The following is a 72089-nucleotide window of genomic DNA, read 5'->3' on the forward strand; positions in this document are numbered from 1 at the left end:
TGGAGAAAGAAGGGGAGAACTGATGTGTTGGTCTAGAAAGGCACAGATCACCCTGTCCTCCCAGTTCCCCAGTTGGGAGAAGCTGGGGACGATGCCCGGTTGGTACATGCGAGTCACTTATTCCTCTCCCATCTGCATAGCTTAGAAGTGAGTAGCACAAGAGGCAGGAGCAATGAATCAAGCTTTTCGGAGAGAAACCACAAACTTGAACCCAGACTATCATCACCTGGCAGATAATGATCACTAGTGCCAGAGGTAAGGGCTCCCCACTTATTGCGTCTGCTTGAATCAAGGATGGCCTTGAAGTACAGCTAGTAAACAGCACTCAGGATGGATTAAGAGTGATGGGACTTGAAGGGGTCTTTTTACACTAACTTTATGAAAACAGAAGGTATACTTGAACTTGACCCTGCAGTAAACAAATCTTTCCACTTTTTTTCTTAAGTACCTTCTGGCACATAACCACTCTCTGAAATGGAGCTATTCGATGCTAAATTAGGAACGAGTTAAGTGGAAGGGAAGCACTTGGTGATGTGCACATGTATTCCAACCAGCTGCGTACAGGTAGCTTCCTACTTCTTAGATCTTGGTACAGAGACACTTGAGGCTGGAGTGGTCCTGGTGCTTGGAGACCACAGCTGCGGCTGCGCCCAGGATGAGAAGGGGTGGGGGGCCTTCTCTGAGGGTCTGAAAATCTTTTTCCTGACAAGTATGTTCATCAAGAAACAGATGTGGAGGCAGCAGTGGAGGGTTTCAGCCATACCCCCTGCAGTACAGCCCACGGGATGAGTTGGTCTCCTTAGACTATAAAAGCATGGGCAGGAAGTTTCCCTCAACCTGTGGTTCTGAAACTTGAATGTGAATCAGCATCACCTGGAGACTTATTACACAGGTTGCTGGTTAGCGTCTTGTTCCACGGCCGTGGTTTCACTGTGCTAACAAGTCCCCAGGTGACGCAGACGAGGCTGCCAGCTGGGGCGCATGCGCTGGGAAGCCGCGCTCCAGACCAATCTCGCATGGACGTCTGGACCACAGAACTGAGGAGGGCGTGAGGCGGACTCCATTATAATAGCCATCTTTATTTGTAAAAATCCAGATATAAAATGTATTCTTTCAGTCTTTCCGAGTTTTCCATTTTACAAAAACAAAAAGGCACATAAAAACCTTCCCCACGGTCGTTTCCACAGACGGATGTTTCTCGGGCAGCCCTCCCCCCACCCCCACCCCCCCCCATAGAGCTACATGCTTCATTCCGGGACGGCTCGCTTCCCCACATGCTTCGGTGCTTTCCTACCAGGGTGGAATTCCGAATTCCAAGACTGAAGTACACAAAGAGGGGGTGGGTGGTGGGTGCGGAGTTGGTGGCATGATGCTCCACGGCGTGCAGGAGGGGGTCTAGTAGTAGGTCTCCTTCTCCACCCAACCTGCAGGCAGCAGAGAGACAGAGGTAAGTGACTGTGAGCCTCAGGAGAAGGTAGTCTACGGGGAGTGGAGGGAGTGGAGGGTGTTTACCCAAATTCAATACGGGACCCTCCCGATTTAATACAGGGCCCTCAACTGTATGTGTTTTTAAAAGGAATGTTTTAATTGGGAAGATAGTTTAGACTTCTGACCAAGTTTCTACCACATCCTATTCAGGTTGTATTTGGTCAGTTCTGAAACCTCAGTTGAGACCTCCATTCTTAAGGATGGGCTGTGACTGGAGTGAGTTAGCGTCCCATGGACCTAGCCAATCAGGCTGATTGTGGAGAAGCCCAGACGCTTCGAAAGAAACAGAGCAAAACCAGAACTAGGCACCCCTCCCCAGCCCCAATCCTAACTAAAAATGTCTGCACTTACCGCCAGGGCGTCGCCTGATGATGAGCTTTCGGACTTCATCATACACAAAGATGAGGAGAGAGTAGGGGAAGGCACAGAACCACCAGGTAGGTCTGGAAGTAGAACCAGGTGACAATTTATATGTGGACACCACTCAAAGGAAGGAAGAAAATGCACATCAACAAAGGGACAGTGAAACAAATCAGGCCCAAAGGAGAAGCCGAGCACAGTCCTGGGTAGCAGCTGAGCATTCACACAGAACTCATGCTAAAAACACCCCGCTTTTGCACGCTCAGAGCCTAGAGGCGCAGAAGAAAGCAGATTGCCACCTTCAGCTGGGCTTCCATGAGAACCGGTTGGTACGGTAGGTCAGCTTAGATTTTTTTTGTTGACAATTCCAGAGCCAACAGGATATTTCCTTTCTTCCTTTTCTCAAGTATTTAAGAAACTCAAGTACATTTGTCTCATGTCCTGGCATTTGAAGATAAAAGAACTGCCAGTGTGGGTCATGACTGGTTTAATCATCCCCTGAATCTGGTCTCTGACAGTAGAGTTTAGGAGAGGCAGGAGTGTGTTGAGTCCCGGACCTGGGGAGTAAGCAGCTGAGTCCTAGCAGAGATCCGAGGCCTTTGGGGACCCAGGGGCTGCTGCCGCAGTCCCCAGCCTGGAGACAGGCACCCTGGGCAGCCTCTGGAGGAGGTTGACACTGACTCCCTACTTCCCAGGGCAACCACAGGAGGAAGGCCGTCCCAGGGCAGAGCTCTGCCATCTCCCCCTCTTCCTGTCTGGTGTGACCTCCACAGCTGCTAAAAGATGACTTCGCTTGACTTGGGGACCTTTGTAACTAAGCCACCTTCCACACTGGGTAGAACCCACTGGGAACAAGTTCTCTCTCAAGTCACAGCAGAAGATGCTCAGAGGCATCAGTCTGTTGTGAGACTTTTCGTTTTGGCCTTTTTAGAGAGCTCTGATCCTCTTACCCTCCTCTTCAACAATGGCCCAAGATGATGGAATTCAGCTTGGGCACGGCTTGCCCCTGTCATGTGCCAGCTCTGTGCAGGGGGCTGGGAATACAAAGCCAGAAAAAGACACTGTGGTCCTTGCTTTGAGGATTATAATCTATGGGGTGCACAAGTGACAGCAATGGCAAAGGAGGGGTGAGGCTGCACGGGCCCAAGAAGCCGAGGGCACATGCGGACAAGCCCCGAGGGACGCAGCCTGGAAGAACGATCAGGGCTGATGGAGTGGGAAGGGAACAAGCCTCCCAAACATGAAGGCAGAGGAGGAGTGCCTAATTCACCTAAAGTAAGCCTGGGTGGGTACAAGGCTAGGAAGACCGTCTGGCACAGTAACGAGACCCTGGATGCCAGTCTACCCTTATACCACCGACAGGAAGACAGGGAGACCCACAAGGTCTGGTTACTTCTGGGATGAGAACAGGGAGACGTGGTGAGGGCAACAGGCTACTTGAGAGAGTCCAGATGGGTTTGAACAAGGATGGGGAGACACGTTAAGATCAAGAGTCCCACTCTCTGTGGCTTAGCATATTCTAATGAGGCTACAGCTGCCTAACCTGAACCAGTTGACAGATACCACAAACACACTCAATCCTTCAGAACACTCTTGGGAGTCTGCGGCAAATTCTGCATGTGGAAATTCAATCTATCAAAGGTGTTGTCATTCACCATGTTTAAGGCCAGTCGCGTTCTGACCGAAGACAAGTGGCTGGCTTCTTCCAAGTCTCTACCTATGCATGATCTCGACACTACCAGTGCTTGACTGTGAAGACCTCAGATGTGCGGCTCCACCATCCTCCCCTGAGAGCAGAGCAGCCCCCAGAGATGAGGGGCTTGCGATGTGATACACATCACTCACTGGGTGAGCAAATCAAGATTTGGACGTGTGACCCCAAACTTCACAGCTGAGGATGCCCCCAGCTGGCCTCAAGACAACCAGGCTGTGGCGCTCAGCTCAGTTGGCTGGTGAGCAAGCCCAAGGGTCAGAGCCTGGGTGGCCCTAGCAACGCTGATTCCTGGTCTACATCACTGAATCAGCCTTTGTTTCCCAGTCCAGAGGAATTCTTGTACCTATCACCCAACAGCTCTGGAAAAAACAGCTACTAACATGTGCCATGGGAGGAACAAGCCATGCTGGTTATTTCCAACTTTTTGCACCTAAAAGAGGAGGGACTTACTTGAGGGGATACATCCTCAGGGCGACACCCATTCCAGGACAGTAGGAAAGGAAAGCAGCAAGGGCTGTCTCTTCGAAGAGGCCAAATATTAAGATCTTGTTCCTAAAAACAAGGAGGGGAGAGAAGTTACAAAACTGCAAATAAAAGTATATCTTCAACACTGTCTTTTAATTTTTTTTTTTTAATGTGGACCATTTTTAAAGCCTTTATTCAATGTTACAATATTGCTTCTGCTTCATGTTTTGGTCTTTTTTGCCCATGAGGCGTGTAGCTCCCTGACCAGGGTTTGAACCCACGTCCCCTGAATTGGAAGGCGGCATCTTAGCCACTGGAGTGCCAGGGGAATCCCTACTATGCTTTACATGGCAGGTTGATGTCTTCATAGGTCTTTATGTATTTGTGCTTAGGAACCTGAGGTCAGATGAAAAAACCTACAAAATGACATTTTGCTTCATGAATTAGCTCCCCAAACAAGATTCTAGAACTTCTGTCGAATGTGTCAGGCGCTGGGCTTTTTATTTAGCACAGGGTTTAGACATCCATCACCAGACCTGTCTGTGAGTTGACACCCCCGACTGTGGCCTACTCACTTCATCCCCTGCTGGAAGACGGAATTCCTCCTGGTCTTGCAGATGACCAAGTCAGCCCACTGCACCACCACGATACTGACAAAGAAGGCCGTGTGGCAGGTGAACTCCACGATCTTCCTCTGCTCATAGGTCTGAAATGCACAAGGCAGACCGGTGAGCCTGGCCCTTGGCCCACATGTGCAGAGGCCGTGAGGCCCTGTCCTCTGGTGCTAGCGGAGCTCTGTCTGGCGCTGGCAGGCGGGCAGCCCTCACTCACCCACTGCTGCCCATAGCTGTCCTCCACGTCGTTAATCCAACGGTCATCCCAGGTCACTCGGATGCCCAGCAGGTGATTTGGGAGGAAGCCATTCTCAGCCATGATCACAAAGTAAGTGAAGAAGCCCCCCAGGGCCTGGATCATACCTGAGAAGTTGAAAAGAGGCCTGGTTGAATGCCAGGGCCTGGTACAAAGCATCTGAGGGCACACTCCTCGCCCACACCTGTTCCACTTTGAGTCACTTTTTAGAGCTTAAAAGAGGGACCTGGCCCTTGCTCTTAAAACACCCACTTCTATTCCTTTGTCATCTGCTTCTATCAGGACATGACCCTTAGGGGTAAAAATCCACATCCCCATTTTTTAACTCCTGAAAAAAAATTACAACTCCTGTCCCATCTCTCAAAGTTTTACACATGGCCTTTTTGCCAGCCGCTGTGGAAATCATGAATGTGGCGCTTTCTGACCTGATCCTCCACTTCCCCCACTTCCAGGATCCTTCTCTCCAACTATACTGCCCTCAACTCTTTGGGGTGGGATTTCATCCTATACTCTGGACCATTTTCCTACTTCAAAATTAGGCCTTTCTAGGCATCAGCCAATTACTTTGTTGTCAGAAATGGTTAAATCAACCTTTGCCATATTCCTATAACGTACTTGATTGGTCTCATTTTTACCCAAGTGTTCACAGTGATGCAGTCTAGAAGCATGAGTTGCTGCTGGTAGCTTTATGAAGTTCTGCTAAAGGCAGAGTGCTTAGGATCAAAGGGCATTTTCATTGTCCACCATCTAGACCACCTGTTAGCTGTTCTGCTCCACGAGTGGAACAGAAATCGAGCACTGGGGGTGGGGAGAGTGGGAGTGCAGAGTTGCCATGTGGTGGTAACCAGTCAGCCAAACCTCCAAACTCCATTGGGTGCAGAGTTAAGAGTCTGCTGAGTGCAACCAGTGGTAGTACTATATTTCCCCAGAAAAGCTGCCTTTGAGTTAATACTGCAGCTCTTAGGAGCAGTGCCTGGCATTCAAAAGGCTCCATGAGCAGGCACGTTTCTCTGTTCTAATGCAGATGAGCTCAGTTGCAACTGCCTGGTCCAAAGAACTAAGGTTTCTGGGAAGATGGCAAAAGATGTCTTCTCACATGGAAGGGAATCTAAAAAAAATCCCCAGCCTTACCCTAGATCCTGGCTCATCTTAGATTTGGAAGTTACCCAACTTCTGAAGCCTCAGAAACCCTGTCTGAGGCAGACACCACCCCTACAGATACTTGAAATCTGCCGGCTCACCAATCTGTCCGTAGGCCATGCTGATCAGCCGCTCATTCACGAGTTTGTCTGTCTGGGGGTTTCTCGGCTGTCTCTTCATGATGTCGCTCTCAGCCTGCTCATAAGCCAGGGAGATGGCAGGGACCTGGAAGGAGGGGCGAGAAGGGATTTTAAGTCATCAGAAGCCAGCAAGCTCATGTTGTGACTCTTTTCTTCGTTCTCAAATTCTTGCTCTCCCTTAAAAAAAAAGTTTTTCATAACAAGATATTACAAGTCCCCCTTCTTTTCTAAAAAAAGGGCAAAATGATACAAAAGGGAAGAGTTCTATCGGATAAATAGGTATTGACAGCTGTCTTGAAGAATGATTAACACTGAATCTTTGACGCTGAGGCTACCACACACAGGCCAAGAAATTCTCGGTAGTGACACTTCCAAATGCTGGCCACAGGGACCCAGAGAGCACAGCGGTGAGCACTGCGATGTGTGGAAGGTGTGCCAGTCACTCACCATGTCCGTTCCCAAGTCGATGCAGAGGATGGTGACGGTCCCCAGAGGGAGTGGAATGTTTGCAATAATAAATATCAGGAAGGGGGTAATCTCAGGAATGTTACTGGTGAGGGTATAAGCAATGGATTTCTTCAAGTTATCAAAGATCAGACGACCTGTGAAAGCAAGATTGTTTTTAATGGAGAGCTTAATGAAAAGGACCGGAAATCACACGCAGAAATGGATACTGCTCAGCAGCATCTGGACCAGGTTTCATGCAGCACTCTCACCTTCCTCTACTCCAGTCACAATTGAGGCAAAGTTGTCATCTAGGAGAATCATGTCAGCAGCTTGCTTAGACACGTCTGAGCCCGCAATCCCCATGGCAACCCCAATGTCTGCCTTCTTCAAAGCCGGGGAGTCATTGACACCGTCTCCAGTTACAGCCACGATGGCACCCTGCCAGGAGAAGGAGGGATGTGGGTTAGGAGTTGCGTGGCTGGGCATAAGTGAGGTGCAGCCTCCATTCGCCTCTCGTTACAGACACTGCTCCTTTCCCATTGAGACTCTATCTAGACTTAGAACTATCTCAGCCAGGAATGCACACAGCTATTACCAAACAACAGAATCCAGGAGACACCCCACCTTGTTCACAAGGTCTACTTGAAGTCCTGACTCGGTGAGTGACACTCAGGAAAGCCCCGTTCCCTTATGCACCATCACCCCCAGGTCCCTCCCAGGTATGGGATGAACCTCCTGGGCATTCCCGTCTCCAGTGTGGACACCAGGACCCTGCACTGCTCTTCTGGTGCTGAGTGCTGAAGCTCTGACTCTGGGCCACAGCGAAGACCAGTACGGTAGAGTATGTGTCTTGGCTAAAGGACCATGATCCAGTCACCATCCTCTCTACGCCTGGAGCTTCTTACTGGCCCGTGTATACTGAGACGGAGAGGAGCTAGCTGGCTCAGGTTTCCAGCACTGTTGCCTTGTTTTTTTGTTTTTACTGGAACTACAATCACTGAGGTCAGCAGCGCCTGAGAGAGCCTGACCCCGGCTGTGTGCCGACCTGTCTCTGGCAGCCTTCCACAATGATGAGCTTCTGCTGCGGAGAGGTCCTGGCGAACACAATCTCCGTGTGGTACTTCAAAATGTCATCCAGCTGCTCGGAAGTCATGTCCTTCAGATCGCTTCCATGCACCACACAGGCCCGGGCATCCCTACAATCAGGACCAAAAAAAAACAAAAAACAAATAAAGGTCACCTGTCCGTCTCTTCTTCACCGAGAACAAAAGTTCTTTCACTATGCAGTAATGCGTTGGTCGCTCAGTGATATCCGGCTCTCTGCAACCCCATCGGCTGTAGCCCACCAAGCTCCTCTGTCCATGAGATTCTCCAGGCAAGAATATTGGAGTGGGTTGCCATTTCCTCCTCCAGGGGATCTTCCCGACCCAGGGATCAAACCCAGGTCTCTGGCATTGCAGGTGAATTCTTTACCACCTGAGCCACGAGGGCAGCGTAACACCATAAAGCTGGGGGAACTGTTCCGTTAAGTAAAGGGTGTTACCTGTGCAGTGTTTTACAGGTTACAAAGCATACTCATGTATTATCTCATTCAAGATTCACGACCACCATGAGGAAGGCCTGACCTTCACCTTCCTTACCACATGTTTACAGGATGCATTGAAACAACATAACTAAGTTTTAGACAGTGGCAGAGCTGACGAAAGACCAAACCCCAAGTAGGGTTCAATGGGGGTAGCCCTAAGCCTTAACAAAACATTAAAAAAGCAAAACTAATTTGTCTCAAGTTATCTATTTCACTTGATTGCCAAAATTCTCTTTTCTGGCTTGAGTCATCGTGCCTTGCCCATTTAGTTAGTGTGGACCTGAAAATGACAAGGTGCTAGGAGCTGGGCAGTAAGAAGGGGTTAACAGCATGAACTCAGAAGCCTGACTGCTGAGTGTACTGCGTGACTCGGCCTCAGCTTCCCTGCTCTGCAAGCTGGGAGCACCACCTACCTCTGTGGGTCTCTGTAGCAAATGCTTAGAACAGTAAGCACCATCTAAGTGTTGCTTACAATGATTGCTCTTATTGAAAACCCTCTCTGAGGTGTTCAGGGCTGGTGCACTGGGATGACCCTGAGGGATGGGATGGGGAGGAAGGTGGGAGGGGAGGGTCAGGATGGGGAACACATGTACACCCATGGTTGATGCAAATGTGAATGTATGGCAAAAACCACCACAATATTGTAAAGTAATTAACCTCCAATTAAAATAAAATTTTTAAAAAAAGGAAAAAAAAAAGAAAATCCTCCCTGGGAACAAGCTGCTTCCTGCCACTGAAGGGGTCTCCCTACCCAGAGCAGCCCTAAGGAACCCGGGCAGAACCAAGCTGAAGATGCCCAGCTACCAGTATCACACATTCAAGGCAGCAATGCTCTGACCTTCCCACCTTACCTGGGGTTCACCTGGCTCACTGGGATGTTGAGGCGGGCAGCAATGTCTTCAACAGTCTCATTACCTTCTGAGATGATGCCCACACCTTTGGCAATGGCTTTGGCAGTGATGGGATGGTCTCCGGTGACCATGATGACCTGTGGCAAAAGAGAGGACAATCAGCTAGCTGAATGCAGCTGCCAGGCGAATGACCTTGAGAAGTCTTACAAGTGGGCAAGAATAAATATCAAGGATGACTCAGCTTGCAATATCAAAGGGAAAGAAACGCAAATAGAAAACTGATAAACACGCACTAGCCCAAAACACAAACACAGTTCACAGAAGACACCCAGCAAAACCCAGATTTTGTCTTGGCACACAGTCACACAGGATAAACAGTTATCTGTTTCTTCTTACACCATCAAACAAAGACACTCAAAGTTACTAAACCCAACAACAACAAGAAAGGATGAAAATCTCATGCTGGTACATAAGAGGGCCCACACATTGCTGGTCAGCATCCTGAAACTGGCCCAATTTGGAGGGAAAGCAGTAAGTAACAAGAATTCAAATCAATTACTGTTCTTTTTGACCCTATGATTACATTAAGGATACAGTCAAAGTGGTAGAAGAGTTTTTACAAAGCTTTCCAGAGCAGTATTACTCATGAGAATGAGAAATTGGAAATAAGCCAAACAGCCGGCAAAAAGGCAGACTGTACAAACCACACTGCATCCTCACACCTGAACCGTCTGCAACTTAAGACAGACCCAGACTAGGACACCAAACATTCCCTTCAAAACCAACCAACTGAAAACAAGACAGGCCATTCATTGCATGATGAGTATTAATTTAGATTAAGGCAAGTATTTCAAAATCTAAAACCTTACCAAGTCTTCAGTGCTATTTAATTTGCTTAGTTACATTTCTCTTAAAGGTTTTTTTTTTTTTTTAACTTTTCGATTCCTCATCTGCAGCTTACACCAACATTTTAATACCATTTGGCCTTCTCCGGGGGTAACTAAAAAAGCTTTGGAGATGAGCAATCGATACTGCAGGTGAGAAACACCAGCGATCACGTGGACCCTGAGAGGCACTAAGTCGGGCGCCCAGAGCTGCTAAGAGGGGATGCCAAGGTGGGGTGGGGGCAGTACCTTGATTCCAGCACTTCGGCATTTGCCCACAGCATCTGGGACAGCAGCCCGTGGCGGGTCAATCATGGAGATGAGCCCCACGAAGCAGAGATTATCAACAGGGAAGTTCACATCATCCGTGTCAAACTGGAAGCCTTCAGGAAACTGCTCATCTGGCAGCAGCAAGTGGCAGAAACCTGCAGGAGGGCAGGGAGTCTGTGAGGACTTCCAGCGACAGAGGCAGCTGCCGGGCACCAGCTTGTTGTGCAGCAGGTTAGTCTGGAAAGCTTTTTTAAAAATTCTACTTTTATAACCAAATGAGTTTCACTGAACATTTATGAATGATACAGAGTCCCTGGAACCACGCAACAGACAGAATCCAGCACCAAGCCTCAGAGGACAAGGCTCTGCTTAATGTGGAGAAATGGGAGTCTGAGCACCACAGTTTCAGTTCCAGATTGGAAAAGGAGTACATCAAGGCTGTATATTGTCACCCTGCTTATTTAACTTACATGCAGAGTACATCATGAGAAATTCCAGGCTGGATGAAGCACAAGCTGGAATTAAGATTGCCGGGAGAAATATCAATAACCTCAGATACACAGATGGCACCACCCTTATGGCAGAAAACGAAGAGGAACTAAAGAGCCTCTTGATGAGTGTAAGAGGAAAGTGAAAAAGCTGGCTTAAAACTCAACATTCAAAAACTAAGATCATGGCATCCCATCCCATCACTTCATGACAAATAGATGGGAAAACAATGGAAAGAGTGACAGACTTTATTTTCTTGGGTGCCAAAATCACTAGATGGTGACTGAAGCCATGAAATTAAAAAGACCGTTGTTCCTTGGAAGAAAAGCTATGACAAATCTAGACAGCATATTAAAAAGCAGAGACATTACTGACAAAGGTCCAGATAGTCAAGGCTATGATTTTTCCATCATGCATCGATGTGAGAGTTGGACTATAAAGAAGGCTGAGTGCCAAAGAATTGATGCTTTTGAACTGTGGTGTTCGAGAAGACTCTTGAGGGTCCCCTGGACAGCGAGGAGATCAAACCAGTCAAATCTAAAGGAAATCAGTCCTGAATATTCATTGGAAGAACTGATGCTGAAGCTGAAGCTCTAATCCTCTGGCCACCTGATGCGAAGAACTGACTCATTGGAAAAGACCCTGATGCTGGCAAAGACTGAAGGTGGGAGAAGGGGACAACAGAGGATGAGATGGTTGGATGGCATCATTGACTCGATGGACAGGAGTTTGAGCAAGCTTCAGGAGTTGGTGATGGGCAGGGAAGCCTGCAGTGCTGCAGTCCATGGGGTCTCAGAGTCAGACATGACTGAGCGATTGAACAGAAGTGAACTGAGACTTGCCCCCTCAGTTACTTGGACTTGGCACATCATGTGATTACTTGTCTCTACTCTCCTCTCTGGGGAAAAAACCAAGGCCATGGCTCTCCTCACTGTTCATCTAACCAAAGTGTATACTGCTAAGCAGCTGTGTGGGCCATGGAGCCAAGCTTCTTTGAGGATAAATGCAGATCAGACATACACTGCCCAAAGGGTTCATCATCTAGTATTACTGTTGTTAATGTAAGAATCGTGATACTTAAGACATTTCTTTCGATGTTGTGTGGAGGGTACAACATCCTTTAAAGTGGTATCAGATGCTTTGTGGATTCATAGGAGAGACTGCTTCTACTGTGGGGTGGTGGAGGTGCAGAAACAGCAAAAAAAAACCAAACAAACACTTAAGAATGACCTTTCAGTTGAATAGAGACCTAAGACACGTCAAGTTAGACTGAAGAGCAGGTAAGAAACAAGAGTATGGGACCAGTAATCAGTTCTAAGTTACCCAACTAAGGAGAACAGAGGAATTCCATCATTAATGATGTAATCCATTTTTTATCTGTATAAAAGATGACAAATGTCACTTTCCCTATGACACAGTGGGTGTCATCCGGAACAGGTGGCATCCGAGGCTCCAAGTTCACCATTCACCTAATCTGTGAGCTGGTGACACAAGTGCCCAGGTAAATTCCCAGCCATTCTGTGGCAGCTGGGAAGCGGCTTTATTCTAGCTGCCCTAGGAATGAATGAATTTTCATTTCATGAAGTTTACAGGGTCATGGACATAGCAACAAAAGCCAGACAACAACTCTTCCCCCCTCCTATTCTGGGCAAACAGAACTGACCAGCATGAGACCAAAGGTCTAAGTCAGAGTCAGAGGCAAACCGGCAGGATTTTGTCACCTAGTGTCTTCAGCGCTTATTGTTTTCCAAACAAAGGGGGCAAATAAAGGAAAGTTAACAGGCAGCAGAGGTTAACGTGGTAACTTGCGATTGTTTCCCGGACTATCAGCGTACCCAGTACCCGCTCTCCGAGGCCGCCCAGCTCCAGGTAGGCATTCTGAAAGGCGTCCTTCAGCTCCTCGTCCAGGGGCTGCTCCTTGCCATGGATGAGGATGGAGCTGCAGCGGTCCAGGATCCTTTCCGGAGCACCTTTCATCACCAGTAGGTGCCGGGGCTCACCTGCATTGGCGTTCTTGTGGATGGACAACTGTGAAGAATGGTAAGGATGCAAACGTTAGACAGCTAGGCCTTACAGCCCAGGGAGGGAGATTTTTTTTTTTTTTTGGCTGCAACATGTGGCTTGTGGGATCTTAGTTCCCTGACTAGGGATTGAACCCAGGCCCTTGGCAGTGAAAGCACATCCTAACCAGTGGAGCACTAGGTAAGTCCCTAGTAACTGTTCTGAAAGATACGAGATCCCCTATTTCTGAATTTAGTGTCTCACACCCTGTAGCACACTTTGAATGCTACGGAAGAAATGAGCGTGGCAAGGTGCTCCTGCATCTCTGACACATGTTCACGTACACAATTTTCCCAAAGAAAATTCAGAACAGGGACTGGCAGATTCATGAGCACCTGCAGCCCTGCCCAGCCCTCTCCCCCATCCCCACACCCATTCCAACCCACACAGGAGAACTCAAAAGGGCCTGGACAACACGTTAGAAAGAAGAGGCTCCATTTATCCTATTAATGGTCAAACAAATTAGAATTTTCTACATGGACACAGAGTAAGATGTCAAATTCAAGCACTCATAAAGAGTGTGACTAATTCGTTTTTAGAAAGCACTTAAACCTGGAAAATTCCAAAAGGGTGGATGACTCTTTTTCCAGCCTATGTCCTTCCTTTCTGTGCCCCTTGGCAATGAGACCCCAGATCCTCAGACCTGGTACTTGTTGGTGGAGTTGAACGGGATCTCGACGATCTTGGCATATCTCTCTCTCATTTCCTTCACAGAACCGCAGCAGACCTCGATGCACTTTAGCAGAGCAGACTCCGATGCATCACCGGCTACAGCCCGCTGTGAACAGATGTCTCCATTAGTCACCCTGAAAGCGCTTCACCCTGTAGCACTTCAGCACTACACCACTGAAACCCAGGAGAAAGCTTGGACTGTCTTTCCATCTGTCAGGAGGAGAGGGGAGGTGGGCGAGGAAGAGCACCATTCTGGGGTGTGACCACCCATCACAGTCCTTGTTCTCAAATTCCAAACTCTTCCTGGACGCCTGCCCTCCTCACCCTACCCAAACTGGTGCAAGGTGTCACTGACCCTTGGGAGAGGCATGACACACTCTTCCGACCCACTCCAGCCTTTTTTTTTTTTAAAAAAAAACCTTCCCTGGGCCTGCTGAGAAGTCTCAAAGACAGTATTATTCCCAACCACCTATTTCTAGTTATGAATCAGAAAATACAGAGTGAGAATGTAAATAGTTACAGTCCCCTTCACTGCCCTGCAATTTAAGAAGAAAACGCCCTGGGTTCTCAGGATAGAGGGCAAGTGGTCTATGTCAAGGACTAAAGCAGGACTTTACATTCTAAACATAATTTAATTGTGCTGGATTATCTGGGCCTGAATGATGCAAACTGAAAGTTATTATTAGTTCCAACACTAATGTCCATCAACTACCATTTTAGTTAAAGCCCACACTTCAGGTAACTAACATTTTGTGTGCTATATACCGTGACACATTTTGACATACTAAAAAATATTTTCGGCTGTACCCAACTTTCACACAGAAGAATATTTTACAACTTTGGCGCACCAGACCACAAGTGCAAATGAGCAAATTAATGCTCCCTTATAAATATAGGAGCTCTGTTTAATAAAAAATGTGGCCAGGTTTTATAAGAAGCAGGAAGTAAGTAGGATCACTTTAATAAAGGACAATTATCAAAGCAGAATAGGGCTGTAGGCCTCTCTTTTTTTTGATAATGTCATTAACATAACATGGCCCCAGACCCCTGAAATAACTGAGAAATAACATTTCATGCTATCTTTCTGGAGTTTTGAAATGAGAAAAGGTGGGATACTTGTGGGTCCCTGTGCTCAAAGCCTAGATAATTTCCACTTTGAGGGAAGGAAAACGATGAAGCAGACATCTCAAGCTTTATCCCAAGATGAACAACATCCCCAAATCAACATCGATTCAATGCCAAGAATCTCCTTTAAAGAATAAAGGAGCCCCATCATCACAACAGAAGTCATCTCAGTTCCATCTGAGCCATATTCTCTTGGACAACACAGTTTCTACCCAGATACACCAGAGGCAGCTTCAGGGAGAGTAAGCCACCCCAAGGGCTCCACGCAGTTCCTCTCGGCCTCAAGGACCTTGTAAAGCTCATGACCTTTCTGGGACCGAGTCTTTACTGGGCCACACAGTAATATCTTAGTCATTGCAAATTTCATGCAAATTCCAGGAGGCTGAGCTTAGCTTATTTTTGCATCATTAGTAAGCAAGCTAAGAACAAATAAGATAAGAGAAATAGCTGAGCTATTTTAAGAAAATAAATGGCTTAAGGGATTGACTGGAATCTGCTGTATCCTAATATGCAAATACGATTATCGAGTCACAAAAGTAGCCCTCACTGTCCACTAGGTGAGGTGATTAGGATATAAACTCAAGAGGAGTCAAGCTGGATTTTATGAGTTAGGTGGATTGCCTGCCCCCCCTCCAACTTTAGTCAGTTTTTCCCATATAGTCCCCCTTTACTGATCTTTATTGACCACAGGGTACTGTGAGTACTTGGGGGTCTACAGGCAATACAACTCAGGTTACACAAAGCAAAGAGTTACACGCCATTCCAAGTGTCTTACAACAAACGACGACTTTACAACCCCCAAAAGTCACGTGCTTTTTAAAGAGAACACTCAGGAGGTGGCTCCTGTGTGACATGTGTACAACCTGAAGGCAATCTTAACAGAACTGCTGAGCATACCTTCAGGATAGGCAGGTTATCCTGGTTAGCCTGAAACACGGCCCTGTTACAAAGACCTGCAATTCTGGAGAGAGCAAGCCAGGTGGCCGAAGTCTTGTCAAATGAAACACCTGGTGGAGGCAAAAAGTGGCAAGAACAATGTGCTTAGCTTTGCACTGAAATCCCATAAAGATGTGAAATGACACATCTCCTTTCCCCATAAACTAGTCAGGTTTCAGGCATTTTTCCAACCATGCTTGAGTTGACATGTAAAAAACAAAACAAAACAAAACCCCCACACCAGAAACATCGAAAACCCATGACGCTCTACCAAACGGTAAACTGCAAGCAGGGAGGCTGAGCTGCGGGGCCAGCCTTACCGCTCTGATTCTCTGTCGTGTCCGCCTCGTGGATTTGGTTGTCGAACCACATGTGGGCCACTGTCATCCGGTTCTGGGTCAGAGTTCCAGTTTTGTCTGAGCAGATGGTGGACGTGGATCCCAAGGTCTCCACAGCCTCCAGGTTCTTCACTAAGCAGTTCTTCCTGGCCATGCGCTTGGCAGTCAGGGTCAGGCACACCTAAAGCATTGGGAACAGATTATTAATACTTCAAATGGCCAGGCAGCCGCTCTATAGGAACTCTGCCTACCCCTGCCCCCATAGAAATCTTTCTTAAAAACTAAATCTCTCTAGCCTTCCTCTGAAGTCAGAAATTGAAATAATTTCTGTACAAGCAAAGTGAAAATAGTCAGGATTTACCATATCCTGTTTTTCCCCACTCAGCCCTAAGTTCTTCTCCTTTCTGGGCTACACTGTTCTGGATCATGTGATAATTCAAGGGGGTAAAAAATGTATGCTTCTGGGTTACTATCTTCCACATAAAAATGTGCTGGGCTCTTCTCACTGTCTAACCCTACCCAGGTGACGCTGAAGAAAACCCACATATAACACATGCAAGAAAAAAAAACAAAAACACCAAGTTGGCAGCCCTCAAGGAGAGGGTAGTGGACGAGCCTCCCACTGAGGCAGGCCTTCAGAGTGGGCAAGCATCACCTTCCCTCAGCCTCTTACCGTGACGGTGGCCAGCAGACCCTCTGGCACGTTGGCTACAATGATGCCGATGAGGAAGATGACAGCCTCCAGCCAGGTGTACTCAAGGATCAGAGAAAGGATGAAGAAAGACACGCCCAGGAACACAGCCACACCCGTGATGATGTGGATAAAATGTTCAATTTCTGCAGCGATGGGAGTCTGGCCCCCTTCCAGCCCAGAAGCCAGAGTCGCGATCCTGCCCATGACAGTTCGATCCCCGGTGTACACAACAATGCCACGCGCAGTGCCTTAAAAAGAGTATGGGAAATTGTACCCGATTTTATCGGTGAAGCTGCAGAATTTGCATAACTACACAGCAGGGTTGAAAAAAGAGAAGAAACACCCATAATTTTAAGGGCCACATCCTTGGTGGTATATGCTATTTGTTTTAAACTATATGGACTCTGGCAAAGGGATTTCACTCCATTAGCAGGACCACAGCTCCAAACCTTACTTGAGCTTAATTAAGTGTTGCCAACACAAGAGGTACATGTGAGGCAGAGGGAACAGGGAAAACAGCCACGAGGTTTACTGGGTCTTCCTGCCAGCATGTCAACTGCTTCTGCCGTGTCTGACTGAGGTGGTCAGAAATGGGACCCAAAAAACAAATTGTGGCCGTGGGGTTATTTTTTTTGGTGGTTGTCATTAAAACCCAAGATAAATGCCACACCGTGCTGAAGAGTGCTTCAAAATGGTCCTACCTTCAACACAGTTGGTTGAAAAAAAGGCAATGTTCCGTGTCTCCAGGGGATTTTCATTGGTGAAATCCGGAGACCTGGTCTGTGGCTCTGATTCTCCCGTGAGTGAGGAGTTATCCACCTGCCCGTGAGAAAAATCAAACGTGTCACGTGAGCAACACAAGCCTCATCTGGGGCTGTGGGGCCACTCCACTCCCTCTGCCCCAAGCACGGAGGCTCTGCTTAAACCTACCTTGCAGCCATTCGCAGAAATGATTCTGAGGTCAGCAGGAATTCGATCCCCTCCTTTCACTTCCACCAGATCTCCGACGACAACCTCTTCCGCGTTTATGCTCATCTTTTCACCATTTCGAATTACCAGGGCTTGCTTTTGGAAGGGGAGAAGTTTACACCAGTTCATCAGGTAAAAATGGATACCACTGGGAAGGCAGTGGTATTACAAAATTACAATACCATCTGTAATCTTAACTATCTGCATTACAACCAAGATTTAGCTTTTTATTTATACAAGTTAACAAAAGCTTGCTCAGGTTACCTAAGAAGCAGTCTTCATGCTGCCATTGTGTGATACGCTCAGAGGGAAGACGCTCACTTTCTGGGGTATAAGAAAAACAGATCTGGTCTTGGGTGGGGGGAAAGGTGTCCCTCTCTCTCTGGTGGAGCCACTGAATACTTGGAAGGCCTTAACCTCACATCGGTGCACACTCTTGGTGCTGTCGAGTTACCAGACGGGGAAGGACAAAAAGCAGCAGGTACCTGAGGAACCATGTTTTTGAAAGACTCCATGATCTTGGAGCTTTTTGCTTCTTGATAGTAGGAGAAACAGCCGGTTATGATGACGACCGCGGACAGCACCACACCAAGATAGAGCTGGGACAGAACGAACAAGTTAGGACGGCACCGCTCTTAGTAAAGAACTGGGAACATTCAGTTAATTTTTGACTGAACAAAAAACACTTTAAAAAAAAAGAGAGAGATCAAGGCTTCAGAAATACAAAACTCATGCCTTCATGCTTCTTCCTAGAGACAGTGTCCAAGAAAGTCAGAAATGGAGTCACACTGATACTTGGTCACTAGCTTGGGGACGTGTTAGAGATGAACCAGTTTCTCCTGCTTTGTTAAAGGTATTTTCAAAACAACTTGTGACTTGAAGAATGGCTCCCCAACATTTCTGGATGTGTGCAATGTTTCAATGTTAACAACTATGCTCTGCCATTGAGTGGCAACAGGACCTGCATAGGGCCTGAGCAGAGCTGCCCGTTCATGGCAGCAGCGTGGGGCAGATGCCCAGCTTGGAAGAACATCTAAACACAGGGAAGGAGCCAGAGAACCTCAAGTGAAGAAGGCAGACGGATGGGCCCTGAAGGCAATCGATGCTGATGTTACTTTCCCCAGAGTTTAAAACCATCAAGTAACCAGCAGAGACTGAAAATAAATAGATGGCAGAGGGTACTTTACACATACCTAACAATCCACACTAGGAACTATGGGACTCACATTATCATTTTGAGGTTCCTCTTCTGTAGCAGCTTGGATGCCATAGGCCAAGAAGCAAAGAACTGCTCCAATCCACAGTAACATTGAGAACCCCCCAAACAGCTGTCGACAGAACTTGACCCACTCGGGGGTTGTGGGAGGGGGAGTGAGGGCGTTGGGTCCATCTCTGGCTAGGATCTCGGCAGCTCGAGCAGTTGTTAAGCCCTGAGAAACAGAGGAATGTAAGTAAGACCAACTGCTCCAAGGCTCACAAGCTAACAGCTACCTGACAGCGGAGAAGGAAGCAGAAAGAAACTAAACATCCCAGGCCAGCGCAGAAGCTAGAAAATCCTGATGATCACCCTATGGTTCAGGCAAACAACAGCCCAGGTGTCCTGAGGAACCTACAACACTCAAGACTGAAATTCTTTAAAAGTTGATCCATGGACAGACTGGAATCTGGTATGCTCTCTTTCGAGTTTTATGGAAGGAATTCATGCCAAACTGCATTTACCAAAAAGATATCCACCTTAACTAATTGATTCCGTTTTGCAAATTAAGAGCGTAAGAGTTTCCTGTGTATTGAATCTGTCAAGGAAGTGGAAAAAGAAAAAAACACTATTGATATCAAAGGAGGAAAGAAAAATCTGTCAGAATCCATTCTGTTACTGGGTTACCTGCCAAATGTCAGTACAGAACTTCACTCCTTGGATGGCAATTAAAACACCTGTCTGGTGGGGAAGGGGTCACACTTGTGTAATACCTGAGCTAATAACCCGAGGACACCCATCAGTTGAGAAGTATTCACTGGGGGCATTCTCTGGTGGTCCAGTGATTAAGACATGGGCTTTCACTCCAAGGGCCCGGGTGTGATCCCTGGTTAGGGAACTAAGATCTTATGAGCAACTTGGGTGGCCAAAAAATTAATAAACTTAAAAAAAAAGTATTCACTGGAAGAAAAGCCCACTGTACTGAGGCCCTGCTGTTCCAAGATGCAGTGACAGCAGACAAGAGACACACAGCTCCCATGATGAGGGGAAAACGTGGTCACTTCCACAAGACCTAAAACACGTTTGCCTGAAGCATGTACATATACTTTGTTCTCAAGTTATCTTTAATATCGGAATTAACGAGGGAATACGGGGAAAGGGACAAGAACACCTAAGGGGTCCACATGGACTTATTTCAGGACCCTCCTCTGCCTCAAGTTCACGACTCGCTCCCTGGACAGAACACCAGCCATCTGAGCTGTCTCTGCATATCAGGTACTGAATCCAGTACTTCCAGTTAACTGTAATTCTCACCACAGCCTTGACCCAGCCCTTTTATTAACCCCATTGTAGAAGACAACAGCCCCACAGCATGAGAAAGTGACCTAGGTTGTGGCGAACACACGTCACAGGAACCTAGTGTAAACTTCAGTGAGATAACCCACGTGAGCTGCTCAGAGGACAACTGCTTGCTGGGTCTTAGCACCAGGCCTCCTCTCAGAGCGTAAGGCCCCAGACTGCTCAGAGCTTGTTGGTAATTTATTGAAACAGCAGCTCCATCGTAGCTGGCATTCAAGCAATTCCTTGGACTTACTAGTGACTGTCCAGAAAATAACAAACTCCCCCCTGCCCCGATTGTTTACTTCTATATTGTTTTGCGGTAAAGTTAACATCAAAATCCACTAGATAACAAGGACATACAATACACATTTTACTGAAGTTTCTTTGAACTGTGTAAAAAAAAGTTCCTAATAAATGATAGAATAAACCAAGGTTCTGATCTACCACCATGAGCTAGCTGATAAAAACACAAAAATCTGAATTCAACTAGTTGAAATTTTCAACTCAATTTAACAATGTCGAAGAATCAAGGGAGCATCTGTGACCACAACAGCATGACCTCCGATCTATTCGGTTTCAAATCCTGGAGCTCCTACTTGTTGGCTGTCACTTGCTACAAGATGGGGAAAATAATGATGATTTTCAAAAAGTTTCAGGGGAAACAAAATAGTAAAACAGCATGTAAGGGCCCAAGCTCTGTGCATGTCACATAGCAGACATGATATGGATGGTGGCTATCAATATTATGGAGTCGCCAAGGTGAGGCCTGTGATACCAGGGGAAAATGTGATGGGGAAGATCAGAATTCTGTGTAACAAATAAAAATTAGAACATACTCGGTTCAAGTCTGTTCCATATTTGCGATGAAGTTCATCAAGGCTAAGTTTATGATCATCCTAAGGGAAAACAAAAGGAAAAGAATTAAACATTTTATCACTAAAAAAAGAATTAAAAAAGCATCAGTGTCATCCCTCACTATCATTAGGCTCAGAACACAAGTTTGTATGTATACTCTTCACCATTGCCAATGGCTTGGTGACCACACAGCTCCTACTGAGTGGTCTTCACTAGAGAATGGCTCAAGCGGTATGATGGGGGCCTTCACAGCCTGACCAGGCAGATTCTAGACAGGCTGCATCTGTGGAGGCCTCCACCGCCTGAAGAGGTGGAAGTTCCCTACATTCAGTATGATTCAGAAACACAGAAGCAAAGGCCCATGATATCAACCGCTCCTCTGTGGACCTTTGGTTACGACAGAGTGTTGAATAACTTGTCCAACCTGCTGATAGCTTTTACAATGAAAATTTTCCACACCAACCTCTACGATTCAGTAACATTTGCAGGACTGCTATAATCTCTTTATTTTGAAAATGAAGCAAATCTGATTGAAGAATGGCTGGGGGGAGGGGCACCACACACTCAAAGGATGTAAGATACAATTCATACTTAAGAACAGAAAGCACCCTTCCTGCTGGTACTTACCATAGAAACTTCTTTCTTCAGCTCATCCATATCCCTCTCTTTCTTAGCCTTTTTCTTGTCGCCATGCTCTGAAACGGCTGCCGGTTCATATTTATCACGTCCAACCTATAGAGGAAGGAGGGAAAGGTGTGATTGTGAATTAGGAACAGCATCTCAAAATTAAAGGTTGTGGAGAAAGGATTTTCATCAATTTTAGGGGAGCATCTTGAAGAGTCATTGGGCTAATATCCATGGAAATATATGTGCTGATGATACATACTCAACAACAGTCCAGTGTTATCCAGAATACTGCCATCTCTAGCTCAAGACAGGCCATCTGCACCCTAGGGCACTAAGACCAGTGCCCTGGGTCTTGTCAGGACTCAGAATGGCCCCTACCAGCTGCTTCTATCTGGGGTGGGGGGCAGGGGAGAAGGTTGTGCTGTCAACATTTCCATACCATGGCCCTTCATCTTCCCCACTGAAAGACAAAACTATCTTCACATCACTAACTTAGAGTATAATACACTATACTTATGCACTTGTCCTCTGAATCAGACATCAAATCCTGGGCTCCACCACCTAACAGCTGTGTCTCCTTGGGCAAATCACTGATTCTGAAATTGCAGTATTCTCTTCCCTAGCATGGAGATAATGATGCCCATTCCCTTAGATGTTTGAGAGGACTAAATGATATACACCTAAATGTTAATGACTTTATTATCATGTTTAATTCTTATCTTTGCAAAGAAGTCATTACATACCAACTTTAAATATAATACCTTTAGGGCTTGCCTAAGAGTCCTAACTTTTTTTTTTACCTTATTTAAAAAAAGAAGTCAGCCCAAGAGTCCTTCAAATTCTTTAAGTGAAAAACAAAGAAGGGAGTTCCCACCCCAATCTGCAGCCTGAGAATAAAGCCCCCAAATGAAAAGTCCCTGGAAATGTTTTGACAGAGGCAGGATATAGGAGAAGCATGTGCATTATCACACAATTCACAGGATCCACCTACGCCTCTTGAAAACTGGAACAATTTTTAGAGAAAACGTTGATTCCATAGTTTAAATTTAGATTGTTCCACCCCCCCACCTCCTGTTGAAAATGCTTGCCCTCAGCTACATAAAGCCGGAACCTAGTGCTCCTAAGGGCAGTCCCCAGAGCAGAAGACCCCTCACTCCAGAGGCCCCCATCCCACAAACTGTTTGCAACCACCACCATCTCCTAAGAAGGGCAAAGAAAGGCGATCTTAGCAATTTTCTTACAATGGGTGCTCTGTGGTGCAATTTCTATTCACTCATGGCTCTCCCTTATTCATTTCTAATTTTTAGGAGTACACCAGCTACTAAAGCAGTAAATAGAAACACTGTCTAGACTAAAACTATACTGTGTTGAAAATAAAAAATCAAAACATACAGATACCTTACAGCGGATATGGTTGTAAATAAATACAATAATCACTTGAATTTGAAAATACCCTCTTAAGACTCTAAAGAGATCGTAACTTCAAGTTCGTGCTGCCAAGACATAAGGACATGTACAGTATTCACATTGCTCAACTTGTGTGGTTACATTTACAGTGTTCCCTGCACATTAATTTTTTCAGTGTCCTCTAGCTTCTGTATCTTATCTGTTAAGAATGAAGCAGAGCTAAAGATAGTCAACATTCTCGACATTCTCTCCACTATGGAGCAACCACACTGGTGAGAGGCTGTCTGGTAGAGCCCTGATGCCAGAGTTAAAATGGAAAATCATCACACACCCTGGGAGCACACAGACAACACAAACCAAAAACAATGGCCGCCCCCTCCGCCCTCCTCACCGCGGACCACTGGATTTCCTTGATACATTTAATGAAGACGCACACACACTGAAACTTTATATTAAACACACTCCCTAGGGAGCTCTCAAAGACTCACGTGGCCACTCTGTATTGATTTTTAAAATCCGGTCCACAAATTCTCTAAGCAAAGTTGAGTATCATTAAAAGATATTTAATTTAAATATATGAAAATCAGAGTTAAAATCCCTCTGCCTCACCATCTGTAGGCTTTGATTATCTTCTGGCTTTCAACATTTTACACTCTGAAAGAGGGGGAGAGAGTTATCAGAGCAGCTAAGACTTGGATATGTTCCAAAGTTCTATCCCCATTTACAAAAACAGACCCCTTGCCTGAAGCTTCACAGTTCTCAATGCTTTAAGGTAGCTGGAAATAGAGGCTCCCTAATAACCCTCTCCTTTCTCCATCAACTCATGGCATACTAAGGCGGGGGGGGGGGGGGGTTTAAAACAGATTTGTGAAAGAGACAGGGGAAGTACTAACAAGAGATATTTCTTTTCCTTCAAGATTTTAATTGCTTTGCTAGGCACTGTTTGTCCAGAAGACCAGGCTGCTTATGCAATTCAGTTCTTCCCTACAAGTAAAACAATAATACTAGCTCATCTTGATGAGAACCAAACATTACTCCAGTCCCTACTAATCTCAATTACTAGTTTCAAAGCAGGGAAAAAAAAAATCTGTGTGTGTGGAAGGGTGGAACGCAGGGTGGAACAGGGAACAACTTAAATTGGGTAGATAACATTTTATTATTTCTTTGAAAAGCATTTGGGAAAAACAAAGGTCATGCAAAGGGGAATGATAACATGGCCTCCCCAATCTACTCCCATGACCTTCCCCCTCCCCCAGGTAGACGAGTCACTTTTTCAATTAGGAAATGCCCAGAGGCCAGGCAGGGACCACGCTCCCTGGGCAGCACCATTTTGGCACCACTGTGCTGTCCCCATAGGACAGGTACAATGGAGGCTCAAGGTTACTATTACACCCTCCCTAAATGGGCCACTTGTGAACTTTTTCCTTCCCCCTATTCTAATTTAGGAAGTGGAAGGTCACAACAAGGACAGGGGCGTGCCCAGTGTGACACAGTCTAAAATCAAGTGTCACTACTTCACCCTGTGCTTCCAGGGGATTTCATTTTCTCAAAGGTTCACTATGAGTTCTGCCACCATTTGATCTGGGTAGAGAAAAAGGGTGCTCAGGATGTGGGGAAAGAAAATTCCTAACAGGAGGAGCCAAGGCTGAAACTTGGAGTAAGGTTCACTTACTTAGTATTTAAATTGTTTCAAATTATTTAGAGGTTTCATTTTCACTTCTCAATAGATTATGTATTTCTCAGATGCTTCTTCATCTGAATTAGCTCATCTAGTTCTGAATGGTTACTGAGTGTCATCTTGACTAGCCAACTATCTTTACAACAAAATGTGATGACAAGCCCTGGACTTTTGGCAAGAGCTTCATTCGTTTCAGTGACTTCTCCTAATAGAAGAGAACAGAGTTCACTTGCAGCTTTCCCCACAGCCCCAAGCACCAAATTCCTTTTGTTTGTTCAATTCTGTCCCAACTGCAGGCAGACAACAGTAAACAACATCTTCCAAAGCTTCCTGCGCAAACTTGCTGATTCCTCCTGTCTAACACCATTTTCTGCTGTCATCTATTCACGTTTGTGAATAGAGCAGAACGGGGCTGGTATGCAGCACAGGGGAGGTGCCCACCCTCAGCACTCCAGCCCCAGGGCTGAGGCCCCAACCTTCACTTCTTTAAAAGCACAGACTGAATCCTTACAATGGGCATGACCTCTTGGGGCTGGCGAGGTGCCTTCCTCCTCTTCAGTAATTATTTACAGGGGGAGGAGTGGGAAGCAGATATGACAGGTACAGAGAATTATCCCTGTGAAGGTGAAAGTCACTCAGTCGTGTCCGACTCTGTGACCCCATGGACTATACAGTCCATAGAATTCTCCAGGCTATAATACTGGAGTGGGTTGCCATTTCCTTCTCCAGGGGATCTTCCTGACCCAGGGATTGGACCGGGGTCTCCTGCATTGCAGGCAGATTCTTTATCAGCTGAGCCACAAAGGAAGCCAAGAACTATCCCTAAATTTTTTTTTTTTTGCAGGTGCCTTTTTTTCCCCCCAATTGTTTTTATTAGTTGGAGGCTAATTACTTTACAATATTGTAGTGGTTTTTGCCATACATTGACATGAATCAGCCATGGATTTACATGTGTTCCCCATCCTGAATCCCCTCCCACCTCCCTCCCCATCCCATCCCTCTGGGTCATCCCAGTGCACCAGCCCCGAGCACTTGTCTCATGCATCCAACCTGGACTGGCGATCTGTTTCACACTTGATAATATACATGTTACCCCTAAAATTTTTAAAAGCACACAAAAAAGGTACAGTGAGTTTAGGAGAGAAGTTTCTATCCCAGAGGTGGGGTCACTGGAGGTCTACATAAGCTCAAGTTGCCCGAGGCCCTCAGATCCATCTCTACCAGCCCTCAGGAGGGCAGGCCTTGGAGACGTTCTCAATTGAGCTGAGTGAACATCTGACCACAGTTCCAACCCTATGAGCACAATCCCCTGTGGCCAATAGGGAGGTCAGAGGCCTTCAGAAGTTGCTATTGATGAAGTCTGAGGGTACCTGGGAGCAGAGACATCTATACCCTTGGGATAGGACTACGGATGGCGCTTTTAGGTCAGGCCCAGGTCATTCTAGCTCTGCCATATGCCAGCAAGACAATCCTGAACAGTGAGCCTCAGCTTCCTCCTTGCCTAAAATGGAAATAACACTTGGGGATAACTACTAAAAACTCCTAGATGGCATTCCAATAGTCTGATGATTCAAGGGGCCACCGTCAAATCCAAAAACAAAGCACCTAAAACCAGCACTGTTTCTAAAACTGACAAGGCAAGCTTTGGACCATCAAGAGGGGCCAGAAGAAGGGTAAAAGTAACTGCCCCAAATGCAGCCCATTTAAAAGCTGGCCAAGAGGACTGTAGAAACGGCACCTCTGATTCCAGTTAGGCAGGGAAGTTGAAGGGATGATCTCTCTTTGATCCTGCTGGTTGCCTAGGAGTACTGCCTAGAGTGGACTACATCTTTCTTTTATATATAAAGGGGCGGCGGTGGGGGCGGGGGGGAATCTTCTTGATGTATTATTATATCATTATCAAACAGTGTATGTGAAGTACTCTGCATAGCCCTGCATGAAAGTTATTATAACTTGGTTTTAATTAACATATATCATTTGCATTCCTCATTGACTATGAAAAGTCATAACCTTAAAAAAAGAAACCTCATTTTGGGCATTTCTTAATTTTATCATCAAATGAAACAGAGAAAACAGAACATATTACCACACCAACTTCATTACAGCTCTGATCACTCCCAAATGACTAGTTAGTTTATGTACAAAGAATTTTCTCTTGCCAGGGATCTGAGGCTGGGGATGGGAGAGGGCAGGCACTACTGTGATTCTACAGCTGCTCTGCAGCCCAGAGCAGCATTTAGGGCAGTGAGGAACAGGAGGTGACCCGAGGGACCACCCTACCTTCGCATTCCTTCGCTCCCTCACCTAAACCGCGGTGGAGCTGGGGAATACCAAGCAGGCAGGCCAGAGCAGTGGGTCTCTTTGTGAACTTAGCTCAGTCCCTCCAAACTTGGGCTGCAGTCCATCAGCCAGCAGAGTGCAAAGCAAACAGCTCCAGCTCTAGCCGGTGGGTTCCCTCAGCCCAAAAGGAACAAGGCTTAACCTTCCTCCCCAATCTACCTGCATGTGAAACTGAAGGAGCCTGACAGCCCACCCTACCTGCATTAGTTAGTATACACTCATGATCATTCAAAAGAAAAAAAATCTAAAGCATTTAAATAATCAATATACTTTAGATTTACTACTTCTTTAAAAATGTGCTTTTTCAGTTGTTTAAAAAAAAAATCTGGTTTTAAAAATGGGGTGTTACTTTCTACCTCTACACTAGGTAGCTGGGTTGTGAAGAGTTAAAATATTCTGCCTATTCCCCCCACTTGCTGCCCTCCTCACCCCTTTTCTCATTTTGTCAGACAATCTGGCTAGTGCCACTCAAACCAAGTTGTTGGTTTGAGAGACCATGGATTAACAACTGGCACAAGCATTAAAAGCAGACTGAATTACTTTCCAAAGTCCTGATCACTCCCCTCAATTGGTAGCCCGAAGCCTAGGGTGGGAAGTAATAGAGCTGTAGGGCTGAAAAGAACAAAGGCAGTGATAACCCAGTGAAATGTTGAAACAAAACCAACACGGCACCATAGAAGCATCATATGGAGGATAAAGAAAAACACAAGAGGATAACACCCCAAGGGGCATGAGGCTCTGCCCTCATCATGCTGACAAACGGCAAAGATAAACTAAGTCCCCCGATCCACGAAACCTGAACACCGAAAGCAATGCAGGTCCCAAAGACCAAAGCACAAGCATCAAGGATCCACTTTTCAGATCACCAACAGAAAAAAAATCTAATAGCTGTTACTAAATAGGGTTTGAATAAAACCAGATACAGAACTAATTAACATTCAGATATAATTCACTGTAAAGTCACAACGGAACTAAGGAATGAGGTCTACTGGCCAAAATTCCCTTGGCTCAGGACCCATGTGAAACCAGAGAGAAAAACTGCAGGGTGGATTGGGGGGGTGGAGTGGGGTGCTTCTATTCTGACAGAATCTGCTGTCTCAAACATCAGTCAAAGAAATGAAGAACTTCTTGTGGATTCCTGATGACAGATTTAAGCACAACTAAGGAGGTGACTCATAGGCAGAGGAACAGTCTCTGTTCGACTCCAGCCAAAGAATACACTTCCTCTCACACACACTCGATTCATAGCAACGTGAGAAAAGTTCAAGCCTGATTTGGTTACGTCTCCTTTTCCAAAAATACATAAACGAAAATGAGTTTAAGAAAATAGTTAGTGGATTTTAAAAGTCTCTGTCCTTCACATTATCACTTACTGGACATGTAATTTCAGCGGAATCCAGAATTGGACAGCTCTGGCAGCGATGGGGAAACGTTCTGCCCAATGTTGTGCTGGCCAAAAGCAGTCACTCTGATTACTGTGAGGCCATCTGATCTGACACTCATGTTTCTTCTTCTGGCCTGCTGGCTGGCAGAGGGCCCTGGGCAGCTAGGAGGAGGCACCACAGCACAAATGTTCGTCCTCCCACCCCTCACAGAGGGCTGAAAAGCCCATTTTATTTCAAATGACCTTGACCAAGACTCTAAAAATGTAAAGCCTTTTACTTGAAAAGTGAAAGTAGATGAGAACGTAAAAAGCCATCATCCCAGCAGAGCCCACTGACACTTTCACTCAGCTTCCCTAGGGAGGGTAATTCATAATACTTTCCATTCTTTCCAACCCTATTTTTTTTCCCCCCAGGTGAAAGAAAAACTGTTCTCTAGTTTTGAAAAGGCTTAAGACGAACTGGTGAACAGCACAAACCATACTTGATACATGTTTGATCTCTCAATGCCAAAAGCCCAACAATAACCAACAAAGCCACTCTCACTAGCCCTGCACTCTAAACGGTACAGAGGTGATGGCACTTGGGTGAGTACTCTAGCTAAGGGTCAGATGAGAAACTGACTCTTCAGGGCTTTAAAAACCTTTTTTTGTTTTAAATAAACTGGTTTTTACTTTTCCACACAAACTCCTTTCAAGAAAATTATCTTTAAAGCCCCTGTCATTCTTAAATTTGTATATACTATGTGAAAGAACACAGCCTGACCAAACAGAAAGTGAGGAATCTATTCATTTGCTGCTAAAATAGCCAGGAAACAATGCTCTAAAAGGGTTCTGGGGTGGAGAATGGATCTTTGTAATGTTGAATCCACTTTTTTCTTTTTAAAATGCAATTTAAGAATAACACTTGGGCAGCGGGTGGGGGCTGGATATTTTAAGTTTTACTCTTCACCTGCCTAAACATCCTACTAGGTTTTTAAAAATTCCTCCCCCTCCTTTTGGGGGAGGGGGAGCTTGTCAGGCTCTCAATCTTCTCAGATTTATGATGCAGACCTCCCCCTTTCCTACCCTCCCACCCAAAGGTGAGTCACCAGAGTGTTACAAACTTACTGGCAGAGAAAACTACAAATTAACCAACTGTGAGTTACCCAAAGAGAATACACTCTCAGAGCAGCAGCAGGGTACCGGGGCGGAGCGGGGGTGGCCGGGCGGGGAGGTGGCAGGGGAAAAAAAAAAGAAAATCACACTCATGGACACTGAACACTTGACAGGCAAAGGGTGTGATGCAACCCCCAACCTTCTTCTCTGTCCCCAGGGCCAGTCACCAGTTCCTCCCGTAACCACTCCACTTGCTCGTAACCACTCCACTTGCTCGGGCTGGGCCCAGGCAACTTTCCATTCTGAGAACTGTCTTATGTTGTTTTCAATCTAAAGTACTGGCTTTACAGCAGCCATAGGAAATTCAGTCGCTTTCAAGTTGAGCTCCAAAAGGGCAGCTGATAGTGTTACCCTGCAACCAGGATTTCTGTTGACATGTGTATACCTTGTGTAACCTCCACCTGCACCTTTTCCCCAGCTCCTCTTTACATCCCTACCCATAAGCTATAAGCTGTGGTTTCTTTTCTAGGTAACTAACTTAATGTTCTAACAATGGAGAACTGCAGTGAAAGGCCCGGTGACATCCTTCCTCCCCACCCTGGTCTTCTGTAAACTTGAGAAAAAAGAAAGTTTCTTGCGTATCTTTGGTTTGCTAAAGAATTGTGGGTGGTAGGCTGGGCTGCGGATTTAAGCCAAGTCACTGGCAAAAGCAGCCAGTATGAAAAAAAAAAAAAAAAAAGGACAAAATCCTATTTCATCCAGGAATGATTCAGCAGGAGCTGGTTCTTTCATTTCATTCCCCAAAGCTTAGGAGATCGATTCTTTAAGGAGAACTAAAATCACCTGAAATACAGTCAAAACCTGGGCCCCCAACAGTAGTGGGAAGAGGAGGGGAAGAAATGAACAATGACCTTAAAAATTAGCTGCCAGCACAGGCTTCCTGGTTAACCAATTATCAGCAGGGCTTTAGTCACCACTCCACCCACATTTTAATCCCCATGTGGAAAAATCCCAACATTTCAGCATAAAATATCCTTCTGAACATTTGGACTATCAGAGTAAGTCACTAGGGACAAAAGCAGTTATTTTATCCCAGGAGAATTACCACCACCACAACACATACATACAGATACCCTCCCTAATGTTCATTTCATCAGAGCACTCAAAATACTAATGACAACCCATCAGATAAGCAGCGTATCTGCCTGTGTTAACCAGTTACAATTCCAACTTTGGGTCTGCTAGCCACTAGACATGTTATTAGAATCCATAGGACATCGAGGTTGAACCTCCACAGCCCAGGTACGCTGTTATCTTTACCACTACTGTGCAAGTGTGTGGCTACCCAAGGGACATACAGGTCTACGGACATAATTTATTCAAACATCTTTCACTAACCCAACATAACAAACACCCCAGTTTCATCTGAAAAATAACTTTATAGAGTTGTGCATATAAGTCACTGTTAAAGAGTAAGTGAGTGAGTATTTAGGCTTGGACACTACAGGCTGCTCACGAATCAGGGACATCTGGTGTGTCGCAAACCAACCATTTGACCTTGAGCAAATCCCTTCACCTTCCTAGGCCAAGCTCGGGTACATATCTACCGGGCTCTACAGTCCTGCAATCAGTAATGTGTGGCTCAAGAAATCAACTATTTTTCTGAGGAAGAAGAGACCAAGAAATGAGCTTTTAACAGCCTGTGTACTGGAAAGACCTAGGGTTTGACGGTGTGTACAAGCACAGGCCACTAACCCAGTCTGCACCCCGGTTCTCTTCAGCTACTTGACCTGAGCCAGCAGCCCTCCACCTTTTGTGCTTTTAAAAGATTCAAGTTGTGCATTCCCACTTCTCCTTCCTTTCTCCTCCAGGTCCAAATCTTTCAATGACCTCTTTCAGAATCCATTTAGAGTCCCCAAAGCATGAACCCTCCCTCTTCCTCCATCACTCACTCCACACGGAGGAGACCTCAGACACACTAAGCGCCGGACAGCGTGCAAGCCCTGGACACAATGGAGGGGATTCTCTCCTACCAGTATTCTCACGACCTGGTCATTTTATCCCATCAATTGATACTTCTGATCGTCATTTTGTATAAACTTTTCTCGACTGGACTCTGGCCTCGGGCCTATAGATTAACTGTCTGAGTTACGAAAATGCAGGAACCAGCCGCCGTTCTGGTATTCCCACAGTGCTCGACTCTCCTGCCCGGGGAGGAGGAGATTCGTTCCTTCTAGAATCTCTCTTCCGTGCGTAGACACTCCTAACCTGTACTGTCCTGGCTTCCCTTCCTTTTTTCGTATTTATAGTACCCGGAGACACTGGTGGATCAACCTGTGCTCCTTCCAGGCTCACTCTTCCCCCCAAAAAAAAAAATTCACTCTCCCCACCATCAAGATGACCACTCCTGTTGCTTAGGCTGCCCCGAGTGCATCCCGTGTTTATGGAAAGTGGCCCATCAAAGCTCTCAAAAGTATACCTTCAAGGCCATCCTAGAGCGAAGGCACACCCTTTCTGGCACCAGCCCGCCCGACCGGCTCCACACTAAAGGGAAGCCAATTTTTTTCCCCCCTTTGGGGGAGGGCGGCCACCTCTGCGCGCAACTGGCTAGACCCTGGCGCCTCCAGGAGGAGCCTAGGGACCCCAAGGCCGGCCCCGCATCGCAAGCCCCCCAGGGCCCGGGCCGGAGCCGCGGCGGGAACCGCAGCCCGAGAAGGGGCCGGGCAGAGCGCCCACAGGGGAAGGGGAGGAGCACGTCTTTCCTCCCGGCGAGAAGGGCGGAGGGAGAAAGGAAGGCGAGAGACGGGAGGTGAGGGCGGGCGGAAGGAGGGAGGAAAGGAGCGGATTGGGGATGCCGCCGGCGGCCCGCTCCTGGCCAGGGCCGCCCGGCCGTCGTGCTCCCTCCTCCTCCTCCTCCTCCCGGGCCGGCGGCTCCCGAGCGCCGCCTCCAGGAGCCTCGGACCCCGGGCGCGCTCGGCCTCGGGGGCCCGCAGACCCTCTCCAGGGTCTGCGCCCCGCCGGGCGCTGCCGCGCTCCAGCCCCTCGGCGCTCCCTTCCCCCGTCCGCCCCTCATTACCGCACTCCCTCCATTTCCAAAGTGCGTCGCCTTTTAAGCCTCGCCGCTCTGCCAACCCATTCCGCGCCCCGCCGCTTCCTCCTCCGCCTCCCGCGGGCTGCGGTCGCCCTCCAGACTTCCTCCCCTTCCTCCGCCTCCCGTCCAGGGCTCCTCGCGCCCCTCCCCTGGCTCGCCCGACACTCACCCCCTTCCCCATAGCGGCGATGATCTGTGCCCCGCGCCGGGTCCTTCCGTTCAGAAAATGAGAGAAAAAAGAAGAAAGCGGCTCCCGGCCGAGCAAGCGCGGCCGGGGGAGCGAAGAGGAAGGAGCTAGGGCTGCCGCGAGGCGGGAAGGAGGGAAGACGGCAGGCGGCTGGGGCCGATGCCTTCTGCCGCCGCCGCCGCCGGGGCTGCTACTGCTGCTGCTGCCACGTGTCCTCCTCCTCCCGCCGCAGCTCTGAGCCCCAGACCCCGCCGCAGCTCAAGCCCGCGCCTCCTCCACACTTCCTAAAATATGCAACCTGCGTCTAGCCCCGCCCACTCACGTCACCGTTACCGGAGCAACCTGATACCGACCACAGGCCTGGCTCCGCCTCCCGCCCCAACCCCACCCCCAGGCCGGGGCCGTGCCGGCTGCGACCGGCCAGGGCTCCAGGCAGCAGGGCGCCGGGGCCTGGGGCTCGCGTGCGCACGTCCCGGGAGGCCGAGACCGCGCCTCCGCGGGGCGCCCTGGCTGGCTGGGCTGCGGGGGTTCGACGGCCATGCAGCTCCTGCGTCCCTCCTCCCTCCGCCCTGCGTGACCAGCCCGCTTTGGAGAGCGCGCAAGGTCCGCAGTGGGTGCGGGGATGTCTGTGGAACTGGGCTCCGGGATCTCCGCGGACCCGGGACAGAATCGCCGCGCGGAGGGGCCTTTCTGGGCATCAGGGAGCTCCTCTGGGACTAAAGGAAGCACCAGGTTGAGGTGGGGAGTCCGGAGAGACTGTAGCCAGCGCTTGCAGGAGGGAATGCGCGTCCCTGCAGACCCCAGGCCCCGCGCCTACCTGCGGATGGCCTTCCCGGCCAGGCTCTGGAGCCAGCCTCTCGGTGCTCTCACGAATGCCTCCTATGGTCTTGGGATCCCTGTTATCTATATCCCACAGGTTCTGGGTTGGCGTTGCCAGAGGTCTCAAGCGCCCTCCGCCTCCTTTGCTTCAACACCCCTCAATGATAATCCAGAGGGCCTGCGATTAATTCATTCATGTTGCTCTGTGAATATAAACTGTTTGTCCTGTTTGGGGATTCACTTTAGTGGGGGAGGAGGAACACCTGAAACCTAAGGAAATGCATATCTTTAGCAAAAGGCTCCGCGGAGGGGAGGATGTCTGAGGGCCTGTCTCCTGGGCGCTCTCACCTCAGCCTTTGGTTCTCTGAGGGATCTGGGCCTGGACTGTGGTGAGGAGCCCAGAAACCCCCCGGAGGGCCCTGGCCTGGCTTCGCTGTGTGGCTTGCCTCCCATTACAGCTTCTGCAGAGGCTGCAATGGCTGAAGGTTTCCTGCAGTTAAAAAGCAAGGTATTATTAACAATGTTTTCAGGAAGTCAGGCATGCTCTGGGAAAGCACAAGGTTTGCAGGAGAGAGTCACTCCGTGTCTCTGGGAATTCTGACAACAAACAGGGAAAACATTAACTTCCTAAGCAAGTTAAAACTGGCCCTGTTAATTTCAACTATTAATTTAACGTGAAAAAATAAAGAGGTGAAGCCTTGAAAGAAACTGGGAAGAAGGGAAGGAAGAAAGAAAATCGAAGGGGGAAAAAACTAGCAACTGTGTTAGCAGTTAGGCCATTACAGTAAGTCTTGTTCTTTTTAGAAGAAACCGTTTCTTTCCTCTTGCCCAAGAATGCATTGTTCAGGACTGGTGCCTCCTCCAGCGACCTTCAGGCTTGGTTAAATCAGCGCAGGCCCTGAAGAGCAGAGGAATTGTAAATTCAAATTCATGCCTGCTGGGGAAAAAACCCCCAAATCCAGGACAGACGTCCCAATGCTGCTAATTCAACAGAAGGAATTTATGAAGTGTTATCAGGGCTCTGCCTCCAAAGGTCTACAAAATGCTTTATTTTCATGCACTATATCCCCCATTACTGCTAACCTGTAGGAGGATTTTGCTTACTAAAGCTCTCTCAGCTTGTTTGAGATTAATTATCCCTTGGGCCCTGCTCTGAGCGGAAAAAGCACAGCAAGAACAACAAAATGTAGAAAGCAAAAGTCTAAACGATGTAGGTTTCTCCTGCTGGTGGATCACCTTTTCCACCCTAACTAAAATTATCACTTTTAAAATTTTCATTTAACAACATAACACTGAAAGATCAGGCATTTATTTCCCTTGGCCTTTTCGGCTGTTTATTTGTCAGCTGAAGATTGCTGAAGGTGCTTTCAAGAGGACCTCAAAGTTCTAGCTATATTCCAGACTGGGGAAAAGGCGTAAAAGGAAGAAGTATTAAAATCTGAAATTTACTTTTGCCTCCACATAGTACTTTTACATATAAAATCCTCCCTGGGATTCTCACAAGTCTGGAAGGCAAAGAGCGTTAGCTGCATTTTACAGAGTGGGAGACGGGAGGTTTGAGGATTTTCTCAAAACAAGGCCACTCAGCTAGTGATGGTGGAGCCTGGTCTCAAAATCGCAAGATGGGAACCATCTTCCTACTTGTAAAATTTGGTCTCTGAGCATGGCACCAGGAAATTTTTGGTAGAAGGATACTAATTGCTTTCAATGGTGCTGTCCTCACAAATACAGAGGGTTTCCATGTGCCTCTCCTCTTTTATAACCAAGAAGACCCCAGTGAGAGCCTCTTTTGCCTATTTCTACTCTTCATCAGTCTGCCGTGTGCATCATCATGAGGCTGAGAACATTTTATAAAAATGTTTGCTATAGATCAACAAACACTCCCTTACCCCTGTTTTCACCCACCTAATCCCACTTCTCAAGGTGTATCCCATTCCATTTTCAAGTCATTTGATAATCCATTTTTTAATTTTAGTCCTGTTGAAAGACACATAATTTGACAAAAACATTTCAGAATATCAGACAAGTTATATTGTTGCTACTGTTCCTCTAATGTTGATGTTTCTATAAGTGCTCAGCCAAGTGTTATATGGTCCAGGCACTTCTGGGCAGTTCTCAGGAGTGTTTTTAGGGATAAAGTTTATCATTAGGTGTTGAGAACAAAAGAGGTGAAGGGAAACAAAATATGGTAAGGAAGCTAGAGCTGAAAACTTTTTATGGGAAAGAGTGATGAAAAGAATCCCTGCTGGATTGTACAATGGAGCCCTGAGCATGCCTATAAAATTAAGACAGAGACATTGTGGACGGAACTGAGGTGCAGAAGTCACAGATACCTTGGGATGTGGGTGACCAAAGAGGGAAATACCATTTTGGGGGGACAGGCCTCTTTCTCCTCTTGGGAGAGCTTTCTGAGTGGAACCTTGGAAAGCAAACATTCCCCTCATTTTATGTGAAGAAACTGAGGCTCAGGGAGTGATTGGAATTGGACAGTCCCTGAACATTGGCAGAACTATTGGGCATCTTTTCAAACTCCCAGAGCAGTGCTGAGGATAAAGAAACTTCCAGAAGAGAATGTGGGGACAAATTCCGTCTCTCTATTCTATCTACCTCATATACTATCAGTTCTTATTAAGCATCTAGCTCGGGAAACAATTAAACTGGTGGAACCAGAGACTCAGCATTTATAGCCCCAAGTCTGCCAAATGTGGATGGCTTCGAGGAGGATTTGACACAACCACGGAGTGTTGGCCCAGTCATTGTGAATAGTCAGCAGACGTCTGAAAAACATGATGCAAGTCAGTATTTTGAGCCAAGAGTGCTAGCACTTTGAGTAAGTACTTGCTGAAATGAATAAACATGCCATTGCAATTAAGGGCTTTAGAAAAAGAGTTGGAACCTACAATAAAGTTAGCATTTTCCATTGGAAGCAAACACTTGGGAGATCAATGAGCTCGGAAACTGGAAAGATAGAAGTCTCTTTGGTCCAGCTTGCACTAGAGGTATCATGGAAACAATCTTAGGCATGCATCTTTATTTTTTACCATTTCCTTGGTACTCCAGGAAGCCACTTAGCTGCCACTGTTACCATATTTACTGCATTAAAGCCAGTTCTTCTCACAATTTCAAAGTTTCTCCTAGCCAAAATCTATCCCACCACTGCAAATCTGCTTGTCCCCATCTAGCAGCAGACGTATTAACCATTGCTTTAAAAGCACAGTTCTAGGGACTTCCCTGGTAGTCCAGTGGCTAAGTCTCCATGCTCCTAATGCAGGGGGCCTGGGTTTGATCCCTGGTTAGGGAACTAGATCCCACATACCTCAACTAAAGATTCCGCAAGCCACGACTAAGACATGGCACAGCCAAATGAATAAATAAATAATTTTTGTTGTTGTTGTTAAAGCACAGTTCTAGGCAGACCACTGACCATCAGAAATCTGTCAGCCAAAGAATTCTGACCCCTGAAACTTTCCCTCCCTGATTCCATTTTCCACTCACCTCTTTTCCCTATAAAAACTCTTTAGTATGCGTGCAAACATATTTTCTTCTGTTAACGATTTTTGAAGCCCTCAGGTTTTGCCTCTGGAAATTTAGAAAAGTCAACATTTACTTGGTACCTGTCCTGGAGGCTGTTATCAGTCATACAGAATCAAGTTCTCAGGTTTTTCCTCAGCATTCCTTTATTACAAACACTTTATAATAAAGTGTTTGTTGCTCAGTCATGTCTAACTCTTTGCAACCCCATGGACTGTAGCCCGCCAGGCTCCTCTGTCCATGGAATCCTCCAGGCAAGAGTTCTGGAGTGGGTTGCCATTCCCTTCTCTAGGGGATCTTCCCGACCTAGGGATCAAACCCCGGTCTCCTGCATTGCAGGCAGATTTTTTACCATCTGAGCCACCTGGGAAGCCCTCCTTTATTACAACTGCCACTTAAACAATGTGCTCTTATTAATAGCAGTCTTTGTAAAGAAAACAACGATAAAGGACTCTTTAGTTGTCCCCCACAAGTGTTTTACACTGTGTTCTCAAATTCAGAGTCAGGCTTGGTCTTCTTTTCTAGCACTTTCCAACACACTGCTACTCCCCTTACCCCAGGGATTATTATTGTGATAATAGTATCAAAACATTATTAAATGTTACAATATCCTGGCATGTAAAAATTTATATTTTGTTCTCTACAAATCAACCACCATGGGGCATTGCAAACAAAAATTAAATGGCAACAAACAAAGGGTCTGGAACTAAAAGTATTCTACTGCCAGAGTCCTATCTGCACCCAGGCAGCAGAGACATGGCTTCAAGCAGGCTTACAAGCCACCACAGGCAAGCTGGAGGCAGAGAAGAGGAAGCAGGAGAAAGCTGTCATGGAACCCCACCTTGTTCTCAGGGGAATACAGCCATGAGCACTGAGGAAATGAGTGCTGCCATTGGGGTGGATAGATCTGCTATTCTTGGCCTTTAAATCTTCCATGGAAAAACAATTGAGAAAGTTCTGTGAAGGCTGGTTCCACTGAGAACAGCACTCTTCCTTAGATCCCTTTGCACTAAAATGAGGTTTCAGGGACTTTGCAGATTTTCCCTTCACTGAAGTGAGAAATCACCATAATAGGAGAGAATACAGAATCATCAAAAAGTGGTTTGGTCCATTTACAAAAGTCTGGGAGTTTTTGAAGAAAGTATCCCCAAAGTAGGTCAGGTACAAAAATAGTAACCAGCTCAATTCATTTTTAACAGCTTAGGTTTTACTCTGGAGGCTGCCATGTGGTTGATGGGTAACCTGTACATGTGGACTCTTACTGATAAGCCCCCTAGAGAAGTTCTCTCTCTTTCATCCCTTCTCCCACCCCTACCTCTGGCACTCTCCATTGTTTAACAGAAGTAAGAGCTAGCTCATGCCAAAACAAACAAACAAAAATTAAATTAAAAAACCCAAACAAACAAACAAACCCCAAAACCCAAAATAGCCATTACTGGGGATCTACTCTGAGCCTAACATCATGCTTGATGCTGGCATATGACGACAACTAAGACACATTTTCTACCCTCAAATAGTTCACCATCTGGCATAAAATAAGACAGGCAAAGAGATATTAGTAACACAGTGAGAGGTGCTGTATCTATGTAGCATATCATGGGGACATGAAGGAAGAAGTGGTCAATTCTGCCTGTGGAGCTGAAAGGGCTTCCCTGGCTGGATCTTGAAAGATAGATGGGAGTTCATGAAGTGAAGCCTCTTGTGGGTGCATGTGTGTGTGTGTGCGTGCGCGCGCATGCACGCGTGTCTGCTTATGTACTGTGGGGTGGTTGTAAGCAAAAGCAGCCACATGAGTAAGACCCTTGGCACCTAAATAAACTTAATCTGTTGCGGAGGACTGGCCAGGAGTTTAAATCACCAGAGCATAGGTTGTGTGTGTGTGACAGAGAGAAAGAAGTCAGTAGGAGATAAGCCTGGAGAGGTGAGCAGGGTCGATTGTGGAGGACTTGGATACCATTCTAAGGGCTTGGACTTTATCCTGTAGGCCATAGGGAGACACAGCAGGGTTTTAAGCAGGGAGGTGTCATGATCAGATTTGTGCTTTGGAAAGATTTCTGTGGTAGTATTTGCTTGCTCCTTGGAAGAAAAGCTATGAGAAAGATAGACAGCATATTAAAAAAACACAGACATCCTTTTGCTGACAAAGGTTCATAAAAAAACCGTAGTCAAAGCTATGGTTTTTCCAGTAGTCATGTACAGATGCGAGAGTTGGACCACAAAGAAGGCTGAGTGCTGAAGAACAGATGCTTTTAAATTGTGGTCCTAGAGAAGACTCTTGAGAGTCCCTTGGACAGCAAGGAGATCAAACCAGTCAATCCTAAAGGAAATCATACCTGAATATTCATTGTAAGGACTGATGTTGAAGCTGAAGCTCCAGTACCTTGGCAATGTCATGTGAAGAGCTGACTCATTGGAAAAGACCCTGATTCTGGGAAAGATTGAAGGCAGGAGGAGAAGTGGGCGACAGAGGATGAGATGTTTGGATGGCATCACCAACTCAATGGACATGAGTTTGAGCAAACTCCAGGAGATAGTGAAAGACAGGGAAGCCTGACATGTTGCAGTCCATGGGGTCATAAAGAGTCAGACACAACTTAGCAACTGAACAACAAGAACAACTAGAGCCGTGGGATAAGCTTTCATAATCAGTGCATTTACCAAAGCTCTTCTGGTCATATTATTGGATTCAGAATCTCAGTATATCCATGTTTAGCTCTTGAGATGGCATGTTAATTTTTTTCTTCCTTTTTTGTGTATTTACATGCATGTCTTGTTCCCCATCATGATCCTGATTATCTACTCCTTCCCCCAAACAGAGGCTTTCAAGTTGCTAGATATGGTGGAAAATTGGGATTTGGACATAATTTTAGCCATCTGTTAGGATACAAATCCCTGACCTTAAAAGGTGGCTCAGTTTGAGTCTTCCTTCCTCAAATGTAACTTTTGAGCCTATTTTATCTGTAACCATACCACCAGGGCTGCTGCTGTGAGAATCAATTGACATGCTACTCTTAGGGAAATATCACCTGGTCACATTGAAACTGTTCAAGCAGTGTAAGGAATGATCTTGTTGATTTCAAATTCCTACTCAGCCTGCAAGAAACAAGGCTCAAAGAAGGATGAGGACATCCACAAAAATTTGTCTAGAGAAGGGATTAAGAACAGAACCTGCTTTGTGCTGGTTTTCCTCTTGCCCAAGCAACCTCCCGAATCCAACAGCGGGCCTGTCTAGGTATATGAAGCCAGCTTGTAGCAGAAACCACAGTACAGAATGCAGGAGCTAGGTGAGAAAGGGTTGGGTAACACTCCACCTGTCCGAACTGGTCTAGTTATCACCAAACTGCAGGTGAGGACTAGGGAAATAAACCCTGCAGTGAAACACAGCAGCACTGGCCCCACTGAGAAATTGTCACCTTCAGAATAAGAAGCTTGACTATCCATGTTCTGGAATGCAGGGGCTGATACAGGGTAACCTCTCTGGTTGGGAGGGTTGGGGGGGGGCGGTCAGGGCGTGTGGGCAGAGGATGGGAAGGGGGAGAGAGAGAGCATTGTGTCCAAGTGTAACTTAAAACCATTACAGGTTTTTCTTTTTTTTTCTTTTTACAGCCTCCCTCCCCCTTCACACACAGAGAGAAAGAGAGAGAGGAAGAGAAAGAGAGGAAGGAAGATACCACCTGCTAATGCAGTCTCTAATTGGCAAGCCAGAGTTCTTTCTCTTCCTAAGAATGACCCAAGAGAATGCTGGGTTTCAGGACCATCACTCCCATTCCTGGTAAAAGTCTGCCAGGCACGGTGCTGCAGGCTAGAGCTGCAGGGAGCTTAGGGTGGGGGAGTGAGGGGGTAGGCAGAGGGGGTGTGAGGGGTGGCAGGGGTAAGAATCCACTTCCCTGTCATGCCTTTAAACTCATCAACCAGAAGTGCTCAAACTCAATGTATTCTCTTCCCCCTTTGGTTTTTTTCATAATGGGAAAAAAAAGGTGATGTTCAAGTTTTGAATTAAGAAACAGCTGCCATCTGGGTAATTGAATTCTGCTTAAAGCAGGCCACCTGGTTTTCATCAGCAGCTCCTGGCAGGTATGGAAGTGTCAGCCGAGGTCTTGCATTGACTTCTAAATGCAGGCTCGCGGTCCGTGCACAGTGCAGAAACCTTAATTTCTGAGTAGCGAAAGTGGTGTTCTATCAGGTTACCTCAAGGCATGGTAGATTTCTCAGACTGCAGACATTTAGAACTAAAGCAGTTGTGTTGGTCTCAGCCATTCCTGGTCACATGCTGCCTTGAAAACACACACACACACACACACACAAACTGAAAAGCTGGTTTTCTTTGGCTCCCTGTTTGGACATCCATGTCATAGAAATATGTGTGAGTGAAATCACCTTGCTTTCTTAGAGGTTTCGGGAGGCCGAGTGTTTCCAGTTCCTTGGATGGTGGAAAGAGGGGTGGGCAGCCTGGGAGGAATATCAGGTGTCTATGGGCCGGATGCCATGCTCTGCCTTTCTTAGCAGGCTTCTCAGTTGCCACCCCTGTGCCTCAAAGGGAGGCACCATCAAGCAGCATGAATGGGGCTGCAGTCCTGTTTCCTGACCTGAGACGCCCACACACCAGGAAAAGTCAGTACCTTTTATGCAACTCGTCACCCCGCCTCCTGTTTACAAGCACAGCAGAGCTGGTGTCAAGCAGGAGGGTTGGCGAGGACAGAGATATAAAAAGAAACAGAATGCTGGGAACTTGGGTGGTCTTGAGTAAGTCCTTACACTTTTCTTCAAGCCTGTTTCCCTGAATCTGAAATGTGTGTAACAGAACTGAGTACAATTAGGAGCCGTGTTCAGGCAACATGGGATACTAGAGTTGGGAGTAGAGCTCTGCACTGGACAGAAATCTTGCTCACAGGTAGTTATGTTTTACAAGGGACACTGAGCTTGTGGAATGAGACTTCTACACCACAGATAACCTGGTCTGCTCTCCTCCTTTACAGAGGAATCAAGTCTGCATATGCTTTTCCTAGTATGACCGACCACCTGCTTAATATCAAAATGAGACCCCAGTCACTCATCTTTCCAGCACGCTATGCTGTTTCTTTTGCTTTAGGACCACTTGAAAACATCTACGCAAGGACAGAGCTGTTTTGCTTCCAAACCAAAAACTGAGGGTTATCCAAAACATGTAATTTAAAGAGTCAGCTTTTTGAAAATAGAATTTTCCATGATGCACTGGGTACTCACATAGGTTCATCTTAAAAATCTTGACCTCTTTTCACATCAAGGGAACTATATCTGAATGCACACACAGACAAAGATACACACACATAGACAAAACACATACTATTATTTTGAGTTTGAGAGAATTCAAGGAAGTCTTGGATGGTGTCAGTGTAAAATTCAATTAAAATCTCTTGCAGGGGTCCCAGGCTTTGGACAAAGCTCCTTCACTTCTTTCCTGGGAAGCCCGCTCTCTGTTCAGGGACCGTCTCCTGGACCTGGCATCACCCCTGTATGGGGTTTCCTCAAGCTGCTAGGTGACAATGCGCAGCTTCAGTCCATGGCCATCTTGACTCCAACATCCTCAAATTTCTCTTCCTTCTGCCAGCTGATGGAGGAGCATTTGAAAAAGAGCACAGAGGGCAGGAGCATGGGGGCCGGGACTGGAAGCAGAGCTGGGGCAAGGCTTGGGCGGATAACAGGGGCCAGGGGAGGGGGGAGTCTGAGGCAGTTGGAGTAGCCTCCAGTTGCCTGGTCCAACTCCCAGCAGGCTCTCTTCTGCTCCCTCGGCCTGGCTCAGATCTCGTTTCTTAATCCAATAAAGGGGCACTTGCCTAAATTTGAAAAGGTGCCATAAAATTATTTTATCCACCATATCCTGTCCAGAAGCAGTTAAGTTCCAATTTCCTCTTCAAAACTAATTTCTGTCTGATACGGCTCTTTCAGTATTGATCTACAATCAGTAATATATTATGGCCTCTGAAGCATTACTGTCTCATTACTCTCCTCTTTCTTGCCAAATGGACAGTGTCTCAAATCTCCTCGTTCCTTCGCCCACTCTTGTTTCTCTCTCTGCTGCCACAACATCCATCTATCCACAGCCATGCCTTAACACAGAGCAGCCTCTCCTGGCTCCTCTGAAAATTCTAATCAGAAAAACTCCATCTGCCCGAATCTGGATCATGTTTAATGTACAGAAAAGCAGATCCCCACACTTTGGAATAGTGGTGGTGGGCAGCGTAGGACTGATTCTAGATCCTTCTGCTGGGGGGCTGGGAGGACCAGTAAGCCCCAGTGCCCTCGAGGTAAGAGCTTCTGGGTTAGTGGCAAAGTTCCTACCTTTTTCAATACAAGGATCAGAGATTTCTTTGGTAACCTCATTTTCCTTTTTAAGGCTGCCCCTCTTACCATAAATCATACCCCACTGGTAATAAAATGCTGCCTTTTGGGGGGAGAACTACATTATGCTTTTCCCTAGGTGTTGCCTACAGCCTCTAAAAACATTAAGAAAACAAGTCTGGTGAAATATTGAACATTTTCACCCTAAAGTTGGGAATGAGTGATTGTTACCCATTACCACCACTTCTACCACCATTAACAGAAGTCCTGAGACCAGCTGCTCAGCCCATGCTTCTAGCAACTGCCGCCTCCTTCCTACAACTCAGCTGTGGTCCACACCCTCCTGTTTCTCCATCACTAGTGGACTGCATGTTTCTATGGCAGCCAGACCTCCAAAGAAGTCTGAATCTCCATTCCCTTTCAGGGGATTCTTTTAAGTTTCCATGCATCTGGGCTTCCCCTGTGGTCCAGTGGTTAAGAATCAGCCTGCCACCAGAAAGATAAAGAACATTACAGCATGCTAACACATATATATGGAATTTAGAAAGATGGTAACGACAACCCTATATGCAAAACAGAAGAGACACAGAAGTACAGAACAGACTTTTGAACTCTGTGGGAGAAGATGAGGGTGGGATGTTTCGAAAGAACAGCATGTATATTATCTATGGTGAAACAGATCACCAGCCCAGGTGGGATGCATGAGACAAGTGCTCCGGCCTGGTGCACTGGGAAGACCCAGAGGAATCAGGTGGAGAGGGAGGTGGGAGGGGGGATCGGGATGGGGAACACATGTAACTCTATGGCTGATTCATATCAATGTATGACAAAACCCACTGAAAAAATAAATAAATAAATAAAAGAAAAAAAAAAAAAAGAATCAGCCTGCCAAGGCGGGGGACTCAAGCTCAATCTCTGGTCCAGGATGACACGGGGTGACTAAACCTGTACACAACTGCTGAGCCCATGTGCCACATCTAGTGAAGCCTATGCACCCTAGAGCATATGGTCTTCAACAGAAGAAGCCACCGCAATGAGAAGTCCACACACCACAGCTAGAGAGTGAGCCACTACTTTCCGCAGCTAGAGGAAGCTTGCACGCAGCAACAGAGACCCAGCCCAGCCAAAAATAAACAAATAAATAAAAAGTAAAAAGTTTCCAAGTATCTTCACACTTTCTATTCCTCTGCCCCAGAGGTCGTAGGTCCTTTCTACAGTAGCTCCTTCTGTACCCCCCAGAGGCATATCCAAGATTCTGAATGTTCACCTTTTTACTAGCTGTAAAAAAATTTTTATATTAGAATTTTTCCATTCAAAGTCTGGTCTGGTTTTTATCTCTCCATTGAACCCTGACTGATACCAGACCTAAATAAATGCAAGAATAAATAATGTTCATGGACTGGGAAGACTCACTATTGCAAAGAAGTCATTCTCTCTAAACTGAGCTATAGATTTAAGAAAACAGGCCTCTCCTAAGTGGCATTAGATAACTATAAAATATCCAAAAATAGTTGATTGTTACTGCAGTATGTTTCTGGAAACCATGTGGAAAATTCTAAATCTAATTTTACCCATGGGATCTGTGTTTTAATTGGATGTTGCTTTTTTAAAGTATTTTTATTTAATTTTATTTTTTTATTAGCCACACAGTGTGCCTGAGGGATCTTAGTTCTCCAACCAGGGATCAAACACATGCCCCCTGCAATGGAAACAGAGTCTCAACAACTGGACCACCAAGGAAGTCCTGGATGTTACATTCTTGACCAAAGACTTGGCCTCAGATAAATCAGAGATGCTAAATATGTCATAGAAGCAAAGATTCAGATGTTAAATTAGTTGCTCTCAACCCTGGCTGAGCATTAGAATTAGCAAACAAAATTTTAAAAAAATAAGCAAATCAGTGCCTGGGTCTCACTGGTAACAAGTTAAAGCCAAATGTATATATAGACATTTTAAAAAAATGTATTTATGACTGTACTGGGTCTTCATTATTGACCTTTCTCTAGTTGTGGATGCAGGCTTCTCATTGCAGTGGCTTCACTTGTTGCATAGCATGGGCCCCAGGGCTTGGGCTTCAGTAGTTGCAGCACTCAGGCTCTAGAGCATGTGGGGCCTCATTCCTTATGGTGAGTGGGCTCAGTAGTTGTGGCTCATAGGCTTAGTTGCCCCTCGGCATGTGGAATCTTCCCTGACCAGGGATAGAACCTGTTTCCCCTGCATTGGTAGGTGGATTCTTAACGACTGGACCACCAGGTAAGTCCAAAGCCAAGTCTTCATAGGTGAGCTCAGGTAATTATTATTATTTTTTAATCAAGAGCTATGACAAAAAGAAAGAAACAGCTGTTATTTGGGACTTAAAAAAAAAAATTAAAAGAACCAAGAACCACTTGAAAAGCAAATCATAAGATTTATTGCTTCTCCAAGTGGAAATTTAGAGGTCCCACAGGGGTGAATGAGTCATCTCACATGGTAATAAGACAATGCATATTGCATCTACTGTCTGAATGTGAACTAGTGCCCTCAAGGTACAATGTCCTAAGGCAGATGGTTGATGAGTTAATGAGTATTATATCTCTGTATGAGGAATTTGCCTTGGAGCCTCTGGAAAAGAATTTTTGCAGTACCTGTTCTTAAGAGGTGTTCAAGGTAAAAAGAGCGCAATGATTCTAAAATTAGACAAGTAATTTAAAACATGGAATAGTGGCCTTTGCTGATGATAGCATTTGTATCTAAGGTGATTGCAACCAGAAGATCCAGTTATTTGGAAATTGTGGTAATCCAGAGATACATTTAAGGATTTTTCCCTTCCCTTGGCAAAAGGCTGGTGACGGCTGTGATGCAGGGAGGTGGAGCCTTGCCTTGGCCTCAGGGTCTCCTCCAGGTGCAGTGAGGAAGCTGGTCCCTGAGAGAACAGCCACCAAGAGCCTCCAAGGAGAGACCAGCCCTGGAGCTTATACAACTCCAAGAGGTTGGCTTCTCTTTTAGATTCCAATTCTCTGTCATGAGTTATGAGATTAGAAGCAGGCACTTCATGACACCTCGCAGTTTATCCATTTTAAAATAGAAAAGTTATATCTATTCCCTATCTACCTCTAAAGATACTTTAGAGACAAATTAAATTCTATTGAAAAGCTATCTGAGCATTTTAATATTTTTTCTGATTATAAGAGTGACATTTATTGAGCTGAATATGGAAATTACAGAGAGATAGTTATATAATCAAGAAAATAAAACTCAACTATAGTATCACTTATAACCTCACAATCATTTTAAACAAAACACAAATGAAGAACATTCTCTGTATGCAGTTTTCTATCCTTTTTTTTTATAGATTTCATAATGAACATTACCGTTTTATCTTAAAGTTTCCTTAAAAAATACTATTTAATGGCTATATAATATTCCATTTTATGGCATGATTTGTTTATTCATGGTGAAATATTCAATATGAATATTTTTAAAATATAAGGAAAAGTTAATAATCCAAGAAATTTTGGTTACTATTATTTATAACAGTATATTTCAAGATTTAAAAAATATACATGGAGAAGGAAATGGCAACTCACTCTTATATTCTTGCCTGGGAAATCCCATGGACAGAGGAGCCTGGCAGGCTACAGTCCATGGAGTCGCAAAGAGTAGGACACGACTGAGCAACTAATACTTTCACTTTAAAAAATACAAAATATACAGATAACAATTGGAAACAATCTCAGAATCATGGAAAACAAGATTTAAAAAATACAATCAAGAACAATTTTATTTTTAAAGGTCATCTCACTCACAAAGGACACAGAGAACATGCAATAATTGCCTCTAACTACATTTCCATTGACTTGTGAGTGGTAATTTTATCTTTAATACCCCCTACTTGTTTGACTTAAGGTTTCAGTGTTATCATTTTGTTTAAAAAAAAATTGTGATTTAATTAGAAATCTGCCACCTTTCCAGTCCTATCCTGTTCATTCTTTCTCTTGAAAAATAAAGTGAGAGGGGTAGGAGCAAAGGAAAAACAGAACAACTGATTATTATTTTATATTAACCCTCCTCCCTCCCCAATGTTACCCACCATATGCAATGAATAAAGAAGCTGGAGAAACCCAAGAGAATAAGGAAATATTCAAAGTTTCTTTTAAGAACTTTGTAACTTGTTGCATTACTCATTTATTCAAGACCATTGCCATGGGCTCTATATTTCAGATTACTTAGTTTATCTGAAAGATAAACTCAGGAATGTGTGGATTCACTGGAACGAAGGGGTTAAGTCAGGGCAGCCCCAACCACTGTGTTCATCCTTCTTAACACTGGAATTCCAGGCAGATCAATTCAAAGTGCTCCTTGAGATAGCACTTAAGTGAGTAGTTGCTTATTATAGCAAGTTCCATCTAGCAACTCCACTTCCGCCACAAAGGTCAGCTGATGCCCAAGTGTGATGCGAGGAAACAAGAAGGATCTGTCGCTCCTTTTCTGATAGATCTGGGCTCCCTTCATTCATTCAAAAAGTGTTCATTGAGAGTCCACTCTGCGCATAGCACTGGTCTAAGCACACAAACGAGATAGACCAAGTCCCGGTTGTTGTGTGGTTTCTAGCCTAACGGAAAAGATAAACAATAGCAAAGCAAAAGAGGGATTCTTATTCATTTCAACTCTGCTTTAAATACCTGTAACATCACCTTGGTAGCTCAGGCAGTAAAGAATCTGCCTACAATGCAAGAGACCCCAGTTCAATTCCTGGGTTGGGAAGATCCCCTAGAGAAGGGATAGGCTACCCACCCCAGTATTCATCCGCTTCTCTGGCGGCTCAGATGGTAAAGAATCTGCCTGAAATGTGACAGACCTGGGTTCGATCCCTGGGTTGGGAAGATTCTCTGGAGGAGGGCACGGCAACCCACTCCAGCATTCTTACTTGGAGAATCCCCATGGACAGAGGAGCCTGGAGGGCTACAGTCCATGGGGTCACAAAGAACTGGACATGACTGAGTGACTAAACACAGCACACACAGCACAACTACAGGTATTTGGGATTCTGCTCAAGCTATCTCTTTGCAGAAGAGTATCTCATCACCCACAGCAGCTTCCTCCTAGACTCCAAAAGACCAGATGTTCAGAGTTAATGTTTCCTGGACTGCTTTTGAAATCCCAGGGCCAGTGGTGGTCTTCATGGCGTGGGAGCTTCTCCTTTTAGCCACAGATTTTAAAAGCTTTGATGAAAGCATTTGGTTTCTGGAGATATGATTATAAATTGTCTTTGATGTCCTTGTCTGGCATAAATGTGGTAGGAATTGTTAATCATTGGTAAAGTTTTTAGAGTTTGTAATTCTTTCCTGTCATGGCTCTTCTTTCAGTTATAGCTGATTTAAGTATTTTTGCCTTTAGATTCAAAGAATAGATATTGTCTCTACATATTCTATGCAAGCTACATCTATTTCCTCTGAATTTTTGTAATAACTTCATTAGTCATGTGCTAGGAATGAGAAGGAAGAGACTCAGAGGGATTAGGGACTAGTTCAAAGTCAGAGAGAGAGGAAGGACTACAGTGAAGCTTTTGGATTCCAATCCCACAGTGTGCCCCTGAGACTGAAAATGTGTCCTTCTGTCTATATGCATATACATTCAGTTTAGTTCAGTCGCTCAGTCTTGTCTGACTCTTTGCGACTCCATGAATCGCAGCACACCAGGCCTCCCTGTCCGTCACTAACTCCCGGAGTTTACTCAAACTCATGTCCATCAAGTCGGTGATGCCATCCAGCCATCTCATCCTTTGTCGTCCCCTTCTCCTCCTGCCCCCAATCCCTCCCAGCATCAGGGTCTTTTCCAATGAGTCAACTCTTTGCATAAGGTGGCCAAAGTATTGGAGTTTCAGCTTCACCATCAGTCCTTCCAATGAACACCCAGGACTGATCTCCTTCAGGATGGACTGGTTGGATCTCCTTGCAGTCCAAGGGACTCTCAAGAGTCTTCTCCAACACCACAGTTCAAAAGAATCAATTCTTCGGCACTCAGCTTTCTTCCCAGTCCAACTCTCACATCCATACGTGACCACTGGAAAAACCATAACCTTGACTAGACGGACCTTTGTTGGCAAAGTAATGTCTCTGCTTTTTCATATGCTATCTAGGTTGGTCATAACTTTCCTTCCAAGGAGTAAGCGTCTTTTAATTTCATGGCTGCAATCACCATCTGCAGTGATTTTGGAGCCCAGAAAAATAAAGTCTGACACTGCTTCACTGTTTCCCCATCTATTTGCCATGAAGTGATGGGACCAGATGCCATGATCTTAGTTTTCTGAATGTTGAGCTTTAAGCCAACTTTTTCACTCTCCTCTTTCACTTTCATCAAGAGGCTTTTTAGTTCCTCTTCACTTTCTGCCATAAGGGTGGTGTCATCTGCATATGTGTGGTTATTGATATTTCTCCCTGCAATCTTGATTCCAGCTTGTGCTTCTTCCAGCCCAGAGTTTCTCATGATGTACTCTACATATAAGTTAAATAAGGAGGGTGACAATATACAGCCTTGACATACTCCTTTTCCTATTTGAACCAGTCTGTTGTTCCATGTCCAATTCTAACTGTTACTTCCTGACCTGGATAGCACTGAGCTAAATCTTGAATAAAGTAATGTGAAATATAATGAGCTATCTCAATGACGATTATGATCTCACTGGGGCCACGAGTTACCAATGAAGCAGTAGGTTGAAAGTGAAAGTGCTTGTTGCTCAGTCGTGCCTGACTCTTTGCGACCCCATGAACTGTAGACTTCCAGGCTCTTCTGTCTGTGGGATTTCCCAGGCAAGAATACTGGAGTGGATTGCCATTCCCTTCTCCAGCGGATCTTCCCAAACCAGGGATTGAACCCAGGTCTCTGACATTGCAGGCAGATTTTTTAACATCTGAGCCACCCCTCAGCTACTGGCTGCATCTCTCAAATACAACTTTGAAGAGACCACAGGAGTATAAATAGAAAATACAATATTAAGTTATAAAATTATGTCTATGATATAATCTATAAAAGCAAAAAGAGTATTCAGTATTACCCTAATAAAGAATTTAAAGGACCTAATTGGAAAAAAATTGAGCTGTATTAAAGGTCCAAGTGTTTTGGAGGCAACCTGAGGGTCTATCATGAAGAATACAGTAAGTATACTTTGTATGTGCATTTGATAGAATAGTGTGCAACAGACAGGAGTGTTATACTGGATTTCCATGTAACACATGGATATATCTCAAAAATATGTTGGAAGATTAAAGTGAGAACTAAAATAAGATTTATAGCACAATATGGGGACTTCCCCAGTAGTCCAGTGGCTAAGGCTTCACCTTCCAATGCAGGGGGTATTTTGATCCCTGGTCCAGGAGGTAAGATCCCACATGCCTCACAACCAAAAAGTCAAAACATAAAACAGAAGCAATATTATAAAATTTCAATAAAGACTTTAAGAATAGTCCACATTCTTTTTTTTCTTTAAAAAAAGATGTATAGTATGCTATTATTTATGTAATTTAAAGATATAGACATATAAACAGCGTTTTATGCATACACATTAATCTAAACATACATATGCAGGTTGGACTGGAAGGGCATACACTAAATGCACCGGAGTGGATACTGGAGAAGGGAAGGAGATGAGAAATGAAGAAGAGCGTGAAACACAGAAAATAAAGCAAAAATAATCCGTGGAGGATAAACTTTGGACTGAGGAGAGCGAGGAATTCAGTTCTGCATAGGAAGTGCAGAGAAGTCAAAGATTAGAGTGGTTTGGGAAGACCCAAAAGACTTTTCAAAAAAAAGGTGGGATGTGAATGAATCATGGGTAAAGTAATTAGTGCATAAAGTGACAATGAATTACTTACAGTGTTTCCAAAAAAAAAAAAAAAAAATTCTCTCTAGGAGTGAAATCAGAAAGACTCAAAATATAATAGAATACCCTATATATGAAATGCTTGCATGTCAGTGACATTGTATACCTTCCTTTTCTCATCAATCTTATTTTTAAAAACATAAATTCATTAAAAGTGGCTGTTACTGTGAAGCAAAGGTGAACGTCAGTGCTTACTCTTAACAGCTTTTCATATATTAGAGATATTTCCCTGTATTGATTATAAAAAACAAAAATGTAGACTTTTATTAATCTCCTATATTAGTTTTATTTTGGGGGTACTTATTTTTTTAAACAAATTTCATGCACTGTAACTGAGTCTTTGTATTGCTTATGGAAGGTTCTGAAAAGATAAAAATGTAACAATTTGTTAAATCCTCCTTTTAGATATTTTGACATAAAAAATTAAATTGCCAGGTAGGTAAAGTAAGATGACAGACTTAAGATAAATTATTTTTACAGATGGCAACATTGGATCTACCATGACAAGGTAAAATTCAATAGGATAAATGTTAGCTCTAGCATTTAAACTCAATAAAATCAATTACTCAGAGAGTGGGAAAGATCTAGCTCTACAGTAATCAATGAGAATAGGATCTGGGGTATTTCATTAACTGCAGGCTTTCTCTAAGGCTATAATATGATGTGTCTTCTACACAAGTTACCCAACATTTTGCCTACGTTAGTCAAAGTGCAACTGGTAAGCCATAGGCATCAACACTTACTGTACTTTATGCTGGTCAGATATTATCTGGATGATTATGTCCAATGCTAGATACCAAAATCTTTTTAAAGATTTGTTTTGCTGTAAAGATAATACATACTGAAAAAAAGATTTACAAATATCCAATAATCACACGAGAAGACTCCATATCATTAGTCATTAAGAAATGCAAATCAAAGTAATTATGAAATACTACTTCAAACCATTAGAATGGGTATAATAAAAATGATGGACGATTACAAGTGTTGCTAAGAATGCAGAGAAAATTAAACATTTATAAATTGCTGGTGAAAGTGTAAAAAGGTATACTTACTTTGAGAAAACATTTTGACAGTTTCTTAAAATAGACTTATATAACCCAGCAATTTGACTCGTAAGAGTTTATCCAAGAGAAATAAAAATATCTTTTCACACAAAAAATCGTTTACAAAGATACACATAGCAACAATACTCAAAAAATGGAAACAAACTAATGTCCATCAACTGATGAATGGATTTTTTTTTATCAAAAGGCAACTATGTGAGATGATGAATGTATTAATTAACCTGTGACCATCATTTTGTAAACTATATATGTATATTAAATCATCATATTGTACACCTTAAATATATATTATTTTATTTGCCAAGTATACCTCATTAAACCTGAAATATTAATTTAAAGAACTTGTGAACAGATAAATAGTTCAGTATCTACCCATACAATGAAGTACTATTTGGAAATAAAAAAGAAAGTCAAAGTACCAGTACCAGTACATGCTACATACATAAATGAACCTCAAAAACATGTTCAGTGAAAGAAGATACACACAGAATACTACATATTGTATGATTTCACTTACATGAGAAGTCCAAAAATGAAAATATGTAAAGACAGAAAGTAGATTGGTGTTTGCACAGAGTGGGAGGGGAAAATTGGAAGTTGCTATAAATGGGCTCAAGATTTCTTTTTAGGATGATGGAAATGTTCTAAAGTTAGATTGTGATAGTTTACAGTTCTGTCAATAGGCTAAAATGCATTGAAGTATATACTTGAAATGAGTGAACTTTATGGTATATAATTACATCTCAGTAAGTTCACTGATAAAGACAAAAAACATACAAACGCTAGGAACATAAAACATAAGAAAATAAAATAAAAAACAATAAGAAATAAAACATAAACAAAAATCTCCCAAATTCCATCATCTAGAATAACCATGATCAACGCTTGGGGAATATCATTCTAAACATCTATGCACATTGACAACTAGAGGAAGAGAGTGTTAGGCAATGGGAGAAAAATAATTTTGCACATGGAACCATAAAAATTTTTGGTTAAATTTAAATAGGATATTGTTTGAATTTAATGGAATTAGTGCAAGTCAGAAATAAAAAGATAGAAAAAAAGGGCAATGGATATGCATGTGTCCCATAAGAGGAATCCTGAGTCACTAATAACAATATGAGGAGATAAATGTTCAACCTGACCAGCGATCAGAGAAGAATCAGATATATAGAGCATCACTGAGATGTTACGTCATATCATCAGACTGGCAAAAACTCTAAACTCTGACAGTACCAAGTGCTGATAAGCATGGTTTGAAACAAATTTAACAGATTTCTAAAGAGCACACCATCCAACAAAACACAGAATACATATTCTTCCCAGGAGCACATGGGATATTTTCCATGATAACCATATGCTAAGCCATAAGGCAAGCCACAATAAATGTAGAAGGACTGACATTATACAAAGTATGTGCTCTATCCACAATAGAATGAAATTAGAAAGCAGTAAACCGCAACTTGGGAAATTCTTAAATATGTGGAAATTAAACAACAAACTCCTAAATAAACACTAGGTCAAAGGTGGGGAGGGAGGTGGGCTGGGGGTTCTAGATGAGGGGGGACACATGTATACCCATGGCCAATTCATGTTGATGTATGGCAAAAACCATCACTATTGTAAAATAATTTTCCTCCACTTAAAATAAATAAATTAAAAAAAAAAAAGAAGTTACCAAGGAATTTAAAAATACTTTGAGGTGAATGAAAATAAAACACAACATACCAAAACTTAAGGATGTAACTATGGTAGTATTTAGAGGGAAATTAATAAATGTAAAAAAGAAGATCTCAAATCAATACCCTATATTTGCTGCTGCTGTTGTTCAGTTGCTAAGTTGTGTCTGACTCTTTGCGACCTCAGAGACTGTAGCCCTCCAGGCGCCTCTGTCCATGGGATTTCCCAGGCAAGAATACTGGAGTGGGTTGCTATTTCCCTCTCCAGGGGATCTTCTGGATCCAGGAATCAAACCCATGTTTCCTGCATTGGCAGGAAATTTCTTACCACTGAGCCAAAAGGAAAGTTCTATCTTTTCACCTTGGAAACTAGAAAAAGAAGAGAAACCTAAACCCAAAGGAAACAGAAAGGAAAAAAAAAAAAAAAAAGGAAACAGAGAAAAGAAATAAAAAGATAGAGTGGAAAATAATAAAATAGAAAAGTATTACAGAAAATAAAACAAAAAAAATTTTTTTTTTTTTAAAGAGCAAGAAAATTAGGAAACTTTAGTTCGACTGTTCAAGGCAGGGAAAAGAGAGAAGACTTAAATTACTAAAATGAGAATGAAATGAAAGAGGGAAAATCATTACCAACCTTACAGAAATATAAAGGATTAGAAAGAAATACAATGAACAACTGTATGTCAAACAGTTAGATAATCTAAATGAGATGCACAAATTTTCAGAAAGACACAAATAACCAAAACTAACTCATAAAGAATTAGAAAAGCTGAATAGACCTATAGCAAGAGGTTGAATTAGTTCAAAAATAAAACAAAACACAACAAAAATACCCTACAATACAACATAACTAAAAAACCCCAACAGCAACTTAAAGGAAAACCCTGGCCTAAATTAGCTTCAACGGCAAATTACACCAAGGGTTTAAAGAATACTTAACATGAATCATTTATACAGTCTTTCCAAAAGTAGAGGAGAAAGAAACACTTTCAACTCATTCTATGAGGGTCAGTATTTCACTGATATGGAAACCAAAGACAATACGAGAAAGAAAGAAAAAGAAAGAAAAGAAGGGAGGAAATAGCAGATCAGTACATCTTATAAATGTAAAAGTAAAAGTCATCAATAAAATAATAGCAAACCAAACCCAACAACTTAAAAGGGATCATTCCTAAGTGGGATCTATCCCAGGAATGTAGCTTGATTTAACACATGAAAACAAATTAGTTCATAGACTACATGAATAAAATAAAGGACATAAACTATATGATCCTCTCAATAGATGCTGAAAAAGCATTTGACATAATTCAACACATGTCATGGCAAAAACGGAATAGAAGTAGTATTTAGTATTTCAACCTGAAAAAGATATCTATGCAACACTCATAGCTAACATTATAAAGTGAAGTGAAGTGAAGTCTCTCAGTCATATCTGACTTTTGCAACCTCATGGACTGTAGCCCACCAGGCTCCTCAGTCCATGGTATTTTCCAGGCATGAATACTGGAGTGGGTTGCTGTTTCCTTCTCCAGGGGGTTTTCCTGACCCAGGGATCGAACCCGGGTCTCCTGCATTGTAGGCAGATGCTTTACCGTCTGAGCTACCAGGGAAGGCCAACTAACATTATGCTTAATGGCAAAAAATGAAAACTTTCTCTAAGATCAAGAGCAAGACAAGGATGTTTATTCTTATCACTTCTCTTCAACATGAAGTTTTAAGCAAGGGTAGTTAGACAAGAAAAGGAAATAAAAAGTATTCAGATTGGAAGGAAGAAATAATACTCTATTTACCAATGTTGTAATAGTGTGTATAGAAAACCCAAGGAACCCACAAAAATACTATAGAACTAATAAATGATATTGCAGGTATAACTCTGATATATATATACATATGCAAATTGTATGTCTATATTGAATTGTATTTCTATACAGTAACAATGATCAATGTAAAAAATAAAATTAAGAAAATAATTCCACTTACTATAGCATCAAAAAGGATAAAATACTTAGGAATAGATTTAACAAAAGGGGTATAGACTTAAACAGATAGAAAGACATCCTGGGTTCATTGATTGGAAGACTTTTTACTTTTAAGATGGCAATACTCCCAAAATTGATCTACAGATTCATCACAGTCCTAAGATCTCAGATGCCCTTGTGGTTTTTTTGTTTTGCTTTGATTTTCATTTTTGAAGATATGAACAGGGCATCCCTGGTGGTTCAGTGGTAAAGAATTCACCTGCCAGTACAAGAGACACAGATTCTATCCCTGGTCTGGAAGATCCCACATGCGGTGGAGCAAATAAGCCTGTGTGCCGCAACTACTGAGACGGTGCTTTAGAGCTTGGGAGCCACAACTACTGAGCCCACATGCCCAAGTACTGAAGCCCCAAGCCACAACTACTGAGCCCACATGCCCAAGTACTGAAGCCTAGAGCCCATGCTGCGCAGCAAGAGAAGCCACTGCAACAAGAGGCCCACCAACTAGAGAGCAGCCCTCACTTACTGCAACTAGAGAAAAGCCTACACAGCCACAAAGACCCAGCACAGCCAAAAGTAAACAAATAAATAACACTTTTTAAAAGATATGAACAAATGAATTCCAAACTTCATATGGAAATACAAGGGCTAGTCAATGAGCATGGCCAAAGTGATCTTGAAAAAAACAGAGTTGTAGCACTTACACTTCTCCATTCCAAAACTTCTTACAGAGCTACAGTGATTAACACAATGTGACATTGGCAAAAGAACAGATGAATAGACCAGTGGAATAGAACTGAAAGTCTAGTCTCCACATTTCCAGTCCACTGATTTTCATCATGAGTGCCAGGACAATTGAGTGGAGGAAATGTTAGTCTTTTTAAGAAATGGTACTAGGACAACTGATTATCAATATGCTATATCTATATCTATCTATATATAGATAGATATATATAAAGTTAGACCATTATCTTACACCATAGACAAAAAGTAATTCAAAATGAGTTATAGATCTAAATGTGAGAAGTGTATGTAAATTTTTATAGCCTTGAATTAGACAATCATCTCTCTTTACAACTCCAAAAGAATAAACAACAAATGAAAAAAATAAGTTGAATTTCACCAAAATTAAACACTTTGTTGCTTCAAAGGAGGCAATCAACAAAGTGAAGAGATAACTCATAGAATGGGAAAAAAACACTTGCAAATCACTTACTTGATAAGGGATCTATATCTAGAATATATAAAGAAGTCTTAAAATTCAATAATATAAAGATGAATGTTCCAATTAAACATGTGCAAAGGATTTGAATAGACAATTCTTCAAAAAGATATACAAATGGTCAATAAGTATATGGAAAGATTCTCAACATCACTTTTCATTCAGTTCAGTTCAGTCGCTCAGTCATGTCCGACTCTTTGTGACCCCATGAATCGCAGCACACCAGGCCTCCCTGTTCATCACCAACTTCCGGAGTTTACTCAAACTCAAATTCATTGAGTCGGTGATGCCATCCAGCCATCTCATCCTTTGTCGTCCTCTTCTCCTCCTGCCCCCAATCCCTCCCAGCATCAGGGTCTTTTCCAATGAGTCAACTCTTCGCATGAGGTGGCCAAAGTATTGGAGTTTCAGCTTCAGCATCAGTCCTTCCAGTGAACACCCAGGGCTGATCTCCTTTAGGATGGACTGGTTGGATCTCCTTGCAGTCCAAGGGACTCTCAAGAGTCTTCTCCAACACCACAGTTCAAAAGCATCAATTCTTCGGCACTCAGCTTTCTTCCTAGTCCGACTCTCACATCCATACATGACCACTGGAAAAACCATAGCCTTGACTAGATGGACCTTTGTTGGCAAAGTAATGTCTCTGCTTTTTCATATGCTATATAGGTTGGTCATAACTTTCCTTCCAAGGAGTAAGCGTCTTTTAATTTCATGGCTGCAATCACCATCTGCAGTGATTTTGGAGCTCAAAAAAATAAAGTCTAAAATAAAAATAAAGACACTTTCCACTGTTTCCCCATCTATTTGCCATGAAGTGATGGGACCAGATGCCATGATCTTAGTTTTCTGAATGTTGAGCTTTAAGCCAACTTTTTCACTCTCCTCTTTCACTTTCATCAAGAGGCTTTTTAGTTCCTCTTCACTTTCTGCCATAAGGGTGGTGTCATCTGCATATGTGAAGTTATTGATATTTCTCCTGGCAATCTTGATTCCAGCTTGTGCTTCTTCCAGCCAAGCGTTTCTCATGATGTACTCTGCATATAAGTTAAATAAGCAGGGTGACAATATACAGCCTTGTACTCCTTTTCCGATTTGGAACCAGTCTGTTGTTCCATGCCCAGTTCTAATTGTTGCTTTCTGACCTGCATACAGGTTTCTCAGGAGCAGGTCAGGTGGTCTGGTATTCCCATTTCTTGAAGAATTTTCCATGGTTTATTGTGATCCACATAGTCAAAGACTTTGGCATAGTCAATAAATCAGAAATAGATGTTTTTCTGGAACTCTCTTGCTTTTTTGATGATCCAGCGGATGTTGGCAATTTGATCTCTGGTTCCTCTGCTTTTTCTAAAACCAGCTTGAACATCTGGAAGTTCACAGTTCACGTATTGCTGAAGCCTGGCTTGGAGAATTTTGAGCATTACTTTACTAGCGTGTGAGATGAGTGCAATTGTGCAGTAGTTTGAGCATTCTTTGGGATTGCCTTTCTTTGGGATTGGAATGAAAACTGACCTTTTCCAGTCCTGTGGCCACTGCTGAGTTTTCCAAATTTGCTGGTATATTGAGTGCAGCACTTTCACAACATCATCTTTCAGGATTTGAAATAGCTCAACTGGAATTCCATCACCTCCACTAGCTTTGTTCATAGTGATGCTTTCTAAGGCCCACTTGACTTCACATTCCAGGATGTGTGGCTCTAGGTGAGTGATCACACCATCGTGATTATCTGGGTCGTGAAGATCTTTTTTGTACAGTTCTTCTGTGTATTCTTACCACCTCTTCTTAATATCTTCTGCTTCTGTTAGGTCTATACCATTTCTGTCCTTTATCGAGCCCATCTTTGCATGAAATGTTCCCTTGGTATCTCTAATTTTCTTGAAGAGATCTCTAGTCTTTCCCATTCTGTTGTTTTCCTCTATTTCCTTGCATTGATCGCTGAAGAAGGCTTTCTTATCTCTCCTTGCTATTCTTTGGAACTCTACATTCAAATGGGAATACCTTTCCTTTTCTCCTTTGCTTTTGGCTTCGCTTCTTTTCACAGCTATTTGTAAAGCCTCCTTAGACAACCATTTTGCCTTTTGCATTTCTTTTCTACGGGGATGGTCTTGACCCCTGTCTCCTGTACAATGCCACGAACCTCCATCCATAGTTCATCAGGCACTCTGTCTATCAGATCTAGTCCCTTAAATGTATTTCTCACTTCCACTGTATAGTCAAAGGGATTTGATTTAGGTCATAAGGAAATGCAAATCAAAGCCACAAGATATCACTTCATACCCACTATTGATTCCTGTAATAAAAACGTCATAAAAAAATAATCGCTGGTGAGAATGGGGAGAAAGCAGAATCCTCACACACTGCTGATTGGAATATAACTTTGGAAAACAGTTGGTCAGTTCCTCAAAAAGATAAACATAGAGTTACCATGTGACTCCCCCAGCAATTTCACTCCTAGATATATTCTCTCCCCAAATTAAAACATAGCCACACAAAAACTTGTACACAGATGTTCATGACTTCTTTATTCAGAATATCCAAAAGTAGAAACAGCCCAAATGTTCATAGACTGATGAATGAATAAATTAAATATGTGACTGATTTATCACGGAATATTATTTGGCAGTAAAAAGAAATGCAGCACTAATACATGCTAACAACATGGATAAACCTTGAAAACATTATGTTAAGTGAGAGAAACCATTCAAAAAAGAACACATTTTATATGAGCTAATTTATGTGAAAAGTCCAGAATAGGCAAATCTATAGTTTTTCCGGTAGTCATGTACAGACGTGAGAATTGGACTATAAACAATGCTGAGCGCTGAAGAACTGAACTGTGGTGCTAGAGAAGACTCTTGAGAGTCCCTTGGACAGCAAGGAGCTCAAACCAGTCAATCCTAAAGGAAAGCAATCCTGGATATTCACTGGAGGGACTGTTGCTGAAGCTGAAGCTCCAATATTTTGGCTACCCGATGCAAAGAGCTGACTCATTGGAAAAGACTCTGATGCTGGAAAAGATTGAGGGCAGGAGGAGAAGGGGGAGACAGAAGATGAGATGGTTGGATGGCATCACTGACTCAATGGACGTGAGTCTGAGTAAACACCAGGAGATAGTGAAGGACAGGGAAGCCTGGCATGCTGCAGTCCATGGGGTTGCAAAGAGTCAGACACACTTAGCCACTGAACAACAACAAAATAGAGACTGAAAATCGATTAGTGGTTGTTTAGGACTAGGGGTGGGCTGGAAGGATTAGGGAGTACCGATGAGAGATTGTTAAGGATACAGTGTTTCCTTTCAGGGTGATGAAAATATTTTAAAATTGATGGTGGTGATGGTTGCAAAACTCTGTGAATATACTAAAAACTATTGAATTGCACACTTTTCCCCCACTAAAATAAAACTTTTTCTTAAAAAAAAAAGTAGAACCAAAAGGTAGAAGTCAAAAACTTATGTAATTTCATTTTGAGAAAGAACTTTCCAGTAATTAGATCTACCTGAAAATGAAATGGGCTGTCTTTGAGTTGCCAAGCTCTCCGTGGGTAAGTAATAAGTATTCAAATGGTAGCTCTTAATTATCAGTGTAAAGTCTCAACCCTTCGTTTCCAGATGTACGTGCTCCTCGAGCTGGCTATACCACCCTTCACCCAAAGAAGACCCTTACCCAAAAATGGTGTTACCAGGGTGTCTTCAGCTTCACCCGAATATCTAGAAACTCAGCCTACTGGAGAATTCTAAGAAACTGTATAGACCATACTGCAGAGTCATCCCAACTGAAGGCTGAAGAAGTTGAGTTATTGATCTACCAACTTCCTTTCCATCACTTGTTGAGGGCTGCTCTGGGGCATTAACTCTTGGCAATTCCAGCTTGTCCTGTATATGGGCCAAATCTATTTCTGAAGCCAGAACAGGCAGGGAGTTGCAGATGTTCATATAAATAGCCTTTGGGTAGAGAGTGAATGTCAGGGGCCAGCATCTGCTGCAACACCCAGTGTCTAACTATAGCCCAGATGTCTGTTCTGGGGCACCAGACCTATACAGGCAACTAGTCACTAGATTTCCCCACCTATATCCATGAGCAGGGAGACAGGACTCCAGTGGGGAGTAAACTAGCCCTGGCCTCCACTTATTACTCTCCAAAGGCATCTCAAATTCAACCTGCCCAACATGAGATTCATTGCTGCCTCTTCCAATCCATTCCTCTTTTTGTATTCCTGTCTATGTAGATGGCCACTCAAGTTGTCAACCCAGAGACCTTCCTTGACTTTTATATATCCCCAACATCCAATCATACCATACTTGCCAGAGCCACCTTCTACCTTTCTGGACTTTTCTCAGTCAGCTATGTTTTAAAATACATTATTTATTTAAATGGGCACACAACTAAACTAGAAAGGGGCCTTGGTGATTTTCTTGGTGGATTTCAAGATGAATGTCTGTGGTACAGTGATTGTATTTGTTGCCTTCATCTTTCTGCCCAGCAAGTCTGGAAGCCCTTTGAGTGCAGGCACCACACCTCATGTTTTTCTAACTTCCAGACTGAGACAGGGCCCCGATTCCAGTAACCCGTGTGTGTGCAGGTCTGCTCTCAACATTAGGTACTGCAGGCACAGGGGCCTGGACTCACAAACCTTCTGGAGGCCCTTTAATTTTTTAAAATCAGAAGGAAGATGAACAGAACATAGTAAAAATAATGTATAGTAATGAATCCAGCCTGGATTATATTTGTCTTTAGACCCAAACAGTTGTGAAATACAATTGTTAATATTTTTTGGTTCATTTTGTGGTTAAAGGGGCCCAGAATGACAAGAATGGCTGGAGCCCATGAGGGGGATATTTCAGTCCTGGTCCTTAGGTCAACATCACCTTCTCAGCATGAAGCTGAAGTTTCTGGGCCTGTTGGGGGCTGCACTACTGTTGTCCCTTTTTATTTATGCTTGAAAGAATAGCTCAGTGAACTGTGTATTCTGCCTTATCCTACCTCCCTTTAAGACTCTAGGACAAAAATAGCCCCAAAGCCTTTTGGACTGGTTGAACTGAAGATAAGTTTAAATTTAAGAGGCTCTTAGCTTCAAACATGGGAGATAAGATGAAAAAAAATCCAGACAGTCTACTTTAGTTCTATCCCAATCAAACTTTTATTTCAAAGAACTATTTAAAGGACCTGACATATGTGAAACACAAAACTCTTTTTTTAAACCTTCAGGGATATGACAAAGAGCCTGAAATGAGACCTTCTTCCCATAGCCTCAGATACCCTGTGAGTGCCAAGGTATGGGCTACAAACCCAGGGAGGGCAGCTCTGTTTTGCCTGCCCTCAGGCCATCTGGTATACAAATTGTGTGTTTCCTGGACTCCTGCAAGTTGCAAGCTGCAAGCATTTGCCTGCAAATCAGGTTGAAATGAACAAAGGCAGCCTCGAAGGGGGATGTCTCAGAGGGCATTGCAGGCCAAGGGATGTGTGTAATGTGGGGTGGGTAAGGATGGGGTGGAGCAGGTTGGGGAGGCAGAAAGTTGTTGCTAGGCAACCAGCCCGCATGCCTTTGTAAATGTGGATATATTTTGTTTGAAGCAGCAGCTGGCCGCCACCACCTTCTTTTCTCTCCCTCCTCCTATTTATACCCAGAATGTAGACCTGATCTAGAACTCTCTGAGAGGTCCTGGGAAGATGGAGTAGGGAGCTGACTGAGGCTTTAGAAGACAGGTGCACATGAAAAGGCAAATGATTTTACAGCTCAGGACAGACCTGGATGTTGATACATATGAACCAAGATCTTAGGCAAGTGTACTTAATCTCTCTGACACTCAGATGCCTCTGTTGGAAACCTAGAGACACAACTCTCTGGCAGGAATGTTGTGAAGATTAGAAACAGTGCATGCAGAGGACCCAGCCCAGGACTTGGCACATAGTAGATGCTCAGTAATCAACAGTGAGTGTGAAGAGTATGGGCTCAGTCACCAGACTGCCACGTCCCAGCTCTGCCACTTATTAGCTATGTGACCTCTGGCATAAACTTAAACTTCAGTGCCTTCACTTTTTTTTTTCATCTGTAAAATAGGGGATAATGATAGTACTTACAGGGTTGTTTTGAAATGCATTAATAATGCAAAGTGTTTAGAACCGTGTCTGATCCACAGTAAGCACTCAGTACATGTCAACGATGAATTGTAGCACCATATATACCATGTCTGAGTGCACCTGCAGACCAGGTGCTAGGGAAGCGAACTTGCAGGAGCTCCTTTTTAAGAGGATTTTGATTGTGGCCAGTGGTGACTGAAGAGAAGGTTGTTACTCTGGTACCTTGAGAGCAGCCAAAAATAAAAGTTGCTCAGTCATGTCTGACTGTTTGCAAGCCCATGGACTGTAGCCTGCCAGGCTCCTCTGTCCATGGGATTCTCCAGGCAAGAATACTGGAATGGGTTGCCATTTCCTTCTCCAGGGGATCTTCCCAATCCAGGGATCGAACCTAGCTCTCCTGCACTGCAGGAGGATTCTTTACCATCTGAGTCACCAGGGAAGCCCCTTGAGAGAGGTATATGTGTTAATTAAGCAAGGATTTTAGCAGAGTCCAGACTCTGATAAACTGCATAACTTTGGGAAAATTACGTAAGCTATTTTAGCTATAAGAGACTATTTTGTAAAATGGGTATAATCAGGATCCCTGTCCCATCTGGTGGTTATGAGGATTAAACTAGGTGACTTGTCAGGTGCTCAGCATAAATGCCTGGCCCAGAGTAAGTAGTCAAAACCTGGCAGCTGATATCATTTCTAGAAAGAGAGAGAGAAGAAAGAGAGCAGCATGGGGCCTGTGTCCATTCCAATAGAGTCACGACAGGAAAGAGCTGCAGAAAAAAGCTGAAGATGCTGTTTTTGCAGAGCTCTGTCTTTGAGGGGGTGAGATGGATGAGCTAAGGCACCAACAAAGCCACTTTGGCCTCCAGGCAACCAACAGTGACTCAGGCTAGGAGAGGTGTTCTTTTATCTTCACTGTGGGCCATCACAACTGACCATTTGGGGACTGTGAGGGTTGGTGGTGGTGGTTTGGTCTCTAAAGTCATGTCAGACTCTTGTGACCCCATGGACTGTAGCTCGCCAGGCTCTTCTGTCCGTGGGAATTCTCAGACAAGAATACTGGAGTGGTTGCCATTCCTTCTCCAGGGGATCTTCCCGACCCAGGGACTGAACCTGCATCTCATGCATTTCAGGAGGATTTTTCTACTGCTGAGACACCAGTGTTGAGACCTTGGGTGTTAAGAGGCAGCATTCTTAGTACAGACATTGGAGTTCTCAGTGAGAGGGGTTTCTGGAATGGAGGTGAAGCTCCCAAGAAGGAAAACCTCAGAAGTTATGTGATAATGGGGGCCATATAAGCAGATGGGGATCAGACTGATGAACTTTCTTATAATGACGACAACTATTAGCACCCCATCTGGTAGATACAAACAGATGTTTTTCCGAAGAATGCATACAGATGGCCAATGGGTACATGAAAAATGCTCAACATCACTAATCACCAGGGAAATACACATCAAAATCACAATGATATATTACTTCACACCTTTTAGTATCTAGTGTTAGTCGTCCAGTTGTGTCTGTCTCTTTGCAAGCCCGTGGACTGTAGCCCACCAGACTCCTCTGTCCGTGGGATTCTCCAGGCAAGAATATTAGAGTAGCCATGCCCTCCTCCAGGGCATCTTTCTAACCCAGGGATTGAACTCAGGTCTTCTGCACTACAGGCAGATTCTTTACTTCCTGAGCTACCAGGGTTAGTATGGCTGCTATAAAAAAGATAATATATAACAAGTGTTGGAGAGGATGTGGAGAGAAAAGGGAATCCTCGTATATTGTTGGTGGGAATGTAAATTGGTGTGACCATTCTGGAAAATGGTATGGAAGTTCCTCAAAAAATTAAAAATAGAACTACCATATCATTCAGTAATTCCATTTTTGAGTATTTAATCTGAAAAAAATGAAAACACTAACTTGAAAAGATACATGTGCCCTCATGTTTACTGTAGCATTGTTTAAAACAGCCAAGATATGGAAACAACCGTAGTATTCATAGATGGATGAATGGATGAAGGAAATGTGAATATATATATATATAGAGAGAGAATAAATATATATCACACACATACACACACAATGAAATATTATTCAGCTGTAAAAAAGAATGAAGTCTTGCCATTTGTGACAATATGGATGAGCTTTGAGGACAAATACTAAGTGAAACCAGTCAGGCAGAGAAAGACAAGTACTGTATGATTTCACTTACATATAGAATCTAATAAATAAATAAACACACCAAGCTTATAGATGCAGAGAACAGACGGTGGATGAAGGGATCAAAGGGTACAAACTACTGGTAAGTTGTGGGGGTGTAATGTACAATATGGTGATGTTAATAATAATGCATTGCATATTTGAAAGTTGCTAAGAAAGTAGGTCTCTAAGAAAATGTGGTGTGAAGGCACTCAGTGATTGTTCTCCTGAGTCTAGCTCCTTTTTATCTCTTTTTCTTTTCTTTTTTTTTAATAGGGGAATTACTGCTTTATAAATCTGTGTTGGTTTCTGCCACACAACAGTGTGAATCAGCTGTAAGTATACATCCTTTTTATTTCTTGACTCAGCTTCGTGGCATGAGCCTGCCTCTGGGTTTCAATAGCACCTTGTACGTTGGCACCAGCCAGACGACTCTTGACTGCAAAACCCAGATAGCCCTTGAACTCTCATGAACAATCTCAAACTATCTTGAACAATAAGGAAACTGGCTCATGTAGTTTAGAAGTCTAAAGGTAAGGTAGGTTTCAGGATCAGCTGCAGCCAATCTGTGCATGATACTCTCTCTAAAGGAAGAGAAATGGGGCTACTTCCGATGGCATTCCCTGAAGAGTGAGATTGTCCCAGAAGGCCCCGCCCAAACCTCTCTTTACAGCTAATTTTCCCAAAGTGGTCATATACCTATCCTAAAGCCAACTGTTTTCCAGGTGAGTGAGCTTACCTTTAGATCAAAGATTCTCAGCTAGGGGTGATTTTGCACCCCACTCACCCATGGCCAGGACATTTAGTAATATCTGGAGATATGTTTATTTGTCACTGCTGGAGGGTCAAAGGAGTGTGTGTCACTGGCATATACTGGGCAGAGGCCAGGGATGCTGCTAAACACCCTATAAAGCACAGGGCATTCTCCCACAATAATGATCCAGGCTAAAATGTTAATAGTGCCAAAATCAAGAAACCCTGTTTTAGACTAATCAGCCTGCACTTGGAGCTTGGAGTGCAGGTAGCAGCCATGAAGGCAGGGATGGATGAGCAGTGGCCACCTAAACAAACTGAGACTCACTCGGGGAAAAGGAGGGGAAAATGGGTCCTGAGTCAACAAGCAACCAGCTATACTGCAACTTTGCTCCTAGGAGCACTTATCTCATGGTGTGGCTGCTCTTTATTTATCCTGTGTTAGTTTCCTATTGCTAGATTACAAATTGGCAAACACTTAGCATTGTAAAGCAACACAGGTTTATTACCTCACAGTTTCTGCAGGTCAGAAGTCTGTACATAGTGGCCTGGATGCTCTGCTCAAGGTCTCACTGGGCTGAAATCCAAGTGTTGATTAGGGCTGCAGGTCTCCTCTGGGGTCCTCTTCCAAGCTCATCCTTGTGGTTGAATTCATCTCCTAGAGGTTATAATATTCTGTTTCCTTGCTGGCTTGTTAGCTGGGGGCCATTCATAGGATTTAGCGGTCACACACACTCTTTACCACGTGGCCAGCAAAGGTGCATCAGATCCTTCCCATGCCCTGACTTAAACTCTCCCACCAGTCATCAAAAACTCTCTGCTTTTAAAGTGCTCATGTGATTAGGTCAGGTCCATTCAGATAATTTCTCTTTCTCAAGTTCAACTGATCTGGAACCTTGACTACATTGACCAAATCCCATCACATCATCACCTATATTAGTGTTTGGACGACTAATTGGGAAAATGTTAAGTGTATCCTAAGAAGCATCTTTATGTTCCTGGCTTTTAGCAGGGTACCCAGCAAACAATTTTTTTTTTCCCAATAAACATTGCTTGAATGACTAAAAAAAAGAATAAGACAAACTCATTTCCTTTGGTGGGGGATAGAATTACTAGATTGGTCACTCAGGGGCATGTTATGAAGGGAACTGCACAATCAGAATTAGAAGATACATGTGGTCATGCAGAAATCTGTCCGTCACTCCAGGAATCCATGTATTCACAGTGTGGGGTTCATCAGATCAGTTCTCCCTGGTTCTGAGCTCTGTATTACTTTTACAATGCAGACTAATTTTCTGCATTGCCTCTTGGGAAGAACTGGCAAGCTGCTGACTCATATTGAACTGCAGCTCACTTAAAGCTTTCCTGCATTAACTGGTATTGTGCCAGGTCTCATTGTTGTACTTGGGCAGATTTTATGCCACTTCCTTCCCACTCATTCTTCTGCTGTGGGTTCTGGCCTATTATTTCAATCTTTTGGAGACCTTTGGGAAATTCTGATTTTATAATTTGCCTCCTTGACTCTCCTGACATGATAATACTTGAAAATACAATGAGTCCATTTTCTTTGCCTTTGTCCAAATAGTTTATAAGAATGTTGAATGAGACTTTCAAAACCCTGAGGCATGTTATTGCTTTCAAGTTGACGACAATGATTTAATCAACGTCTTGCATAAAGGTTGCTCAACCTATGATGAATCAACTTTTTTTTTTCCTGGCTGAGCGGCGTGAGAGATCTTAGTTCCCTATACAGGGTACAGGACCAGGGATTGAGCTGGTGCTCCCTACAGTGGGAGCACGGACTCTTAACCATTGGACCATCAAGGAAGCCCCCTGAATCAACTGTATTTCTCTGTCATATCTAAAAGGCTATTATGAAAGACTTAAATGTTTGGTTAAACCTAAGCTATTCAGTATACATTCACATATACCCCTAGGAAATATAATACACATCTTTTGCAAGCAGGTACATCCACATATTAGAAAATTCTTTTCCAAATTCTCAGTTATGCTGTGCCTTGAAGTACTTCATATTGTTCTTGTGTAGAGACATAGACATACTGTAACCTCCACACTTTATCAATTGCCTGCTAATATTTTCTCAGTAGCAGTTGAGTTTCATTGATTTATATTGATTTATCAATATAAGCTGGCAAGCATTCCTTGTCTCTATGGTTAATGGGAATTTCCACTTGGGAGAAGAAGCGACTGTTCTGACTTGTAAAGATGAAAGTTTGGGCCGAAGAGTGGGAGCAAATGATGTGACCACCAGGTGAAGGGATTCTCTTTGAGCCACCTGGTTATTTCTCATGTTTTTCTCTTCGACCAATTATTTACATTTGTAGCTTTCCCAACTCTTCTTAATGATCACACTTTGAAAACGTGCAAGTGTTAGCCTCTCAGTCGTGTCTGATCCCTTCGACTATAGCACCAGGCTCCTCTGTCCATGGAACTCTCCAGGCAAGAATACCAGAGTGGGTAGCCATTCCCTTCTCCAGGGCATCTTCCTGACCCAGGGATCGAACTCAGGTCTCCTGCATTGCAGGGAGATTCTTTACTGTCTGAGCCATCAGGGAAGCCCAATTATCACACTTTGTTAGTTACTCTGTTATGTCCGACTCTTTGCAATCCCATGGACTGTAGCTCACTAGGTTCTTCTGTCTATGGAATTCTCCAGCAAGAATACTGAAGTGGGTTGCCATTCCCTTCTCCAGTGGATCTTCCAGGCAAGAATACTGGAGTGGATTGCCGTTTGTTTCTCCAGGGTCTCTTCCAGACCAGGGATTGAACCCAGGTCTCCTGCATTGCAGACAGATTCTTTACTGCCTGAGCCACCAGGGAAGCCCATCACACTTTAGGGGAATCAAATTCTCTTGTTCACAGGAAAAGGTTGGGTCTCTGTGAATGGGAGTTTCCTATTACTCTATAGGGTTCTCTTTCAATGCAAGATTGGATGCTCCAGGACCCCTGAATTCACCAGTAATGCTATAGAGATAGAGTTGTACTTTGTAATCTCTTAGAAGGTCTATGAACTTAGGAAGGAGAGACAGTGGGGAAAAATTTAACTGTGTAGTGAGACCTCAAGAGAGCCCTCAGTGACCCCTGACTTCTGGTATCCACATTCTTGTGTATTCTCCCACCATATTTGTATGAAGGTAAGTCTGTGTGACCAGTGGACTATAGCAGAAGCAACAGTATGTCACTTCTAAGATGAGGTTATAAAAGTCATTGCAGTTTCCATCTTGGTCACTCAAATCTGTGGCCAATCCCTTGCGGGAAAGTCAGCTGCCAGCTGTGAGTAGACTACAAAGAAGACTGTGTGATGGAGAATGGCGTCTCTGACCATAGCCAGTGGGGAAACAAGTTCTCTTGCTGACAGCCAGGTGAGGGACTTGTGAGTGGATCCTCCATTCCCGATCAAGCCTTCAGATGACGATAGTTTCATGAGAAACCCTGACTGGAAGCACCCAGCCAAGAATCTCTTGGGTTCCTGATCCCTAGAAACTACATCATATAATACATTTTGTTGTTTTGAGATAATTCATTATACAGCAGTAGAAAACTTATACACTAGGAGATGCTGAATATGTTGTTTGGGTTTCCTTAGGGAAAGTGAATAAAATGCTAAATTCCCAGAAAACAGTAAAAGACTAGTTAATTTCTTAGGTCAGCACTCTAGAGAATATTGCCATGACTTATAGAGACAGGCCTTTTACCATTTTTTAAAATGTCAATAATGATAATTGTCCTTTGTTAAACCACACACACATATTCACACAGGAAGTAAAAAGCACAAGTACCTATTCTATTCTTATCTTATTCCTCAGAAGCAACTGCTGATATCAGTTAGGTTTTTATCTTTCTAAATCTTTCCCGTCAATTATAATCACACACATATACAATTACAAAACCCAGTTTGTGTGTATTGTGTGTGTATTTGACAAATGTCTTTATCATTTAACATTCATATCATATATTCTTTGACAACGATGATTTAATCAACACGCTTCGCATAAGGGTTGCTCAATCAACCTTTCGCATAAGGGTTGATTTGATAACAAATCAACTTTTGTTTTTTGGCTGCGTTGCATGTGAGATCTTAGTTTCCCGACCAAGGGGAACAAACATTTTATCGTTTAACATTTATATCATATGTTCTTTCAACGCCAATAGACTTGGCTCCAATATAATTGTTCTAAAAGGTTATATTATATTCTGTGCCACGCTATGCTTAGTCGCTCAGCTGTGTGCAACTCTCTGTGACCCCATGGACTATAGCCTTCCAGGTTCCTCTGTCCATGGGGATTCTCCAGGCAAGAATACTGGAATGGGTTGCCATGCCCTCCACCAGGGGATCTTCCCAACCCAGGGATCAAACCCAGGTCTCCCACACTGCAGGCAGATTCTTTACCATCTGAGCCACCAGGGAAGCCCAAGAATACTGGAGTGGATAGACTATTCCTTCTCCAGGGGGGTATCCCTTCTCCCTTCTTCCTGACCCAGGAATTGAACTGGGGTCTCCTGCATTGCAGGCAGATTCTTTACCAGCTGAGCTACCCAGGAAACCCCATATTATATTCCAATAGTGTGGTATTCTATACTTTATTTAAGTAACAGTTCATCAGTAATTATTTATATTGTTTATTAATGTATTTATTTGCCATTACACACAAGGCCATGATAAAACATCTTTGAGCACTAGTACAAATATCTGTAGGATAAAATTTCAGAAGTGGAATTGAGGATTAAAAGGTATACAGATCTAAAGGTTTGGTAGATGATACCTAATTGTTTTTTATAAAGTGAAGTGAAAGTTGCTCGGTCATGTCCAGCTGTTTGTGACCCCATGGACTATAGCCCATGGAATTCTCCAGGCCAGAATACTGGAGTGGATAGCCTTTCCCTTCTCCAAGGTATCTTCCCAACCCAGGGATAGAACCCAGGTCTCCCACATTGAAGGCAGATTTTTTACCAGCTGAGCCACCAGGAAGCCCCAAGAATAGTAAAGTGGGTAGCCTATCCCTTCTCCAGAGGATCTTCCCGACCCAGAAATCAAACCAGGGTCTCCTGCATTGCAGGCAGATTCTTTACCAACTGAGCTATTAGGGAAGCTCATAAATTTTCTTTTTCTTTCTTTTATAAATGTTGTCCTCATTTCTTTCCCCACTAACATATTTTTGTATCCTAACACTAGATAGTAATGATTTCAACACTTTCTGCTAATTTGATGGGCAAAAGTTTGCAGCTTATTTAAATTTGCATATTCCTGATTTTTTATAAGAAATCTACAATTGTTTGAATTATTTTCTTATAGACGGTGTGTCATCTTTCTGGCTGCTTTCAATAGTTTTTTTCATCTTGGTTTTTAGCAGTTTGATTATGATATGTCTAGTCATGGATCTTTTGCGTTTTTCCCATTTGGAGTTCTCTGAGATTCTTGAATCTGTAGGTTTTTGTCTTTTGCCAAATATGGGAAGTTGTCCGTCATTATTTTTTCTATTATTTTTTTTCTGCCTTGTATTTTTTTCTCTTCTTCTGAGACTTGAATGACACAAATATTAAGACATCTTGGTATAATCTCACTGGTTCCTGAGGCTGTTAAAAAAAAATCTTTTTCTATGTTGTTCAGATTGAATCATTTCAACTGGTTTATCCAGGTTTTAGAATTTCAGCTATTATATGTTTTCATTCTAAAATTGTCATTTGAATCTTATTTATTCTTTTGGTTTCCCTGCCAACACTTTCTCTTTCCATTCAAGAGTGCTGTCCCTTGCTCTGTGGAATATTTCATAATACTTGTTTTAAAGTCCTTGTCAGAAAATTCCAACATCTGCATCACCTTAGCATTGGCATCTGCTGATTGTCTATTTTCATGTGAGCTGAGATTTCCTGGTTCTTCATACACTG

General features: G+C 43.8%; 1 protein-coding gene and 1 long non-coding RNA gene across 4 annotated transcripts; one reads left to right on the forward strand and one right to left on the reverse strand.

Moving 5' to 3' along the window:
• Nucleotides 1-1059: 1059 nt before the first annotated feature.
• Nucleotides 1060-32967, reverse strand: ATP1A1 (ATPase Na+/K+ transporting subunit alpha 1). Of its 2 annotated transcripts, none has more exons than XM_043876236.1 (23): nt 32681-32967; nt 21517-21621; nt 20871-20930; nt 18725-18928; nt 17984-18097; nt 17460-17594; nt 17231-17348; nt 16509-16777; nt 15818-16016; nt 15459-15568; nt 13408-13542; nt 12539-12731; nt 10194-10369; nt 9061-9197; nt 7670-7820; nt 6894-7062; nt 6625-6779; nt 6139-6262; nt 4859-5004; nt 4603-4733; nt 4013-4114; nt 1840-1931; nt 1060-1424 (listed from the first exon to the last, which is right to left on the reverse strand). In XM_043876236.1, exons 1-23 carry the CDS (start codon nt 32690-32692, stop codon nt 1396-1398), a joined length of 3066 nt encoding a protein of 1021 aa, XP_043732171.1. In that variant the 5' UTR covers nt 32693-32967; the 3' UTR covers nt 1060-1395. The 2 variants fall into 2 exon arrangements, with proteins under 2 accessions (XP_043732171.1, XP_043732172.1); XM_043876237.1 differs by lacking the exon at nt 32681-32967 and adding an exon at nt 32497-32514.
• Nucleotides 32968-33043: 76 nt separating this feature from the next.
• LOC122676677 lies at nt 33044-43063 on the forward strand. 2 transcript variants are annotated; one of them, XR_006335627.1, is made up of 3 exons: nt 33044-33436; nt 40655-40820; nt 42448-43063. It is a non-coding gene; the product is annotated as an uncharacterized LOC122676677 (long non-coding RNA). The 2 variants fall into 2 exon arrangements; XR_006335628.1 differs by having other exon boundaries at nt 33044-33301.
• Nucleotides 43064-72089: the final 29026 nt, after the last annotated feature.

This window comes from Cervus elaphus, chromosome 20 (assembly GCF_910594005.1).
Source record: "Cervus elaphus chromosome 20, mCerEla1.1, whole genome shotgun sequence".
Lineage (NCBI taxonomy): Eukaryota > Metazoa > Chordata > Mammalia > Artiodactyla > Cervidae > Cervus > Cervus elaphus.

Coding starts and splice junctions, on each gene's coding strand:
- ATP1A1 (XM_043876236.1), bottom strand. Junction 18,098..18,724: donor AGGAACCTCAAAATGATAAT/GTGAGTCCCATA, acceptor GTTCTGTCCCAG/CTCTATCTTGGTGTGGTGCT. Junction 9,198..10,193: donor GCCGAAGTGCTGGAATCAAG/GTACTGCCCCCA, acceptor CTTTTGCCACAG/GTCATCATGGTCACCGGAGA.